Source organism: Lactuca sativa, chromosome 2 (genome assembly GCF_002870075.4).
Source record: "Lactuca sativa cultivar Salinas chromosome 2, Lsat_Salinas_v11, whole genome shotgun sequence".
NCBI classification, from domain to species: Eukaryota; Viridiplantae; Streptophyta; class Magnoliopsida; order Asterales; family Asteraceae; genus Lactuca; species Lactuca sativa.
The window spans coordinates 189,362,165-189,434,253 of NC_056624.2; the positions used below are offsets into that span (position 1 = coordinate 189,362,165).

The 72,089-nt window shown below is 39.1% G+C and overlaps 1 protein-coding gene and 1 long non-coding RNA gene across 16 annotated transcripts; one reads left to right on the top strand and one right to left on the bottom strand.

Annotated features, from left to right (window-relative positions):
- Positions 1-27,997: 27,997 nt before the first annotated feature.
- Positions 27,998-33,931, top strand: LOC111901413 (uncharacterized). 15 transcript variants are annotated; one of them, XR_006188389.2, is made up of 9 exons: positions 27,998-28,276; positions 28,419-28,610; positions 28,732-28,817; positions 28,912-29,002; positions 29,280-29,325; positions 29,833-30,645; positions 31,200-31,291; positions 31,400-33,489; positions 33,559-33,931. It is a non-coding gene; the product is annotated as an uncharacterized LOC111901413 (long non-coding RNA). The 15 variants fall into 15 exon arrangements; XR_006188390.2 differs by having other exon boundaries at positions 28,732-29,325; positions 29,833-30,079; positions 30,549-30,645; positions 31,197-31,291; XR_006188386.2 differs by having other exon boundaries at positions 28,732-29,002; positions 29,928-30,645.
- A 277-nt stretch (positions 33,932-34,208) lies between these two features.
- On the bottom strand, positions 34,209-36,404 carry LOC128132440 (uncharacterized). Its single transcript, XM_052769014.1, has 4 exons — positions 36,000-36,404; positions 35,422-35,901; positions 35,095-35,344; positions 34,209-35,020 (listed from the first exon to the last, which is right to left on the bottom strand). The coding sequence occupies exons 1-4, from the start codon at positions 36,402-36,404 to the stop codon at positions 34,209-34,211; spliced, it is 1,947 nt and encodes a 648-aa protein (XP_052624974.1).
- Positions 36,405-72,089: the final 35,685 nt, after the last annotated feature.

Below are 72,089 nucleotides of genomic sequence, written 5' to 3' on the forward strand. Positions count from 1 at the left end.
CACCAGGTCCGGTTAAATTGGTTTTAAGAACCGGGACTGGTATTAGGAACCAGAACCACTTTTAGGGGTCGAAACCAGTTTCTATGAAACGTTTAAAACATGCATATATCATTCATTTCAAGTCAGATTGACATGCGCGTTTTTTCAACATGTGCTTTAGAGTTTGTACATATTTTTAGACTATAAATTTGTCGTTTTTAGTTTTATATTCATTGACTTACAGTCCCCCGAAGTCGAGATATCAAAGTTGGAAGTATTTAACTTTTTAGCTTTTTTGTATTATGTTAAAATTTTCAAAAATGCATATCTAATTCGTTTGAACTCGGATTGACATGCGGTTTTTTCCAACATATAGTTTAGAGATTGTAGATGAGTTTAGACTATATTTTTGTCATTTTTGATGTCATATTCAATGAATTTTAGTCCCCTGAAGTCGGGATATCAAAGTTGAAGTTTTTTTTTTTAACTTTTTAGCTTTTTTTTTCTTTCTAATTTGTATTCTGTGAAAATGTTAAAACATGCTTATCTCATTCGTTTAAAGTCAGATTGACATGTGATTCTTTCTAGAGTGTAGTTTAGAGTTTGTACATGATTTTAGACCATAATTTTATCAAATTTTGTTTCATATTCAATGACTTGCAATCCCCCAAAGCTGGGATATCAATATGAAAATTTTCAAAGTTCAACCCACTAAGTAGTAAGTAATTATCAAAAAATTCTGATTTTAAACCCACTTTATGTAGTTCCACCCTACCCACTTTTATGTTTCCAGGTTTTTTGATTTTAGACCCACTTTAACCGTTACCGTACCCAGAACTAAACCAAAACCAGTTCCTATATACCGATCTGGTTTCTGGTCCTAAAAATTCCCGTTAACCGGTTCCGGGTTTTCCGGGACCAGGTCCGTCTGGGCCGGGTTTGGACCCACTTTCATCCCTACCCGCGGGTAGCTGTTCTGAAAAAATGAGAATCCTAACCGACGTTTCCGAGATGGTTTTGGTTCTGAAAGCAGGTATGTTGCTCATCCCTAATGGAAAATGCATAGATGCCTATGATACATAAATGCATAGATGCCTATGATACATAAAGGAGCTGATAAGGCTACAAGCCAAAAAGTATATGGCGTTGTAGGTATATAACTCCATGGAACTTTACTTCTAACTCCAAAGTAATGGACACATGATATAGTACTGACATTTATTAATATGTAGGGACCAAAGCAGAAAACTGAAACACATTGAACCGGATCTAATCATAAAGCATGACCAAACTGCTACTATACGTAGGATTAGGAACCAATTTACTTTCTCTAGTATTTATCTACGGTTTTAAGTTGAAATTCATGATGTAAACATTATTTCATGATATGTTTTGACTTAGGTTTTAAATAAAAGTTGTTGTGGCTTATAAAATGTGTTATTTATTTTAAAGAATAACATTGTCATAACATCGATGAAACTACTACAATAACAATATACCAGTATTGACTCAAGTACTTTTAATGGTTTAGATAAGACATATTGGTGGAGTTGTTTTCTTAGTCATATATAAGCTAGAAACACATTAGAAAAAGTCCAAATGTATAGGATTTTGGAAATTATTCGACTATAGCCTTATGATAATGCAAGTATTGTTTATCAAAATAAATGAAAAAACACTACTCACAAATAAATGTGCATGAGGAAATGAAGAGAGCCTCTTCACTCTATGTACAATATGCTTTGAATGTCTGGACTTAGAATTCTAATTATGTGACCATCTTAAAAATCATATTGACCTTCAACGACCATCAAATGTGTAACATCCTAAAAATAAAGGTAAAATTTTCATTTTTAAAATCCAACCAAAGACCATAATTGTTTACAACACATTGTTCTAATAAGTAATAATAACAAATCAGTATCCCAAAATCCAAAATCATAAAATTAGAAGGATGTTCACGATCACACCTTAGCTTTCCCCTGATCATCTTAAGTACCTGAAAAATAAAATTGAAAACCATAAGCCAAAGCTTAGTGAGTTTCCTTCAAAATACCACACACAACCAAAACATATAAAATCATGCATGCTAGGTCCAATCAGTCATTAGACTGGAATACCCCCAGGTCCACAGCCATCAAGTTGGATTACCCCCGGCCAAATCATTCATCGGACTAGAATGCCAATATGTAACGAGCCCAATCAGTCATCGGATTGGTATACCCTCGGGTCTACAACCATCGGGCTAAAATACCCCTAGTCAGTTGGCTCACGCACATAGCAATAAAGCCTCAACCCAAAACTGTACTATGTCGACATATACAACAGATAAACATATAAATAGTCAGTAGGGAATTAGGTAGATCTACAGATCACTATAGTATATCAACATCCTATATATCAGGATACAGATCAAACAGATCACTACAGCATAACAACATCCTATATACCAGGATACAAATCTAAGTGGGTCGGTATTGGTGCCTTTGACGTGCATGTACAGTGAGGAAACTCACCACTTAATCTGAAAACATAGTTAAATAGAACACTATTGCGAATATCAGGTCTACTAGTCACCTATAGATCACATAATGACCAAACTCAACTACAACTCAAAATACCCAAAATACCCCCAGGTCAAACAAGGTCAAATCCTAGTCAAAGTCAAAGGTCAAAAATCAACGGAGTCGACTCAGAATGAGAATGCCCATCGTATTCACCATCTAGAAGCAGGATCCCAAGGGAGTATGTGCATCGTACTCAGAAGTATGCCCAACGTACTCGGCCAGATGGCATCTTGGTGGTTGTCGAGACCAACAAAAATAATAACCCTAAATATTACACACTAAAATAGTGTATAGTGGTAAAGGGGTCGAATCTAGGGAGATTGGTTTAATTTATAACTCTATGAAAAATCTCTTTGTAAAAATACTTGTAAAATAACAATAAAAATAAAATGGGGGGTGGTGTTTTGAAATACTTGAAACAAACTAGAATTAACTATGATTTAAATAGAAAATTTCAACAAAAATAAGGGTTTGATGTAAAATCAATATGGGAGAGATGGTTGACTTAAAGTTTCCTCACTTTGACTTTTGATGAGCATATCATTAGAATCCAATGGTGCAATACTTTGATTTAAATCCTTAATTTGGCTATAGTAATCCAAGGAGCTTGAGATTACCTAGACTTTGCTTAATTGTTGAAATAGCTAGAGAAGCTCATAACAATTTCCTTAGTCAAAGTCACTAATTCCAAATAGCATGTAATTAGTGAAAGTCAACTAGCATTAAGAACCAAAAAGTCACCAAATCCAAGAGGAGTCAATTGCTTACCATGTTGGAGAAAATGTTTTTATGATTGTGTGAAGCAAAAGCAACACAAAAACCATTTGTTGCTTGCCAATTTGAGGATCCGTTACTTAATCAAGAAATTAGCCAAGTAATCACCACAAACACATTTAAACTCATGAATAAAAACATAGTATTGATAATATGATAAAACACAAAACATTTCCATAAAGATTTAAGAACAAGTTCATGGATTCTTCAACATCCAACAAAAGTTCAAAGGATTCAACAAAAAGTCAACCAAGATTAGTTTAGCCAAGCATGACTAAACTCAAAGAAACAAAGTTAGTTAAGATTGTACCAAACATTTGACAAGAATCAAGAGATGAAAAGAAGATATTCTTGAAGTGTTCTTGGCCTGCAAAAGTGCTCCAAACTCCAGAGAGAAAGTATCAAAATTGGACCTCCAAGACAAGGCTGAAGAGGCACACCAACCTTCCCAATATAGAGCTCTAGACAAAATCCCGAATTTGCCCTTGTCAGGAATCCACACGGGCCGCGGGGAATCTAACGCGGGCTGCGTGACTGCGACGAAATTTTTGGGCTTCTTCAAGTCTTGGGCCCCCACAGCAAATCCATTGGCCTAGTTCGAATCCTATCAGCTTCTAGCCCATTCTTCTTCAATATTTCTTTGATTAGAGCCCAATTTGTCTGTCCACATCACTCAAAACTTCCGCAAACTCCTAAACATCGATCTTGCACACTCAAGAATTCTCCCGCACCCTTTCAAATTTAAAGTTCAATACTTCCGCGCCTTCAAGCAATCGACAAGCCTACTCCCTGAATCACCTCCACAGCCATCAAGCACTAAATCCCCACTACTCTTCAAGTCCAATCACCTTTCAAAAGATCCCGCACACTCCCGCTCCCGTAGTTTCCTTAAAATCTGAAATAACGCTCAAGAGACTAGGAAGTACCCGAAATGGTAATAAAAATAACAAAAATAAAAATATGCATGGAAATTAACTAAAATGCGAATGAAATGAGCTAAAAAACCATAAAAAGAAGTAAATAAAATGAAGTTATCACATCTTTCCTATTTAGTGCTTATTTTATTATCTCCTTTCGCCCAAAACCCAAATCTAGTCCTAAATAGTGTTCTAAACCATAAAGTTTCCAAATTTATGATCTTGCATGGCTATTAAGGGTCCAAATCTTAAAACCATAACATCTTAACCCATTAAGACACCACAACCTTTTCATGGAAGGACTAGAAGGGCTAAGATTACATTTTTTATCACTCTAGACACTCTAAAACATCCAAAAGGACAATTCATTTGGTCTAGAGTAGCTTATACTCAAATAGGACAAGATTATGGGGCTAATAAGCACAAAACTCCACATCTAGCAAGATCTAAAGAAATAACCAACTAGTTCAGAGCTTTATACCTCTAAATGAAGCTTGAGGGAAAAAAGCTTCTGGATGCAAAGAGGTATTGAGATTCTAAGGTGAATCCACTCCCTTCTTCCTCTTTCAAGTACACCAACAACACACACTAAGTCTCAAAATGATCACAAAGGTGGATTAGGGTTTGCAAGATATGAAATGGGGCTAGAGGTCGAAAAAGGAAGGAGTCTTGGGAGTTAATGATGCTTAAATAGGACCTAAACCCTAAAAATTAGGGTTTGGGAAATAGCCACATATACCCAACGGACATGGCGTACACCCAACGTACCTGATAAAACCCACGGTTTTTATTTAAAGGCTAAAAGGACCAACTATGCAAACAAATATCATACAAGGGGTTAAAGATATAAATTACCTAGATCAAGATGTTAAAATTATCCCCCACTTAAATCATAATTCATCCTTGAAGTCCGCTGCGAATAACTCAGGGTAATGCTCTCGCATCTCTGCCTCGGGTTGCCAAGTCCATTCAGAACCCTTCCGCTGTTGCCACTGAACCTTGACCAAAGATACCACCATGTTGCGCAAGGTCTTTGTCTTCCTATCCAAAATTGCCACTGGCTTCTCACCACAGTTCAGGCGATCGTCTACTTGCATATCATCCAAAGGAACAACCGTTGAATCGTCAGCCACACACTTCCAAAGCTGAGAAACATGGAAGGTGTTGTGAATTAGACTGAGCTCCTCATGCAAATCCAACCGATAAGCTACCCTGCCAACCCTGGCAATCACTAGAACTTTCCCAATATATTGGGGTCCTAACTTTACCCTCTTCCTAAAGCATATTACACCCTTCCTGGGTGATACCTTTAGTAAAAACATATCGCCGACCGGGAAATCCAACTCAGATTAACGTCTGTCATCATAACTCTTCTGCCGACTTTGAGTTGTCTGCAACCTCTGTCTGATCTGCTGAATAAGCTCTATCATTTGAATGACTACCTTGGTCATTCCCATAACCCTGTGACCGACCTCTCCCCAACAGGATGAGGTATGACGCTTCCTCCTATAAAGAAACTCAAACATTGGTGCATTGGTGCTGGAGTGATAGTTGTTGTTGTAAGAAACCAAGATAGACGAAGGTAGGTATCCCAACTCCCATCAAAATCTATGACACGCGCTCTTAACATATCTCTAAGTGTCTGAACGATCCCCTCTCTCTTTGGACGTCGGTCTGTGGATGATAAGCAATGCTAAAGAGCAATCTGGTACCCAGTTCCTTGTTGAACCTCTATGAAAACCTAGAAGTGAACCAAACATCTCGATCTGATACAATGGAAACAAGAACACTGTGGCGAGCAAAAATCCCGTGTACATAAACATCGGCCAATTTCTCGGCCGAAGAGCTCTCTCGAATACCTAAGAAGTAGGCACTCTTGGTCAGGCGATCCACTATCACCCAAATCACATCAAACCCCTTAGCCGTTCGAGGTAACTTGGTGACGAAATCCATGGTGATCTACTCCCATTTCCACATGGGAACCTCCAAAGGGCGAAGCTTGCCATGTGACCTCTAGTTCTCGGCCTTGACCATCCGACACGTCAGGAACCTCTCAACATACCAGGCTATCTCCCTCTTCATGTATGGATACTAGTAACTAAGTCGCAAATCCCGACACATCTTGGTGGCTCTAGGGTGTATCGAAAATATGGACTCGTGTGCCTCCTCTAGCACAGTCTGCCTGATCCCACCAAAATATGGTACCCAAACCTGACCATACTGAGTCAACAATCCAGGAATGTCAGTATAAAACATGTCAATCTCGCCCATGATTCGTTCATGCTTCCTTGACTCCCTCGGCGTGAGCCTCCCTAATCAAGTCCAAAAGCGGTGAATCAATCGTAATTCTCATACGTAGACTCCCAAAAAAAAGAACTAGCCGACTTGCAGCTCAAAGCATCAACAACCACATTCGCTTTCCTTAGGTGGTACAGAATCTCGCAATCATAATCCTTGACCACGTCTAGCCACCTATGCTGTCTCATGTTCAAATTCGAATGATATATAACATACCTCAAACTCTTGTGAGCCATGTATATGGTACACTAGACCCCATACAAATAATGCCGCCAAATCTTGAGAACAAACATCGCTACTCCCAACTCTAAATCATGTGTCGGATACCAAACCTCATGTGGCTTCAGCCGCCTAGAAGCACATGCCATCATCCTCATTTGCAGCACAAGAATTGCCCCCAGACCGGTGATGGATGCATAACAAAATACAAAAAAAAATCCTCAACACCCTCAGGAAGGGTTAACACTTGTGCCTTACATAACTTCTAGATCAAAGTCTCGAATGCAACCTGCTACTCAGGGCCCCAGTGGAAATCCACACCCTTCCTCGTCTGATGAGTGAGGGGTACAACAACCTTGGAGAAATCCTAAATGAATCTCCAATAATATCATGTTAATCCCAGAAAACTCCTGATCTCCGAAGGAGACTTCAGAACCTCCCATTGCATAACAGCCTCAATCTTGGCCGGGTCGACCAAAATCCCATTCTGGTTAACGAGGTTCCCTAAGAACTGGACCTCCTATAACCAAAACTCACCCATTGAGAACTTGGCATACAGTCGTTCCTACCTCAAAACTCCCAGAAGCTCTCGATGGTGCTCCTCATGTTGTTCCCTGATCTTGTAATAGAACAGGATATCATCAATAAAATCAATGATTGAACGATCGTGCATTGGCCTGCATACTCAATTCATCAAATCCATAAATGTTATAGGAACATTGGTGAGCGCAAACGGTATCACCACAGACTCGTAATGACCATAACGAGTCCGAATTGTTGTCTTCTCCACATCCTCCTCTCTAACCTTCATTTAATGATACCTTAACCTCAAATCGATCTTGAAGAACCAAGATGCACCTTGCAAGCAATCTAAAAGATCATCAAGTTGAGGAAAGTGGGTAACAGTTCTTCACCATAAACTTGTTTAACTCCTGGTAATCGATACACATGCGGTGCGAACCACCATTCTTCTTTACAAATAGAATTGATGCTCCCCAAGGTGAACTGCTCAATCTGATAAACTATTTTCCTAATAGCTATTGAAGTTGAGAGGAAAACTCCTACATCTCTGGTGGTACTAATCAGTACGATGCCTTTGCAATTGGGTTCACATTGGGGACCAAATCGATCCTAAACTCAACCTACCTCTCAGGAGGCACACTGGGCAATTCCTCTAGAAACACATCGGGGAAATCCCTGACTACCAACACATCTGAAACTGAAATCTCCTTCCCGGGCCGAGTGTCAACCATATATGCAAGATAACCCATATACCCATGCTGCAGATACTGTCAATGCCTGGAAGTAAAACAAAAGGCTGATCCAATCCTAGTACCATCTCCATTAATAATCAGTTCTCTCCCACTTAGGGGTTCGAACTACCACTCACTTGAAATCAATCATCGTACACCTGCTCAACTAGTTCATCCCTACAATCATGCATACATCCCCCCATGGGTACAAGGATCATATCAATCGGGTAAGACACTCCAAAAATCCCCTTAACATAACCCCAATAAATGCTCGATGCAGAAACCCCATGTTTGTTGGCGATAGAAACCCACAATGGACACTCCAAATATTCAAGAGTCATATCAAAACTCCAATAGAAAGACTGAGACACAAAAGACCGACTCGCACCTGAGTTAAAAAGCAAAAGCGTATGCAACAAGTTCATTAAGAAGGTACCTAATATAATCATAAAAATAAGCATACCATAAAACAACTGACAAAATAATACATGAAAACATAACAGTAACGACGTTTGGTGTTGCCCTAGCCTCCTCCGTTGTGAGCTGGAAAGCACGACCCCGAGCCTTGCGGGCTTCGCCCTGCCCTGGAATCCATCCATGATCCTCATAGTATTCGGTGTTGGATCTTGCTCTGGTCTTGCAGTGAGTAAGGGACAATTGGCCTTCACATGGCCAACCTGCTCATGGTGATAAAAAAAATCATGGTGCTGGCTGGCAGGGACTGCTGACGACAATCCTTAGCAATGTGGCCCTCCCTGCCACAATTGTGGCACCCAGAAGAAGATCGAAAAGCACCCTCATGAACCTTGTCGCACTTCCCACTAGTGCGGCCCCTCTGTCCCCCAGATCGTGAATCGGCGGGCTTAAACTGCTTCGCTGTCGGCTGTGACTAAACGGGATCCTGCCGCTGCTCCCTAATTTGGATCTTTGTCATGATCTCTTGGCTCTTCGTGGAATCTTGAAGCTCGTCGAGGGTACCGTAATGTTGGGTGGACACGAACTGATGAATATTTATCTTGAGCTTGCTCAAGTACCGAGTCATCTGAGCCTGCTCCGAAGCAACAAACTCGGGGCAGTAAAGAGGCCTCTCAGTGAACATCTTGGTGATCTTCATCACCATCTCAGTTGTCTATATTAGATCTAGGTACTCTTGTGCCAATCCATCCCTCTCTACTAGGGTAACATATCTCATTCAGAACATCTTCGAAAACTCATGCCTAGTAACAGCAACCCTTTGTTGAGGAGTATAAGAATCGGTCACCAATCCCCACCAATCCTTCGCCCCTAACCGGAAGAGGTTCAAGGTGCACTTAAACTTCTAGTCATCTGGGTAAGAACATGTGAAGAAACAACACTCCACATCATACAACCACCTAATCCCAACAATCGGGTCCTTGACCCCATCAAACTCTAGAGGATTCATGTTATCGAAGTCCCGATACTAGAATGATCTCTCCCCTTGATCATTGTAGTAACAACGGCCGTGGTAGCTGTACCAACATTAGTATCAGTCAATGCAACATAGATATCATCAAATACCTCAACCATAACGTTCTTGATAGGCCCAAACAACTCCTGAATCGAACCCTGGAGAGCAGTAGCCACCTCTGCAACAATCATCTCTCGAATTTTGTAATTAGGCAACCCCATCTTATCTTGGCCACCCACTCCAGATCCTGAACCAGATCCTCTCATGAACACCATATTGAAAAGGAACCATAATATATCATAAATGCCACAATTCATACCATCATAGATAGACTAAACCCTTAGAGTTTGTGACTTCCTTGTTACGCATACAGTCATATGCTTTTAGTAGTATGGTCCCATATTGCCTTCCACACCTACCCATATTTTTCTTAAATGATCAACACAAACTGACCGAAAACAAACCCACAACCAGGATACACATACATCTTATCCTCACTCTCTTAAGAGTGGCTAATCATTCCTCAGCTGGCCTGTTACACCCACATACTTACTCATGAAACTTCCACCAACCCTGTAACCGCTCAACATGCTAATCAAACATAACACTGGATCCCATAGACAACCGAATACTTGATTCTACCCTAAGCCCACAACCAAACAAGGAACAAGAAATAAGGCTAAATCAAGCATTTTGAGACTATAGAATCTTAGTTGTGTATAACTATGATGTACATACTAAGCAACTATAGTGATGATGTAAATTTCATCTAATATACTAGAAGTCCTCCTAGGCTATCAAACATCATCCATCGGGTAATTCTATCATGAAATTACTAAATATCCCTAGCCTACCACTAGCATGCAGTTCTATCATAATCATCAATAACAAATAACAGTGTGGGTAACTTAGGCTAAACTTGCTTGCTCTAGTAGATCGTACATATCCCGTCCTTCCTTAGTTACTTTTGAAAACCATTTTAAAAAATCATTTTCATATCCTTATTTTGAGTCTAGATTTACACGAATGTTTATCCAATTCTCTCAAACCAGGGCTCTGATACCAACTTGTAACATCCAAAAAATAAAGGTAAAATTTTCATTTTTAAAATCCGACCAAAGAACATAATTGTTTACAAAACATTGTTCTAAAATGTAATAATCACATATCAGAGTATCCCAAATCCAAAATCATAAAACTAGAAGTATGTGTACGATCATGCCTTAGCCTTCCCTCGATCATATGAAGTACCTGAAACATAAAACTAAAAACCATAAGCCAAAGCTTAGTGAGTTTCCCCCAAAGTACCACTCACAACCATAACAAATACAATCATGCATGCTAGGTCCAATCAGTCATCGGACTGGAATACCCCTGGGTCCACATCCATCAGGATGGATTACCGCCGGCCTAATTAGCCATCAGACTGGAATGTCAATATATAACGGGCCCAATCATTCATTAGACTGGTATACCTCTGGGTCCATAGCCATTGGGCTGGAATACCCTCGGTCCGTTGGCTCACACACATAGTAATAAAGCCTCAAACCAAAACTATATTATGTGGACATATACAACAGATAAACATATAGTCAATCATCATGTATTTACGAAGATCTGCAAATCACTACCGCATAGTAACATCCTATATACTAGGACACGTATCTAACATATCACTACAACATATCAGCATCCTATATATTAGGATACAAATCTAATAGATCACTACAGCATAACAACTTCCTATATACCAGGATACAGATCTAAGTGGGCTGGCATTGGTGCCTTCAACCCGTATCTACAGTGAGGAAACTCACCTCTTAGTCTAAAAAGATAGTTGAATAGGACACTACTCCGAATATCAGCTCTATCAGTCACATATACATTAAATAGTGACCAAACTTAACAACTCAAAATACCCAAAATATCCCCATGTCAAACTTGGTGAGATCGTCGTCAAATTCAAAGGTCAACATTCAACTGAGTCGACTTAGACTGAGTACACCCATCGTACATAGCATGTACGCATGACATACTCACCATCCAGAAATGGGCTCCCTAGGGAGTACGCGCATCGTACTCAGATGTACGCCCAACGAACTTGGCCAGATGGCATCTTTCCCATTAAGTGGTTATTTCATTAAGTACCTTCGTCTAAAGCCCAAATCTAGTCCCAAATAGTGTTCTAAACCATAAATTTTCCATCTATATGATCTTGCATGGCTATTAAGGGTCCAAATCTTAAAACCCTAACTTCTTAACCTCTTAAGACACCATAACCATTGCATAGAAGGAATAGAAGGGCCAATATCACATTTTTATCACTCTAGACACTCTAAAACATCCAAAAAGGACAACTCATTTGGTCTAGAGTAGCTTATACTCACATTGACCAGGATTATGTGCTAATACGCACAAAACTCCACATCTGGCAAGATCTAAAGAAATAACCAACAAGTTTAGATCTTTATACCTCTAAATGAAGCTTGAAGGCAAAATGCTTCTCCATCCAAAGAGTTCTTAAGCTTCTAAGGTGAATCTGCTTCCTTCTTCCTCCTTCAAGAACACCAACAACACACTCTAAGGCAAAAAAATGCTCATAAAGGTGGATTAGGGTTTGCAAGATATGAAATGAAGTTGGAGGCTGATGAGGGAAGGAGTTTTGGGGAGTTAATGATGCTTAAATAGGGTCCAAACCCTAAAAATTAGGGTTTAGGCATCAACCACGTATGCCCAACGTACATAGCGTACACCCAACGTACGTGGTAAAACCCACGTGTTTCATTTAAAGGCTAAGAGGACCAACTTTGCAAACAAATATCATACAAAGGGTTAAATATGTAAATTACATGGATCAATGTTAGTATAAAATCCTTAAAGATCGATAAGATTCAAAACAGGAAGTAAATAAGAACACAACAATGATTCAAAATAAGCTGAATGATTCATGCTTCACAACCTCAAAAGATCTCGATTAATAACTGCTATGTAGAGGCGTGATTAGGGTTTACAAAACAATTTCAAAGATAAAGAGTTAACCTCCTATGGTGCATGCATGCACTATAAACACATAAATCCTAATAAATGAGACGGCTGGACAGGCCCAATACCGTGTACAAGATGGACTAAATACCATAAGGCCTATGACGCAACTTCTAATACCCAACACTCTTCCCCTTTTTAGTCAATTAAGGCGATAGATGCTTCATTGCTGAGTCTTCTTAATTGTCTTGAGGAGTTTGGGTATCATAGCGAGTAGAGTACTGTGAAATAAGATATACCACCTAATCATATCATTGAAGTTCTTCATCGCAGTCACATCATTCATGCTACACTTGTTAATGATCTCCAAAATGTGTTCTAAGCAGGACGTGGAGAACAAGTGTTTGTCGGGCAAAGCGAAGAGGCACTTTTGGAAAGCTCCATGAGCATCAGTCCCACGCTGAAATATCATTGTCAAGTGGTCTGCATCAATCTTACCCATACGCATTTCTCTCATTGCACTGGCTTTTCCAATCGGATTGACAGTGGGCTTTCGTTTCATAACTTTAGCTATTTCAATGTCAAGCTTTGCCACTTCATATATATACGAAACTAGCTTTCGCTTTAAGTGAGCCAGATGGGGTTCGTATTTTTGTTCTTCAGTCAGCAGGAGATTGAGCAATAGAATCCAAACATAAGGATTAAGATTGGGCAGATCAGTAACCGTAAATTCATGCAAAACATTTTCTGAACCCCTTGTTGCCCTGAACTTCACATTCACAAAGCCTCCTGTAGCAATTGGCCCTGTAACCTTGATTGTTGTTAACTTCTAAGCACTCCAGGTCAGATACTAAGGTTTGCCATAAGTGGGATAATAGTCAATTAAGGCTTTATACACTTTCTCATCAGGAGATGGAACGTTTGCAATTGAAACAAAGCAACGGAAAATGAAGGCTCTTCGTGTTATTGTCATATCGAACTAGGAATCCTTCTTGTTTTCCAGGACAAAAGAACTTACTGGCTCCAACCAGTGAACACTTGGGAATTCAACTGCCTCATGTAACAATTGCTCCAACGTCCAAAATGGAAAGAGCATTTTTATGCTCTCCAAAGTGTCGTGAGCTTCTTTTTCTTTTCTTTTCTTTCCTTCTCCTCAGCTTCTCTCGCAATGTGAGCACTTTCTTTTATCTCATGGTCACGAGCCTTTCGCTTTAGCTGATTTTCTTCGTTTTCTTCTTCTTCATCAACATCACCCATTGGATCTTTCCCTTTCAAACCCGAAGCTACATTACCCTTTGGTTCGTTTTTGTTTTTAGGTGCTTCCCCCATCTTAGTAGCTTTAAATTCTCCCCCTTGTTTCGAAGAGACAGGGGCCTTAGAAACACCTTTAAGTCTATTAAGAAGAGTGAGAAAAGGACGAAGCTTATCAGCCAAGTGTCTGCGAATAATGATGGTCAGAATTGGATCATGGGCTTCAAGAATATTGGAAAGTAATGTATTCACGTCTCCCACGCCTTGATTCAGAACTGCTCTTTTAGATTTAAGCTCCTCGGTTTCTTTGTTCGCGTGCTTGAGCTTGATGGTTTGAGCACGAAGTTGAGTGGTGCGAAGAGCAAATTTGTCCATAATTTTACTTTCAATGGCCTGATCATCTTGGAACTTGGTGAGCCTCGAAGAAATAGAAGAGTGAAAATGTTGTGCTATCATCGAAGATACCTGTACGAAGTTGTTCCAGTTTCTCTCGTTCGGTTCTAAGCGAAGTGCTAAGTTTCGCAACGACATCATTCGCTTTGGAAGCGTTCGTTTCAGTTGCAGTATGAAGCTCCGTCATAAAAGTCTTTGTGTCTGAGATTAGTTTATTGACTTTTTCGGTCTCTTTTTGAAAGGAAACGGTTGAGTCCTCAACTGCTTGGTTTGCTTTAGCGAGATTGGTTGCATGTTCTTTTACAGGAGTATCAAGCATACTCTTAACCGCTGCTTTAAAATATGCTTGGCCTGAAGAGGCAGCAAAAGATGCAATAAGAGTATCCATCTTGGCGTGTAGATCTTTGAGATGCCTTTGAGTGACATGGTCATCATCATCACTGTCTTATTGGATCGAGAATGGACTATAGTGAAAAGTATCAAAGTCTAGTCCATCAGCACCGAGAGGATCTTCAGAACCATGTTGAGGTTGAGGAGTAATGGGATATGTGGTAGAAGTAGTTGGAAAACCTGAAGTCTTTGTCCCCGCATCATATGCGTTGACATGAAAAGGAGGTTCACCTGCGGTAGTAGTGGTAGTGGTTTCAGTGAAAATGGGTGGTGGTTGAGGAATAGAAGTTGGTGGTTCAGTAGTAACAGGAGGTGGGAAAGGAGCAATTGTGATAGGAACAGATGTGGAAGTAGGTGATGGTGGAAGGGATGGAACAATGAAATTTAGCTCCTGGTCATTTCGGCTGACATCATCCTCAGATTCGGCTCGATTTGCATCATCAAATTCTCTTTCAGATGAAGTTGATGAAGGAATGTGAACCTGACGAACTGGGTTCTTCACTCGCTTTCGTTTTGGAGATGAGGGATCAGGCTTGAACGAATCGCCTTTTTTCTTTCGCTTTTTAGTAATCTGAGTGAGGGTAGATGGAACCTCTTTCGGCTGCTTTGGTTTTCCCCCTTTCTTCACCTTATCATCTTCATCAAGAGTATGTTGCATCTCAAGAGTGATGACTCTCGGTCCTGAGGCTGGACGCTTCTTATATTCCCCAATGATTTTGTTTGCCCCCGACACACACCTGTACATGGATTCAAGAATTGAATCCACAAAGGAAATCTTGGAGTTATCAGGAATGACGATCTTGGTGGTGTGAAATGTGGTAGTCGATGACATCAGTGAATCAACCATGACTGGTATGTTGAGCTTTGCGATTGCACGCTGTACCACGATGGTCAAAAATCAACCACATGAAATCTCATTGTGTTGAGTAGTAGAGTTTGTGCTTTGTACCAGTTAAGCCCATAAAACTGAACCATAGTCTAGGTTGATCCCACGGTAAAGGCCATAGAGTATCGTCATGAATGACTTACTTACGCAATCCGAACCAGATACACGTTCAGAAAAAGTCTTGAAGAGAAGGGTAAAGAGGTCATTCCATAGGGGAGGAAGATTAGACTTCTTGAACTTGGTGATGGAGGGGATGAGATCTGTGTACATCATCTTATAGAACATGTCGATGATTTGAGTAGTGGAGATCGAATCTACGTTTACCATGGAATCATCATAGGCAACCCCTAGAAGAGAGCAAAATCTATCCTTCGTGAGGGAAGTTTTCTTCTCAAATACCTCAAACGAAATATGTTCCTCCTCTCTGATGTAGGTTGCTGTAGAATAAGCTTTTGACAGTAGCGACATTGGAACACATTCGACCTTGGTTAGAGCGATGACCAGAGGTGAGTACTTCAGGCATTCTACGATCGACAACATGAACGCATCATATTTGAATGGATCCAAGTCGAGAATCAAGTTTTGATTATGTTTGATAGTGAGGATAGATGACTGGGCAGATTGTTCTTGAACTGAGGAAGACTCGGCCATTGATGCAGGTCGGAGAAGAAGATGAACAGTTGAGAGAAAAATCGTCTTTTAGGGTTCGTAAAATCTTTGAGAGTGGTAAAGGTTGAAACGTTGATTGAAATCTCTATTTATAGTGAAAGTGAGAAACCAAGCAATGATTGCGTGACAATCCCTGATTGGACGCCTAGAAAAATAGGATGTGACAACTGTGGGGGCTGACAGGATGTCAGGTGACATCAGGCGGCGTGAGAATTGGAACCATTTTAAATTCCACGCACCTTTTATTTCAAAATCTTATCTTCAATTGTTGAGTCATCAACTTTTATCCCCAACTTTTAAATGAATAATCATCTTTTGCTTTTGAGAAACGAACTTTGTAAGTGCATATAAAAGCGAATTTGCAAAACTGAAAAATGCCATAAGTGTCACGAGCTAGACTTTTGGAAAATCATAAAGATCTACGTGCAAGAGTGTGCCAAAGATAAGGAAATAAAGCAAATTATAGATGTGGAATTTAAGTGATGTCAATAAAGACATGAAACTGTGGATCCCAAGCATGAATCTCTTCCTTCTAATTCAAGATAGACTAAGAAGTGTCTGTGTGGTTTCCCGTTGAAGTACGATCATTTTCTTGTTAAAAAACAATGAAAGGCATCTTTTAAAGTTAGTCTAGCAGAGGTGGCTAAATCTCCAATCAAACAACGAACTTTATATAAGTGTGAGTGCTGGATGAAGTACTCGTGTGACCAGTATAGTCAGTTGAATGAGTAGGCTTGGAATTATTTTAGTGACTAAGTGAAACTTTTAAATCTAAAAAAAATTAAAACTGGATCCTATGGGTAGAAAAGTCTTGGTTTTAGAACAATTCAGAAAGATCACTGAAAAAAGAAAAAGAGATTTCGTGGTACAATCCATAAATGTAAAAATCTAGAACTTTCAATGGTTCACTGTCAATTCATGTAAGGGTGTTTGTTGATACATGAAGTGACCCTCTTAATTTTTCCTACCGCAGCCTACAAGCATTCGTAGTCAAGCTTTCATCATCAGCCACATCCGAAGTCATTTAAGCTACCGCAGTCTTCTTTATGTACTTAGTTTATTTTTATCTACCTTTTTGTAATACTCTCTATTGTCCAGTATGCCTTGCATGGCTACTCTTAGAGAGTGAATCACTTGTATGTCTTAAGTCTCTATAAATAGAGCTCACACTTTATCAATCAATACAGATCTCTCTTTACTCATCTCTAAATCTGAATTATCTTCAAGTTATCTTTACGCATCTCATATCTTACTCTCTAAAATCCTCTCGAACTTAACTGATTAATACTTCTCTTCGGAGCAAGTCATTCGTGAATTTATCACTAAGATTGATCTCACTCACTAACTTGGTTTGAATGCATTCCATGTTATGAATCAAATTATGTGTTTACTTGAGATATCACCTGCTGTCATTTATGTTTCCTTACATTTCCACAACTAACTATCTAACTATCTAACATATTAACTTATTATTGTTGAGCTTTTATATCCTTTGAGATTAACTAATTCCGCAATTATACTTGTTCTAACGTTTGTTCAAGTGTGTCTCAAGTTTTTCTCTCAACAATGTTGAATGTTGGGTTTCACTTAGTTCGTGGTGAACAAAGCTAAGATCATTAACTCAGATGTTCCGTAACCATAAACCTCAGTGGTATAGTTGAGAGTCTCAAGGGTTACATGTATGATTATGAAGGAAAATGGAGAAAAAAGAAGGTGGCTCCATAAAAGTAGATGTACCTCTGCTACGCGAATGTGACCAAGCAGATAACTCTTAACTCAAGATGAGAAGAGTAAGGTAGCTCGTGACTAATGTGAATTTAACAGCCAAGTTTGGAAGAAATGAATGGTAGATTTGATTCATTAAGGCTTCACATTAAGTCTATTGAGGCTTAGGACAACATGCAACAACATGCTTCTAGGGACACTTAGCTAGTACAAAGATATGGAAATTATACATGTCCTATCATTCGTTGTTGCAATGGAACCTGCAATGGTACTCAAAGAAAAATAAGAAAAGAAAATATTTTTGTATTTTGATAATTTCTGAAAAACAAAGAAACAAAACATAAATACAATATTTTTATATTTTAGATTTGGAAGAGGAAAACATAAACCAAGGAAATATTTTTTTATTTTTGAAAGCTTTAATGAAAATAAAACGAAGCGAGTGTAATATACAATATATAAAAAAGATCATACCATGAGTGTTCGCTTTAAAATAATATGAGGCGTGAGATAGGGTGAACGTTCGTCTCAATTCGTGTCCAAAAATATCGGAAAAGAAATAGAGCGAGCGTTCATTCTATTTCGCTTGTCGAAAAAGTAAAAGCGAAAGCGAACAGGTAACCCAAAAGCGAACGGGCTACTGCAGAGGCAAAAGCGGTTTTGGAACCGATTCAGCTTCCATCATTCCTAGGCCTCGGATATTCTATTAAAGGATGCTTCTGGCAAGGATTTCATGAATATGTCAGCCAATTGATCTGCGTATCGAACAAAATGAATCTCAACGTTGCCATCTTCTACATGATCCTTGATGAAATGATACCTCAGTTTTATGTGTTTTGTCTTTGAGTGTTGCACTGGGTTGTGACAGATACGAATTGCGCTTACGAAATCACAATAGAGTGGGATTCGCTTCATATTCAGGCCATAATCTCGCAATTGACTCTGAATCCATATGACTTGAGAAGTACAAGATGTAGCAGCAACGTACTCAGCTTCGACTGTTGACAACGAGATGCATGTTTGCTTTTTGGACTGCTAGCTGACAAGTTTTCCATCAAGAAATTGGCATCCTCCAGTTGTGATTTTTCTATCCAACCTGCATCCTCCAAGATCAGCATCTGAAAATGCTTGTACGAAGAAACCACATTTCGTAGGATACCATATCCTAAGTGAAGAGGTTCGTTTTAGATATCTAAAGATATTCTTAACTGCCACCATATGAGGTTCGCGTGGATTAGCTTGAAACCTGGCACAATAACAAACAGAAAACATAATATCTGGTCTACTAGTTGTTAAATACATTATGGATCCTATCATTTGGCAATAGAGAGTCATATCAGCAGCTGGGTTTTCTAGAGATGGAGTTAGTTTCGTTCTGAATGCCATTGGAACCTTCACTTTGGAATCTCCCATCATATCGAACTTAGTCAGTAAGGTCTTCGTGTATGCTTCCTGATTTATAAAAACGCCTTCTGGTCCCTGTCTTATATTCAATCCAAGGAAAAAGTTAATTGGACCCATAAAGCTCATCTCAAATTTAAATTCCATCAACTTTCTGAATTCAGCTGTTAAACTAGGATTCGTGGAGCCAAATATGATGTCATCAACATAAATTTGGACGATCATTAAGTGGTCACCCTCTTTCTTGCGAAAGAAGGTTGAGTCAACCGAACCTTGTTTAAATTTGGACATTTTAAGGAAGCGAGTGAGAGTTTCATACCAGGCTCTTGGAGCTTGCTTCAGACCATAGACTGTCTTGTCCAATATATAGTAGTCAGGATACTTCTCGTTTATAAAACCCGATGGTTGTTCCATGTACATGGTCTCTTCTAATTCCACATTTAAGAAAGCACACTTAACATCCATTTTAAATAATTCGAAGTTCTTGTGCGCTGCATATGCCAAGAAGATGCGAACAAATTCCAACCTTGCAACAGGTGCGAAGGTTTCTTCGTACTCGATGCCTTCTTCCTGACAATATCCCTTAACCACAATTCTCGCTTTGTTCCTTATAACATTGCCTTCTTTGTCCATTTTATTGCGAAACACCCATTTTAAACCGACAACCGATGCATCTGGTGGAGTAGTAATTAACCTCCAAACCTTGTTTCTCTCGAAATCGTTAAGTTCGTCTTGCATCACTTGCAGCCAATCAGAGTGATCAAGAGCAGTATTAATGGTTTTGGGTTCAACTTTGGAAATGAAAGAATTAAACATGCAGAATTCCACTTTAGAGAATAATACAGTTCGTTTTGCTTTTGTTTGAGATCTCATAAGAACACCTGCAGAAGATTCACCAATGAATTGAGTTTTGGGGTGATCCCTGGTCCATTTGGCTAGTGGAGGATAATTTGGATCATAAGATGGATCCAGTTCAGCATCCACGTCTTCAAATTCTGATTGAATGTATGTATCATCATTCACATATGTATTCTCCCCCTCGAAGGATGAGTGAGTCTCAAAGACTGGATTCACGTCTTCTTTCTCAACTAGACTTTCTTGTGCTACCGTTGAAGATGGATCCTCCCCCTAAAGAGGTGAGCTAGAAGATGATGAACCCTCCCCCTAGAATGTATCACTCGTTTTCTGTGGTGTAAAAGGTTCCTCCTGGGGACTTGCATTGGACTTAGAATTCTCCTCCTGGAAGGTATTACTTGTGTTGTGAGGCTAATTCGCAGCTGATGGCTGACTTCGCATGTCTTTTGCAGCATCATCTATTATCTTTTTCAATTCAACTTCCTTTTTATCAGTTTCCTTTGCTTCAGATCTGATAGCCTTCTCAAGTTCATCAAATAGAGGCATGAATTCTTCATAAAGATTAGCCAAATGAACAATCACTTGGTTCGTTTGAGGAAAGATCTTTTTTGCCTGACTATCATTCGCTTGAGTCCTCTTTAGGTAATTATCATCAAATGTGACATATAGGTTTCTTCAATCCTTTTGGATCGTTTGTTTAGAACCCTATATGCTTTTGACGTCAGTGAATATCCCATAAAAATACCTTTGTCAGCCTTCTCATCAAACTTGTTTCGTTGTTCCTTTGAATTGAAAATGAAACACCTGGAACCGAAAACATGGAAAAACTTGACGTTAGGTTTTTGTTTATTGATGATTTCATAAGGAATGAAAACAAATCATTTACTAAGAAGTTGTCTGTTTTGAGTAAAGCAGGCGGTGGAAATAGCATCAGCCCGGAAGTAAAGAGGCAGTGATGCGAACGAAAGCATGGTCCTAGTTGCTTCACACAACGAAAGGTTTCGTCTTTCAACGATCCCGTTTTGTTGTGGAGTATAGGGAGCAGAAAAATTGTGAGATACTCCCTTATCAGTGAGGAATGCATCGAACGCTTGGTTCTTAAATTCCAGACCATTGTTGCTTCGAACATTGCAAACCACCTTTCGCAGTTGTAATTCAATCTACTCGACAAAATCTTTGAGCCTAGGACTTGCTTCAGATTTTTGTTTAAGAAATAACACCCATGTGAAACGGCAAAAATCATCTACAATAATGAGAATATATTTGTTACCACCAATACTTTCGATTGCTGATCGGCCATAAACATCAATGTGGAGTAGTTCGAGTGGCTCAATAACCTTCGTTTTCACTATAGTTGGATGACTTTTCCTGCTTTGCTTTCCTATTTCGCAGGCGGTGCAGAGATGATCCTTGTCATACTTCAAGAGAGGAAGACCTCACACATGATCAACAAGAACTAGCTTGTTGATGTCTTTGAAGTTGAGGTGCGAAAGTCTCTTATGCTATAGCCAACTATCGTCTATTGCAGCCTTAGTGAGCAGAGAAATAGAAGGTTTCCCTCATATCGTATTGATGTCCAATGGATACATCTTGCCTTTACGTTTTGATTTAAGCAGCACTGATTTCGTCTTCTTTTTGATAATTCCAGATCCTTCATCACCAAACGAGACCTTTATACCTGTACCCACTACCAACTGTGAAACACTTATTAAGTTGTGTTGCAGTCCCTCAACATATTCCACTTTGTGAATTGAGAATTCGCCATTCTTTATCATGCCATATCCTTTGATTTCCCCAAGTGCATTGTTACCAAACTTCACGAGACCACCATTCTCCAGTTCTCTGTATTCTCTCAGCTCATCCTTTCTTCCCATCATGTGACGCGAACAACCACTGTCGATACACCATTCAGTGTCAAACTGTTCGTCACGAATAATCAGCAAAAATTAAGCATATTTTGGAAACTCAAAGGTGTTTGGGTCCTCGTGAGCCTTTTACATAAACTGGATAAGCAGTGGAGAGATCAATCATATAAGTTCGTTTTCTTAAGGTTGTTTGATCTTTCTTCTTTATTGTCAAAACCTTGATACGATTATCTTTCTGGTTTGTTTCTTTTGAGTTAGTTTGTTTTTGTTTTTTTTTTTTTGTTTCTTATTTGATTTTTAACAAAATTTTGCTCTTTCTCCTTAGATCTAGAAGGAGTGTGGGACTCTGAAACAATCTTCGCCTTTCCTTTATCGTGTGGTGAGGAGGTGGAAGAGTGCGAAACTCCTGGTTTAGAAATGAAGGTGGTTTTGGGAGCTGACTTATGAATTGAAGGATAGGTGGGTTTGGAGATAGTGGATCTGAGATGACTTGTGTGTCTTTGATCCTGAGGACTGTGAGGCTTGCGAGATGATAAGCCTTTTGGATTCGCGTTTGAAGAGACTTTTTGGCTTTTGGCATTTGATCCAACATTCGTCTGAGGATTGAAATGCTTTTCATGGTGAACAAAGTTAGGATTCCTTGACTTCCAAAATTGTTTTCGTTCCTGTAGATTTTTGTTGTACATGGCGTTTCGTAGACGTTTTTTTGCTGCGAACTGCTCAATAGATTTGTGAACATTCGCTTTTGCCCTTGTCTTTCTTACAGAAGTGTTTTCTTGAACTGAAGAGTTATTAGTGGGATTATCCTTGGTTCCATTGGAACTTCCCATTTCGTAGGTTGTATTAACCTTATTTAAAGGTTCAAATACATACCTTCCTTGAACTCTCCATGAGGTCTTCCCAAATAGACCTAATGTTTTGTCTTCATTATCAATCGGGGCGCACCAAAAGTACTCATCACACCCATCAGCATTATCAGCTTCAACTAGGGGTGTTAGTTCAACAGTTTGACATTTAGAAACGCCATTAACTGTGAAGACTTAGTTAGGTGTCGTTTGGACCTTTGGAAAGACTGTCGCAACTTCCATTAAAACTTTTGGATTATTTTGAGAAATATGTGCGAATTCAACTGAATTTTCTAAAATGAGAGCTTTCGCTTTTTTAGGTTCGTTTTTAAGGAATTGTGAACAGTCAACCTCATCTTCAATAGATATTTCACTCATCTCATTGTCCTCATCGAATTCAGAAATATTATCAACATTTAATTTATTATCTGAACTCAATTTCGAACTAAAGTTTCGGTTTTCATCTTTAATCTGTCATTTTCATCGAGTAACTGTCTCAGCATGTCCTTGTGATCCTTAGACTGAATATATGATTCGATTTTCTCAAGTCCGATTCTACAAGCTTATGATATTTCTTCTGATGAGACGATAGATTCACATTGATAACAATCAACATCAATTTCATCTTATTTTAATTCCAAAATAGCAAGATCATTTTATGAATTGTCTTACCAATTTCATAATTCAAATGCAATTGAGTGATATTAAAATAAAGTCTCCTAGCAATCAAACAAAAAATGTTACGTTGTTTTAAAATCTTTAAATTTTCTCGCTGTAAATAAATGGACTCGTCCATAGAACTAGAAAGCTCAGACTCTATCTTCTCTATCCACATCCTTTGTTCCTCACTCTTTGACGACACCCTGTCGATTTAATAGGTTATGTTAGCGTTTGATAGGCGAGTTTGTTTCAAAATTTCACTTATACTTGAAAAGGTGAATTTTAAATCGTTTAATTCAGTTTCATAATTAGATACAGGAACACTAAGAGATTCAAGAATGGAATGTACCTTATTAATCAGCTAATCACATTCATTGATTTGTGCAAGAATTGGCTCCGCAGTGAAACAGTTGTCATCCTTTCTTCCATTCGCTTCTTCTCCATCTATTGCATGCCCTCGCATTTGTGACACGTCATATTTGTCACCATAAAACACTTTCCACCCACATGTGAATCCCCTACATTTGCCACAAATCTCCTTCCGTGAGTGGGCCTTCTAACTTCTTCATCCTCTGAATCAGTGGACCATACCTCCACTCCACCGAATTCATCATCATCATTATTACCCTGCACAATTAAAGCAAGCATCGGTTTATCAGCTTTCTTTTTCTACTTGATTTCCTCAAGCTTGCAAAGATAGTAGGCCTCATCATCTTCTCCCTCTTTCTTCTCATTCAATCGCCTCAACATGCACTCTTTAGCCAAATGATTCTTGCTATGACAATAGTTTCAGTCATAAACTGAATCACCTGGAAGCTATTTCTCTTTCTTTTCTTCTTCCTTCTGGAAGCTATTCACTTTCTCCTCCTTCACTTTTTCTGAACTGTAGCTTCCCTGCCAGTTTCGGTTTTTGTTGGAGGGAACCTTCTTCTTTGCGAATCTCCTGGGATTTGACACCATAAGAGTGAACTATTCATTTGTAAGCTCACAATCAAAAAGATTATTTTCATCTTCATCCTCCACAATTTGCTTCCCTTTTGCAACCAATGCCAACGAACCCATGCTAGACACAAATTTTGTTTCTTTAGTCACTTCGCTTTCATGTGACTTCAGAATACCTACCTACTTTGCTAAGGTGTAATTTCAAAACTGCTCGTGAGCTTTCACCGTTGATACCACCACCATCCATTCAGACCTTAACCCTTTCATGAACGTTACCTTCTGCTCGATGATTTCACGTCCAATGCCATGTTTCGTCATTCTGCTCAAAAGATGATTATAGTGATTAAACGCTTGACTAAGATTTTCATCAATCTTTTGTGCGAAAGCACCAAACTCAAACAACAGGAGCGTTTGAGTAGAATGCTCCAGATTTGCATCTGTTGAATAGAGCTCTTTAAGCCAATCCCATATAGCTTTGGCTGTATCACAAGAACTGACAAGATGAAAGGTATCAGCCTGCATTGCGAATCGAATGATTCTCATTGCTTTGATGTTGCTTTGCAACTTTTCTTTCTCGTCTTGAGGAACTTCTTTGACATCAAGAATAAGTTGATTGAGTTTGGCCTGAGTTTTAATCGTCTTTCTTGTTCCAAAGTGAACAAAAGCTCCAATAGTAATAGCTTGCCAAATCAAGTAACCATTATCTTCTAAACCTTGAACATAATCTTCAAAATGAAGCGCCTAGACTTCATAATCGTTGGGTGATGGAATTGATTTGAGAATCGTCGTGCGACATTTTAACAAGATCTTTGTAACTTGTTTAAGAATCAGACGTGTAAAAATATAGGGTAATATTGAGATCACAACATCAAGAACATAGAGACGACGACTGAATAAGATCCAATATTAACGGAAACCCTAGTTGCTTCTTTTAACAGAAGAGATGCGTATAGATTACACAGTCTCCTGCTCTGATACCAATTGTTAGTATAAAATCCTTAAAGATCGATAAGATTCAAAACATGAAGTAAATAAGAACACGACAATGATTCAAAATAAGTTGAATGATTCAAGCTTCACAGCCTCAGAAGAGCTCGATTAAGAACTGCTACTGTAGAGGCACGATTTGGGTTTACAAAACAATTTCAAAGATAAAGAGTTAACCTCCTACAGTGCATGCATGCACTATAAATACATAAACCCTAATAAATGAGACGGCTGGACAGGCCCAATACCGTGTACAAGATGGAATAAATACTATAAACCCAATGATGCAACTTCTAATACCCAAAAATCAAGATGTTACAAAATGCTTTGGCATCTTCCTCCGAGACCATCAAGGGCATACACACTTATGGAGGTCATTATTCTTTCAACCTTTTGGTTATGTTCAATCTATTTTTTTTTAAATTATTATAACTAGAAAATGCCATATCCCAGCTTCGCAGGAGATGCGGACGAGGTTTCGTGCAAAGTGCAGGAAGGGGGGGGGGGGGGGGGGGGGGGTAATCTGTATTCTGTTATGTAGGGACTATTTGTATAATTGCTTTAAACACATGGACCGTTTCTGTAAAAAAAAATACACAAGTAGGGATGAGAATTTGGCCTGAAAACCTGAACCGAACCAAAAGCCAAACTGAACCGAACCGAATTAGACCCGAATAAGCAATTCGATTATATAAGGCTTATTCGGTTTTCGGGTTATTCAGTTTGGGTTACCCGAATAAGGGCTTATTCAGTCCAAAAGGACCGAACCGAATATGAAAAGTCACATTTTTTTCCTAACACGATTGCTTATTCGGTCTTCTTTTCTATCGATCTTTACCCAACAAAACCCACGTAATACACCAAAAAAATCAACGAAATCGAATTCGATCATCTGTATTACACCAAATCGACGAGTCGACGACATTACTCTTTAATCGATTAAGGTTTTTCTCATCCTTGCAACATTACTCTTTGATTGACCGTTGCGGCTGTTGCCCTTGTGACTTACGATAATCTGGACTCATTGATCGATCATCACTAGTTCAAAGTTCAAACTTCAAAGTCCATTCATGTTAAAAAAAAAAGTCGGCCCTTGTGTCTGGAAAAAATAATCGTCTCCTCATCCTTGTTTACTAGTTTTTACTGGGATCAAACTCCATTCAAGTCATACAAAATACAATATTTATAATCATATTGTAAATGTTATTTGTAAATGTTATTCGGGTTATTTAGCTCCTTAATCATCTTCTACATGTTATTTGGGTTATTCGGGTCGGAACCGAACCGAATCGAATAATACCCGAACCGAACCGAACCCGTATTGCTTATTTGGTTCGGTTTTCGGTTCATACAATTACCCTTATTCGGTTTTTGGTTTATTCGGGTTCAGGTCGGTTCGGTTCGGTTCCGACCTGAATAACATCCCTATACACAAGGACCTTTACTGTAAATTACGAGGACCCTTTTTGTAATTTAATTTTTAGACACGTGCAAAACCTGTCAAATACGAAAATCTTAAACATATAGATTGTTTTTATAAAAAAAAAAAAAATTTAGATGGACATTTTCTATACATTACAAAATTATATGGACAAAAATATGCTAAAATCCAAAAGGATTGTGGCAAAACTTTAAAACTGAAAACATGTATGGCAAAAGTCCAAAACTTAAAAAAGAGTGGCAAAACTTTAAAAGTTAAACATTTGTGTCAAAAGTTCAAAACCAAAAAAAAAAAATTACAATTTATAAGCAACTTTGTATAATTATTACTATTATAGAAGAAATTAGCTAAGCTCTTGAGAAAGTCAGTTGTATTCATTTTCAATGGAACAAGTGGACTTTATTACACGGTTTTAATCTTATGAATCATTGTATTTAAGGTAGCACGTGAGCCCTTGGTCTAGTTGTGAATTATGTTTTGTTCACATCAATTATCATTTATCACGAAAATGACATTTCAGCATTCCGTATCCTAAATTTGCATTCTCATTCGGCTCCCTAGACCAGACAACCACACTTTATCCAAGTGTTATTCAATTTTATATGAAAAAATAACCAAGACATTTTTTTCTATAGTACTCTTATGTATATAACTAAGGAACAAAAGACATTTTAACAATCATTATCTGAAATTCATGTAGCAAACATTCTTTTATATATATATATATATATATATATATATATATATATATATATATATATATATATATATATATATATATATATATATATATATATATATATATATATATATATGGTTAGGTTATTTTGTTTTCACTATCTATTGTGTGCATGTATGATTGATTATGGACCAATCATTTTAGTTATTTTAAGAAAATAATTATTGCATATTACAGGTTGAAGATATAATGGATATTAATTACATCTTCAGTATTTAATATGCATTAATTACTTTCTTAAAATAACTAAAATGATTAGTCCAGAATTAATCATGCACACAATAGATAGTGAAAACATTTAAACCTAACTATATATATATATATATATATATATATATATATATATATATATATATTAAAGATGACCATCTTTATGAATAGTGCACATCTTGGTTTTTTGACAAAATTGGTCGATAAGTTTTCATATTTTTAGTGGTTCAGATTTTTGGTACTAAAGTTTGTGATATTGGCAAGTTGGTCTCTTAAATCATTAACAGTAGTGTATAGATAAGGATGGAGTTGATACGTGTCATTCCATAGGTGGAGACTTGTGATAATATATTTCACCTTCTGGAACCTTTCACCGCCTCATCTCCTTCTCTACTTTTCTTCTTCATCTCTAGCTTCATGGATTCGAGGTCCCCACCGCCGAAGACACGACAGCCGCCACAGTCGGTATGGCCCAACCTGACCTCACCTCCGGATTTCGGTTCAGTAGATATATTTCGGCCTTCCGCAATCCATTTGCTTCCCTCTCATCCCACCTCCACCGTTGCCTACCTCCGTTAGGGTTCACCATCTAATCTCAGGTATGATCTTCAGGCAGGTGTTTTAGATAATGGTTTGGATTGATGTCTACTTCCATTTGGGTATAACGATGTCCAACCTCAGCCTTAATTTTTTGCTTTCGTTCTCTTATCTATAATTTTTATTTTTTTATTTTTTTTTCAGCAACTTCCATTACCTGTGTACACTTCTTGCTGGCCACCACCACTGTCGTCTTCCAATTGAACAACCACGACCACCACCTGTGTACACTTCTATGTGTTGTGATCGAAGTCTCGCTTCTGCTTCTTCTTCTTTTGTTGATGAAATCGAAGCTAATCATTGTTTTTGCTATGTTTTGCTTTCGCTATTCTTCAGGTCAGATCAAACTCCATTAATTGTGTTAAGATTTGTAATCTTTATTTTGTATGCAAATTCGATTGCCATTTACTGAAGTTTTTGGAACCTGTTTTTTCGTCGTTGGCATCCATGAGGTTAGAGGGAGCGTAAATGGTGGATGGATGTTGGAGCGGTAGTCGGCAGGTGGGTGGCATCCTTGATATTGCAGAATGATCGACCAAGGGGGTGTTTTTTTATTTTGATTTTGTTTTTCTTTGCTTTGTTTTGACTGAAAATCAGTGGAGTCTTGATGGGTTTTGGGTTTGATTGTTCTTGACAGAAAAGGAGCCCAACATAATTTCAATAGGTGTTTACAAGTTACCTGCTATTTCACTCTGCAACCCAACTGCTCAATGAAATGCTTCAATCAGGTTATGTTAATTATTGATGGATGACCGACATTATTTAATGTAATTTATGTTTCAGATTAATCACTAAGATTTTGAATGGTAAGTTATTATATCTGTTAACGATAACTTTTCATATGCATGACTTGGATTCGTGATTAAAGATAGAAACCCATCATGTATAGAGTTAAGGAGATTTTCAATGAATTGGAATATAAGTGATATTGTTTGCAATTTTGCCATTTATGTTTGTTATTCCAATTATCAGTTGAATTGGATTCTTTTGTTTTTTTCTCTGCAGCGTAAACTAAAACTGGCAAATTATTCATTTTCAATTTTCACTTGGGGTAAGTTTTGTTATGGTTCTTATCAAAGTTTATTTGAAAATATCCAAGCAATTCGTTCCCAATTGCTTTAATGAAATATAAATGTTTAAAAGTTGAAATCAATGATCATTATGTTTTGCAATTCCTTTCCTGCAAAATAAATCAGTACATTGACATATATCTTTCATCTCAAATATTGAAATGTGGATTATATGCTCAGAGCACTCTGTTTTGTAATTCCTTTCTTGAAAAACAATAAATCGGTTTAGTGGCACATATCATTCATCTCAAACATGGATTCTATGCTTTCTAAGGGCTTGCATTATCTTTGTAATCTTTGATAAATTTAATGTAATACAAAACAAACATTATTTGCAATTGGCCCAATTTCATTACAATTACTTTTCTTATGGCCCAAATGTTATTTTTTCTCATTCTCTTGATAACAAAATTACTTTAAGATTTTTTTTTGGCCCATGACTATTTCTTCTTTACTTATGATTGTGGCGGCCTATGGTAACCTGTCAGGTGGGATGATATGCTTATCTTCTTTCCCCATTACCAAATTTGATTTGTCAGGTGCTGAATACGTTTCACTTCTAAATCCGATAGTTTTGATGCAGATCGGACATATTATTTAATGTTTAGAATAGATCCTCTACAAAAAGGAACCATATTATGAGAAGTTTCTTCAATCCACGCTTCCAATGGTTTAGTTATTTTCGATTGAAGAATTATATAGGATGGATGCTCTACTGTGAAAATAAGCATAAAGGTCAAAATGGTCTATTTATGGAATATGTCAAACTTATAACTTAAATTTCTTAAAAATGGTCTTTTTTATTTAAAGTCACCTTATAACTTCAATTTCTTCAAAAATTTCCTTTTTAGAATTATGTTACCATCATACATCTTTATTATTTTTATAACAAACATTCCACTGTCGACATGGGAAGGCTTATCTGTTTGACAAGGTGTAAGTGTTCTTATTTTATGTTTTAACCTTTTGGATCTAATTAAAATGTCCATACATATTAGAGTCGGATTGAGATGGAAGGTTGATAAACTGAGCCAAATTAAATCTCAGAAAATCATTATCATACCACTTAACTGAAATTCCTTAGCTCAACCATATGAAATAAGGAAAATTCGAATTTCAACTGTACAATTTTTCGCTTATTTACTACATGAAAACCTTCCAATTTAAGTCAACATGCTCTAATTAAAATGTTCCAATTTTGCAGATTTTTTTGATCAATGAATATTACAGGCTGTCATATCCATTCACCAGCTAACAACATATATGCAAATTTCACATTCAATCGAATACTTAAAAACACGGTAAATGACATTTTTTTAATATCTATTCTTCACATTATACAAAAGTTGGACCATTTTGCCCCTGTTCATAATGAATGCAATAACTACTTCGAGAGGACAAAAATGTATGGGAAGGTGATTGAAGCAGGCGACAAAAAATGTTTCGTTAAAACAAAAAACAAGAACAAAGGAACAATAGCAAAAGATTTATGTTTGGGTTTGTTAAGAGTTTTTGTATTTGTTGAATTTACAATTTTAGAATGTCACTTTTTTGCTGATTACCATCACCGGTCTAGGCATCCATTCAGCTACTGTTGTTACAATTTATAGTAAATAATCACACTGCAGGAATCTCTTTTGTCTGGTAGGCAACCACCCACTCAGTAAAATGTTTATCCTTTTTTTCTAATAGGTCAACTCAAATGTTGATTTTCACTTCACCATGTAATAGATATTCATGGTTTGATATTAATTTTTTGTTTGTATATTCAGGGAAATATGTCAAACCGGTGTAGCAAACTAAATCTTAATAAATATTATTATATTTGTAATAATTCTGTTTTTTGGTGTAGCAGGTGGGCCCAACAACATGAGATTGGATATATGCTTATGAACATCTTTTAGGGGCTTGGAACCAGTGGCTTCACAATGCCAAACAATTCAAATGGTAATTAACGTATTTACCTATTATTTAATTTGTCAAAATCATCATTCATATCTCACAAATAAACAAACTTATATATTTTTCATTTTTTATAAATAAAATAAAAAACAGTGCCTCCGGAAGAATTGTATGCTACACAGCTGGCACAACTACAAGAAATGGGATTCTTTGACACACGTGAGAATCGTCAAGCACTGACAGCCACCGTAGGTAATGTTCACGCCGCATCTGAGAGTTTATTTGGAATTCTTGGTTAATGTCAGATATGGAATATTGATTAAGTAATTAATGTCTTTTGGTTTATCATTTAAATGTAATGTCACATTTTGGTGTATGATTTATATGGATGTTTTTTCCTAGAGGAAGAAGAACAATGTATTTGCAAACTTGCAGGTAAGGCATTACATGAAATTGTTCTTCCTTTTATTGTCTGCAATTGTGTCCGTTTGTATCTTTCTACATTTGTTTTTTGGTTGGAACATCTTTTTTCCATGTGCATTCGTAATACTTTGATTACACATATTTCCCTATTTGTTGATCGTAATTGTTGAGGTCGGTGATGCAGTTTTTAAGGTGTTTTATATTTCAGGAGATACACATCTTGGTAGTGAATAGTAACGGAAAAAATTGTCGCATCCGACCCCCGCAACCCGGGATCCCCACCTAGTTTAGAATATAAACCCCATCATTTCATTATATACTTATAAAGCTAGCATTTTTTCTTTCACCACATTCATTTGAAACTCCCATTCATTTTTCCTTTCACCACATTCATTTGAAACTCCCATGACTTTTCAATTTCTTTCTAATAATGATTATAAGTTGGTTAATGAGATTAAATAAATATAAAACCTAAAGTGTAATCAAATATAAACTAAATTTCAATATTAAAAGAATATATTTTCTTTTACTTATAATATTATGTTTTTAACTTTTAACATATTATACTTAATTTATTATGTCTAATATGTTGTTGTATGTAAACCATTATCATTTTAAAGCTACTACTTTTGAACAATTTGTATAAAATACTTAAATTGTTAATTTAAATATAACCTTACAGGATCAACTTAAATATAAATTTTAGTTCAACTTAAACAACATAAAGAATATTTTATAAATAGTTAAAAGTGATAAATTGTAGTGTCTTTCTAATAATGATTATAAGTTGGTTAATAAGGTTAAATAATTATCAAACCTAAAATGTAATCATAAATAAACTAAATTTCAATATTAAAATAATAATTTTACTTCTACTTATAAAGTTATGTCTTTAACTTTTAACATATTATACCTAATTTATTAGATTTAATATGTTGTTGTATGTAAACCATTATCAATTTAAAGCTACAAATTTTGAACAGTTTGGACAAAATACTTAAGTTGTTAATTTAAATATAACATTACATGGTCAACTTCAATATAAATTTCAGTTCCACTTAAAAAACCCAAAGAATATTTTGTGAATAGTTAAAAATGATAAATTGTAGTGCTAAATGCAAAAACTAAATTGTAATATCATTTTAACAAAAATATTTCCTAAAGATATTTTTATAATCGTTAAAAGTTTTCAAATAAATAGCTTAAAATAACTTACAATAATAATAGTTAAAAATAACTATATATAAATGATTATATTGTTACCTTTAAAATAAAATAAAAAAAATGTTTGAAGATTTAAATAATTACAATGATAAAGATTAAAATGTTAAGCAAATAAATTTTAGAAAATTAATTAATAATAACTACAACTATAAATGACATTAAACTATATATTATAGTTTATTTTATGACAAAATTGCAAGTTTGGTCCTTGTGGTATGTCAAAAACTGGATGTTTGGTCCAAAAAGTTTTGGGGTTGCACTGGTGGTCCAAAAGCTTTGATTTGTTGTGGAATTGGTCCAAAGGCTTAACAGCCGTCTACCCCCTCCGTCTATGTGAGGGTATTTTTGTCAATTCATGCCCATTCCTTTGATATCTTATTAAATTAAACCCCCAAACGTCTACTCTCCTTATTAATAGATCGAACGTGTGTTTCATCTTTTCCCTAAATCGATATCTTCTCCTGCTAAAATCAAAATCGTGTCTTCCAAACTCAAAATCAACAATGGTTAGGTGTTTCTGTGGTCAAATGGTGATAGTGCGAACGACTTGGACTGATAAGAACCCTGGTCGACGTTTTTGGGGATGCCCTAAAGAGGTTAGTATTCATGTGGTTGGTTATGAAGATTTTTCACTGATCACTCAATTCCTTCTTATATTTTGCTAGGATTCGACATGTGGGTTTGTGGGATGGATCAACCCTCAAATGTGTGAACGATCAAAATCAATAATACCTGGGTTGCTGAGATCAATCAACAAGCTAAAGACTGAAGTTGGAAAATTGAAGGAAGAAAATCAAATGTTCAAGTATGATATTGGAAAAATAAAGGAAGAAAAATCAAAACTAAAGTTGTACCTGATATGTAGCTGGGTTTTTTTTGGGTTTGTTTTTTTTTCTGATGAAGTAGTTCGTCCATGTTTTAGTGGTTTATTTTGTGGTAGATTTGGGAAAATTGCTATGTTTGTGAATGTACTCTTTTGGACATGCAAGTGAATGTATTGTTATGGTTAGTGGGTAATGAAGTTATTTGTTTCAAACATCCAAATATTTTGGTTCTACTAGACATAGCAGTGATGGGACAAACTGTTAATGCTTAACATAACCTAATAGTAACATAAAGATGCTAAAAAGTAAAGGACAATGATGCATAAACAAAAGAACATCCAAAGTTAATAACCACTGTTTGCACATACCAAATTCTTGTTACATGACCAAAAAAACATCATTCTAAACGGAGGGTAAAGTTGTCCAAAAAACATCAAAACCATAAAACAGACACCCAAAAGAACAACACAATGGTTCCCAAAAGTAACACATTACATAGTCTTAATCCAACAAGACAACACATCAATTTCCTCCTTGCCCCTTACATGCTCTTGCATTATGTCCCTTGTTTTTACACTTGCTACAAGTGACAGTAATGAACTTCCTTGTGAGTTTTCCACTTCCCCTGGACCATGACCATCTATACCACTAGCACCAATTGTTTGACTTTGACTTTGAGTTTGGCTCTGACTTTGAGCCTGACTTTGAGATTTTTCCTCCATGGATCTTTGCCTCTTCTTCTTGGGCCTACCAGGCTGATTACGATGTGGAGGAGGGCTGATCTTTATTGGACAATCACTAACAGGCCACATGATACGACCTTTGATTGGTTCTACCTTGGAGGAATAAGCCTCTTTCCAGGTTTCAAGCCAATGCACCTTGTGTACATAAGTGTAAAGTTCACCCACATCCTCACCATTGTCAGCTTTATCAAATAGGACTGCAATCACATGCCTACAAGGAATTCCTGTTAATTCCCATTTCCTACAGTTGCATACCCTTTGACCCATGTCAACAACATGTTGATCTTGCCATGGTCCTTGTACTTCATACTTGTCTGAGGAATTCCACCTGGCTATGTAGTTAGAAGCATTTGTTGTCTTTGTTTCCATGATCTTTGTTGCTGTTGGAGTCAATGGACCTGCATACTTCTGTTGAACCTTTATCACATTGCAAATCCTCTTCATCATGTACTCCCGAATGTACTCTAAGCATATGATTATTAGTTTATCCTTACCTTCTATCAGTTTACTGTTAAACACTTCACATAGGTTATTTAAAAGCATGTCTGTGATTGGTCTACCTGCAAGACAATTGTAATTTAGAACAGCATACAACAAATTTGTGTAACTTAGCACTGAATTGAGAGTTGTCTACCTGTGAAATGGCTTCTAGCCCAGTGTTGTGGTGGGATCTTCTTCAACCATTCATAAGCTTCTATGTCATATTCACTAAACTCTTTCATCAAATGATTGAATTCTTGCACTGTTGTGGCTTTGGCACAGTTCCATAACTTTTCTTTGTACTCAGTAGTTCTCCATCTCTTCCTCATGTTTTCATAGATATGTCTAAGATAGAATCTGTGTTCAGCAACTGGGAACAACTGTGCAATGGCTGGAAATAAGCCCTACAAAGTCATTAAAATGTGGTTAGTATAATACAAGTGTAATAAGAAAACTAAAATACATCAAGGAAATCTATTACCTTTTGTCTATCACTTATGAAAGTGAAGTTTGAAAGTTGTGACAGGTCCAAATCATATCCCAGGTACTCTAGAAACCATTTCCAACTTTGTGTGTTCTCAGACTCAACAATGGCGTATGCCAATGGGTATATACCATTGTTAGAATCTAAGCCAACTGCAGTCAAGATCTGCCCTGGGTAAGATCCTTTCATGAAGTCCCCATCTAAACCAATAAAATCCCTTAAGCATGCTTTGAACCCCTTTTTCATTCCACCCAAGCAAATATAAATTCTCTGAAAACATCTTGAAGTTGCATTTACAAGATTTGGTTGTGGAACCAGTTCCAGTTTCACAGTTGTGTCAGGATTTGTGGACTGCAACTCTAATATGTAATCTCTCAGCACATCATATTGTTTTGTGTAGTCTCCCATCACATGTTTTTTGGCATCTGCTATAGCCCTAAATACCTTGTCTTTGGAGAAGCTCACCTGATATCTTTTCTGAAGTAGTTCTTGTACAGCTTTGATTGGCACAGTTGGTTAGATTCCACTAGATCCATAATCTGTTTAGAGATGAAGTTTGTTGTGGCCGTTCTTACCTTTCTTGTATTGAGACATGAATGCTCAGGTTGGTAGGTTTTCACACACCAACTTTCTTCCTCACTTTTCCTAGATGCTTGTAAAACCCACTGACAAGACAGTTCAGTACTTGTCTTTGTCTTTTTACTTTTGCCTTTACTTTTCTTCCCAGTGGTAGGTCCATCCACTTGCCTCTCATTGAATACTACTTTTCCTTTGCATGTGGCCCGCAACCTAAGTTTATCATTTTTCTTAATAAAAAGATTCTTCCTGGTTTCCAAGGCATGATGGGCAATTTTGTCTTTCAACTCTTTTTTACTTTTATATTTTTGTCCTATACGAAATGTTGGTTTATGAACTTCTCCTAAAGAACACCTTTTTTCCTTACCTAATTCTTTAATAACCTGTCTTCTCTTCTTGCCCATCTCAGAATCATCATCTGTTGAATCTCATTCATCATTGTCAATAACATCCAACTCCATATCTTCATGCTCCTGATTTCTATCTTTCTCCATGCTATTCCTTAGTGTTTTCTCAAAAAACTCTGCTTCAGTGTCAATGCTCATGTGGAAATCCCTCATATCCACTTCAACTTCAGGAATGATATTCTCCTCATCCACCTAATCACTATCCTCACTATCCTCACTGTCATTTTCCTCATCACAGTGACTACCCTCTCCCATATCAGATATGCTCCCATCTTCTCCATCAGATTTGCTCCCATTGTCATGCTCCATTTCAGTCTCCATGTAATCATCCATGTTGTTGTCTATGTAATTATCCATGTAATTATCCAAGTTATCTTCCATGGCAGCCTCATGTCCATGATCCAGTTCCACTTCATCTTGTACATTTTTTTCTACTTCTACTTGTGCATGTTCTTCTACTTCATCTTGAACATGTTCTTCCACTTCTACTTGTACATGTTCATGAACATCTGCATTTGATTGTAATATCTTTTGACACAAACCAATATCAAATTTTGTAGCTGCCTCCATAAAGTCATTGGCAATAAGCTCTTTTTGTCTATCATGAACCACGACATGTAATGGTTGTACCTCAACCTCAACAGGGGATGATCTAGGTGGGCTTGGTAAATCTTGTACCTCAGCTGTGTGGTTTTCATTGTCATCATTTTCATCTATTTCATCCATTTTTACAATAGTTACCTTCTTAACAGGTTTAGGATTCATAAAGTAGGTAAGTAACTTTGTCTCACCATGTTCAGTATATACCCTCATGATTTTGTGATCACACACATATTGGGAAAAAGTTCGTAAATCATCATCATTGCCTAAGGGTTTAAGACCAAAGTGGAAGTCTCCACCAGGCACAAGGAAGTGATAGTAAATCATAGGAGGAACACCGTACCTGAACCCTTTCATGATAGCATCCAACTCATGAACTGAAAACGTGTCTATATCCACCATGTCAACATAGTTCACACTTCCGTCAATGTATTGAACATCAGGAAACTTGGTGAACTCACCTCCATGGTATAGCTTGATGGTAAATAATGTTGGGTGGCCATCTTCAAACCAACAACAAAAATAAGTTCAGAAGCATGATTTCACATACAAAACATGTAATGTACAGAGAAATTACAAAATCCTTGCCATAAGCCACCTTTGCGTTGAACGGTTTGTCTAAGAGCCTTATATTCCACATTGGTATGTTCATACACTGAAATAACACCGATCACAATAAAAAACTCAACTTGGAGGTTAGGGCTTTTGGGTAACGAATGAAGATGAAAGTGACAAGAGAGTCAATCGACGAAATGCACAGAGGATTTGGCGGTAGGTATCAATTAATTAGGATGATGAGGTTTAATTTAATAAGATATCAAAGGAATGGGCGTGAATTGACAAAAATACCCTCACACAGACGGAGGGGGTAGACGGCTGTTAAGCCTTTGGACCAATTCCACAACAAATCAAAGCTTTTGGACCACCAGTGCAACCCCAAAACTTTTTGGACCAAACAGCCAATTTTTGACATACCACAGGGACCAAACTTGCAATTTTGTCTTTATTTTATTCATGAAGTAACCTACGGGTAGAAGTCATTCAAAAGATTGAGATTATGCAGTTTTAATAGATGTATATATTATCATATAATTCAAAATAGAGTAAATTATATGAATGGTCCCTATGGTTTAGAGTAATTTGCGTGTTTGGTCCCTGACTAATTTTTTTAACTCGGAAGGTCCCTACTATTTGTTTTTATTACGCATTTGGTCCATGTCTTACCTAAAAATACTATTTTTCCCTTGATTTTCTAATTTATTTAAATAAACGCACCCCAACCCACCCATTCACCTTACCTTACCTTACCTACCCCATAAATTTTTCTTATTTAAATAATAGTCTTTTTAGGTAAGACAAAGACCAAACGCGTAACAAAAACAAACAGTAGAGACATTCTGAGTTAAAAAAAATAAGTTAGGGACCAAGCGCGCAAATCACCCAAACCCATAGGGACCATTCGTGTAATTTACTCTTCAAAATAATCAATATATTATATCTCCTTAATATATGAATTATTATATCAAATTTAACAATAACATTATTGTGATATTTAAAAAAAAACATGTGAAAACGCTAGGACATACATCTAGTTTTATATGATTGGCTTAGGGCGATGCAAGTTTGTACTCGACAATAAATTAAATTAAATTATATATGCGAAAATAAAAATGAACACGTGTAAGACGCATGGCTGCCATGATTTGACAAGGGAACCCATGAATATTTAAGGAAGGTAGGCCAACGGAAACTTCCGAACAGCATCTAATTGTCTCAAGAAAATATAATATATTTTTTAATCTAGGTTACCTAGTAAAATATACCATATTAAATTTTCGAATGAAAAATTTTCAATGTTATCTAGTTTTCGATGATAATCATTATAAATATTGATTTTGAAATAGATTTTAACTTACAAATCTCTATTTTTTAATATTTATTATAAAACCTTGAAATTGGATGTGAGTGTTGAGAGTTGAGCCGGCAATATTATTACAACTTACAACCACCTTGTATGCACTTGGTCTAAAATTCTAACCATACTTCACCAATAATATGTTGTTGAGGTAATAAAGAGGTTGCTTCAATCATTATTATGGATTTGTATCTCTTTCAAAAAAAAAAAAAAAATGGATTTGTATTTTTATAGACCAAGTCAACCAATACACGCGTATGGTTAATTGAGTTACATTTAACACAATTCGGCTGCTTTATTTATATTTATGGCCTTTTACCGGTGTAAAGTGAGAACATTCATTTTGGTCAAACAAGCTAAAGACTTGAATTTGAAATAAATTAACTGTACAAGAAACAAAATTAATATTTAAAAATTATAGAGTATCAGTAATGTTTAAAAATTATCTAATTTAAATATTAAACTTATTTAACCAGTTAGAAATGCAAAAACGTTCACATACTATTTTAGAATATCAACAGTATTTAAGAATATTCTAATTTTGAATATTAAATTACCAAATTCAAATTCAAAAACATTTACAAAATACAATAGAACATCAACAATATTTAAGATTTTTCTTATTTGAATATTAAACACGTGTTATTCAGATTTTATTAAGACATAATAAAACCTAAGATAAAATATGCATAAGAATAAAAAAAAAACATTGCAAAAACATTAAATAATATTACATGTGCTTTCATTATTCATATTTATCTAGATATTCAAGATTTACCCAGTTTATTAATATGTAAATTGTTCGTGATTTCAATATCATCACACATTTTGTGAAACTAATTTGTGAGTTAAGAGTTTATTCTTTGGCACCGTCACCTTACTATAACCCCAACATAAATTAATCGAAACATAATCATTACAGATACAATATATAAATATGTATAAAATATTAGACCTAATTTTGAATAGTAGAAACCTTAGCTTTGAAAAAACGAAGCATATGTTAAAAAACAAAATATAACAAATGTGATGCAAATGGAAAACTACATGATGCTAGGTGATGTTATCAGCATTGGAGTCTTCTAATACAAATGCATTTCTTTTTTTATTTGTAAAAACTGATTTAGATCCTTCTTCTTATATCCTTGAAGTTCTTGGTACACTTAAATTGTGTAAATATCTTGTCATTCTTCCAATAACATAAGATATAATACTTGATGATACTAGATTGGCAAGAATGTTGATCCACTTCTAGAAGAAATTGTAGTACAAAGTGCTTGAAAAGGAACAAAAGAGTAAAACATCGAACACTAGAAGATGTAGAACAGGGAACAAACAAATCAACGAGTGAAAAGTTTTTGAATTATAAACTGACGTCTAAGGATTCCTCAACATGAACAATGTGGAGAAAAAGAGTATAGACCGTTTTTTGGAATTACACACGCGTAATTATTGTTTGCAGTGTAAACAGCTTTCATATTTGCCCTTGAGAAATAGTTTTTTTAATTGAAAGGTCGATGAAAGCAACATAATACTCAGTTACATTACTATGTTTCTTTCTAAGCTTGAACAGCTCCTAGCTAGCCGTATATTATATTTGATGAAGGGCTAGAATGGATTCTCTTGGTCGCACAAAATAAAAGGTTCTCAAACGAATATAATTAACCCCAAATTTTAAAAACCACTTTGACCAACCGGTTGGTCGAACCACTTCGACCGAGAAACCACATAGAGTAGTAGTTTTATTAACATCGATTTTCTGCTTATTTAGAGTACAATGTATGGGCCCGTTGAGGGGCGTTAGAGCCGACGTGGCTCACCCTCAATGACGTGGTAAAGGGCAAAACCCTCCCCACTCGTTACGTTGTCCTCGTTGCCATCAAAACGAGTCGTAACACGCCTCTTTTTCAATTAGAAACGGTCAAAAGGCTGTTGAACGGTCAAATTACGAGTAAAAAAAGAAATTTACATATTAATTTTTACCTATATATACTACATTTACATACCATTTTCACTACATCATTCTTCTCTTTTTCTCAATTTACATCAAAAATCAATTTCTTTTTCAACTATGGAGCAAAACCAAAACACATCTCCACCAGACACAAACGCATCCACTCCAATGGGTTTCACACAGTATGAGAGCTATATGAACCTCTTCAACACTCAAAACTCACCACAAATACCATTTTCAAGGAAACTATTTTAATCTCGCCTCATCCCACAATGCAATTTCATACATCGCCCTATATGCAACAAAATCTAATCCTACAACAAAAAAATTTCAAGGCTTTTGTTTCCATGCCACAAACAACCACACAACCACCACCCAAACAACCAACGCAAGATACGGTTTCCGAAACGTAACCGGCAGGTAGTCGGAGAGGTAGAGGGAAAGGGAAAAAAGAAAGGGAACGAGATCGCGGAAAGTGACGAACATCCACTATGGTGAACACCAGAGGAGGAGTACGCTTTAGCGGTGGTGTGGTGTTGGACTTCCAAAAATGAACTTCATGAAAATGATATGAGGAGAATTGGTTTTTGGGAAGCCGTGTTCGGAAAATTTCACACACTTATGAAGAAACCTCCATATCGCAATACCGATATGTTTAGTAGCAAATGGATTCCAATCAGTCGTAGGTGCACAAGTTTAATGAGATCTACAACAAACTTTCTTTGCAAAAGCAAAGAAGTGTAAACGATTTTGACTTGTTTAAAGCCGCTAGGGAACCATATCATGTTGAAATGGGTCACGTTTCGATTAAGAAAAAATATGGGAGATTATGAGAAAAGATCCAAAATGCACTAAAACGCCAACATCGTCGGAGGTACAATCAAAGAGGTCTCTCCCCATGTCAGTAGGACACGACAAAGTGAATCGCGCTCAATAACATGCGGATGAAGCTGAAAAAAGGAAACAAGAGTTGGTGGAAATTAATGAAAAGTTCGACACACATAATTTAATAGCAAAAGAAAGTGTCAAAGTACAACGTCAACACTTGAAATTCTTTCATCGTCAAGCAGAAGAAGATCAAATGACAAAGGATGTGACAATTCTTTGGACGAGCGAGGAAGATATGTCGCCACGAGATTTAGGAGTGATTCATGCTTTGAAGGAGAAGATTCGCAAGAGATATTTTGACTATGACTAAATTAGGACTATCATAGTTTTTGCATTTAGTGTTATTTTTTTGTTTGTGTAATGTTATTTTAAATTGTTATGTTTAATCTAGGATTTAATTACAAAACATGCTTTATTTATTTATATTTGCTTTTATAAATATTTTAACATATATAATAAAACAAATAAAATAAAAAATAGCAAAAAATCGAAAAACATAAAAAAAGTTGAAAATAAAATAAAATAAATGATTACATGGAAATTAGTGGGTGTTATAACATGTTGCATATTTCTTCAATTGTCATTATAACACCATGGTTGATATGACATTTGAGGTGATAACTTTTTTGGTGTGATAACATGTCTTAACATGTTTCCTACACTTAGTAGCCTTATAGACCATTTTTTATAAAAATCGGGTTCAATTGGTTTTATAGAACAGTTAAAGTCCGGTTGAACCGGTGAAATCGAATAAAAACATATGGAATTGAGGCATTTTTCATAACAATTTTTCGTGGGTTTTTTTTCATATATATATATATATATATATATATATATATATATATATATATATATATATATATATAGAGAGAGAGAGAGAGAGAGAGAGAGAGACTTCTCTTATCACTATGGATATGATTTGTTGGATAATTAGTTGAAATCCATTATATATACTATTAATTATGCACATGACTTAGGAACATTACCCAGCTGAACCAGGGACTGTTCATCGGTTGAGGCTTGATTTTGGCGCCGCTCTCTCCACCGCATAGTTGTCCAATAAAATCAAACATTTTTGGATGAAAATCGATCTTGTGTTGTCACTGATCGGAATAGGACAACCACGACTCTTCTACTTCATGTTTACCCTACCGATTTCCACGTACAAAGATCGACTGGGATACCAATTGAATAAACATTTGTGATAATAAGAACAATTGTTCCTGAAAATAGCTTCGATGACGTTAGTGAAAGGAACGACGATATGTTAGAGTTTATCTGGTAAGTAAAGTCGGACATCATAGTAATCGAAATATGTGTAACTGATTTTGATTTGTAATTTAGGGTTTATTTTTTTTTAAGATATGATTCTGATTTTGATTTTGATTTTGATTAAGATTCAATGTGTTTAAGATCGTTATTTCAACGGGATTCGATTGCTTGTTTTTGCTTTCAGGTACGTAAGTTCTCCCATCTTTCAATTAACTTTTGCATCACTTGCTTCGCTTCTGTTGCAATGGATAATATTTATCAACACATAGATGATATCGGAATGTCTATTGACATATTTAGTGCCCATATTCCTCTCAATCAGCCTTACTGTCAGCATTGTTTATCTCCACCTGCAAAAGAAGTGAGAAAAGGGTTTGTTGAAGGAAAAAATCCAAATACTGAAAGATTTTATCTCATGAGAACAACTGATCCTACTGGAAGAGTTTATCTTATGGGAATAACTAATCAACTAAGGAGGTAAGTCCCTCTTATCATTAAAAAATGAAGAATTAAATAAAATATTGATGGGTATATCGGTAATTTAAACATTGTAGCTATTGGTGTGAGTATTGGAAGAGACTTGATAGTGTTATTGTTTTGTAGTCTTTGTCTTTCTTTTAATTACATACTGTATTTATCAGGTGAATATTTTTATATCAGAATGCATTTTTTCTGTTAAGCTTTCTATTTCTTTTACATTATCTCGTTCGTGTTCACATTTCAAAATGAATTGGCGATTTTAGAGTAGAAGAAAGCAAATGAGAGAATGTTGAAATTGGTCGACGATCGTATGGTTTATTAAAAACATTTGTTATTCTTAAAATTTATGAGTGTTTTAGGATAATCATATCTTTGGGTAATGTTTCCAGGTTCCTTTATATAGAGAGCAAAAGAGAAACTTCACCACAAGATTATTGAGCTTCAAAAGAAGCTTGATGCTAACCAATGACTGAAACTTAAGATCCAAAAGTTGAAAGGAGGCATAGAAGTAATGAAGTACATGAGTTATGATGACGTTAGACCAAATAATAAATTAGATACAACTGAAAAAGATTTGAAACAAAAGAAGAGGAACTTGAGGATATGGAAGTGTTTAATAAAACATTGATAATCAAAGAAAGATCAAGCAATGATCAATTATAGGGTGCTCGCAAAGAGTTGATTTATGTGAGCTTCTTTTCTTCCAAATGTTTTATGCATCTTTAATCAATCATGTTTATAGATTTATGATTATATTTCTAATTACCTTTTTATCCCCCCCCCTAAAGTTGCCTCGTGTTGTTTGTGTTGAGAGAAAAACTTTTGAGAAACACTTAAACAAACTTTAGTACAAGATAATAGTTGCGGAATAAGTTAATCTCCAATGATCAGGTTAGCTCAACAATAATAAGTTAGAAATGTTAGATAGTTAGTTGCGGAAATGTAAATGACAACAAGTTATATCAAGTAAACATCAAACTGATTCTTAACATGGTTTGCATTCAAACACGAGTTAGTAAGTGTGATCAGTTTAAGATGAAGAGGATCTCGGATATTAGATAAGACAGAAATAAGAGAATGATCTTTGTATTTCAGTGAAAGTTCAAAAGATCGTGAAAATAGATGTGTTTATTACATGAGGATGGATGCGTCTATTTATAGAGTTCCATAAAGTTACATCTGAAATAAAAAACTAATATTCTACTGATTTAAGTGACCATGCAAGGTTCGCTGGATAAAATAATGCTAATACGCTAAGTCAGATAACAAAAGTCTTCGACAGTCTTCACTGTGGTAGTGGTTGCGGATCACTACGGTACTCAGAGTAACTTCTTCAACATTAACTGCGGTAGACACACATCAATTGCGATAGAAACAAAATAAGACTGCAGATCCTTAAAGTTAAGAGGGTCACTTTATATATCAACATTTTCCCCCAAAGTGACCTCTTCAACTTTCTTCTTTACTTGTTAAGCTTCTGGAATTTGATAAGGATACACCAGAATTTCCTCACTTCGCCTAGCTAACGGATTCTTCTAGTTATCTCAAACTTGACTTCATCTGTTGTATTTTTGGATCTTTGAACCGAAGCCAGGGTTGTCTCCAGTTGTTTCTTGGTCAGTATATGCGTTGCGATCACAGGAATGAAGTATTTGAGATCACTTTTGGCTTTTTTATAAATCACTCCTAACTCCAGAAAGTTTGTTGCACCAAGAGACATTTCTTGATAGCCTTCAGTAAAGCTTGGTGCAGACTCAAACTCTGGAAAGTTGAACTTCTTGGCAAGGACAAGATGAATATCTGCATCTATTTTCCCAAAATCATAGACTAATGCCTTAATAAACTCACAAGCTTTCTCACAGACAATCTTCATTTTCAGGTGCTTTTCAGCTTTAATGTGGAAAACCCTTGCAATCAGGAAAACTTCTTCGGGGTTGATGCAGGGAAATCAACTTGTGTCATGATATAATCATCTCCTCTCCTAGTGAGTGTATACTGAATGAAGTCAGTCTTCATAAATTTCCTCACTTTATAATTCTTCACCCCTGATGGTCTGTCATTAGACCAAATCTTTTCAAATTCAGTCCTATGCTTGGCATGAAACTGGTTTAGTTGTTCAAATTCAAGGGGAAGTCTTTGATCATCTGGGAGGCTAAGATCAAAAGGTTCGAACACGGGGAAAAACTAAAATTTTGGAGAGATTGGAATATCCTAATATCCATTGGGTGGAGGCTCATCATAGGTCAAAATAGGCCTATAATCATCATCGAGAAGCCTTCGGGTAGGATTTACCCAAGAGTTGATTAAGGACTCATCCATGGTTGTATCAAAACCATGAGGAAATAAAAAATTGTTGCTCCTCAAACCATTGTTTTAAAGCCATCAATTTTTGAAAAACCTTCATTAGATTGAGACTTTATTGCATCACATAGCTATTGGTTGTTGAGAATTTCTTGATTGAAAAGGAGTTGATAGATCTCCTTGGTGAGCCGCAAAATCTCATCGACACTTGAATTTGCAGTTGAAGATCGTCGTAACCTATTGATTGTTGTTTGTAGAACTGCAAGGTTGGATTCATACGCATTGTGGGTTTCATCTACCAGTTGCTTGGAATGAGCAAATTGTTTGTCAAGAGAAGCATTGAATTCATCCTTCAGTGTTGTTATTTCCTTGATAAGCTTTTCAGCAGTTGATAGGAACTCTTTATGTTCTGCGATTCAACGATTATCCAGGTCTCTGATTCCCATTTCTATTGCGAGACTAACTCTTTGAGCAAGTAAACTTTCCCTTGTCTCAAGAGTTTCCACCCTTTCCACTAAGGACTACAGTATAGGAAGTTCGGTATTTGTTGATTCCTTGGCTGTGACTGCGGCCAAAATTTGATCAACCTTGGCCTGAAGACTTAGGTGTTGTTTGTTTTTTGGAAAAACCTTCTTCAAACCTCTTATTGTTGCGCGGCGCAGCACACGCGCAACACTTTTCATCTCGCGGCTGTTTGTTTTTTAGAAGTCTTCTGAGTCAAAAACCTCCGCGCGTGCTCTGTTTGGCGCAACACTTGTACTGCCTCTTCTAACCTCTTCTTGTTCTTTTTTTATTTCTGAAATTTCGATTATACGTTGTTAAAATTTTATTTCACATTTTTTTTTGTTTTTTTTTTCGTTTATTCTTGTTGAATTTATTTTTCGTTTTTTTTATATTCAATAATGATAATATCTTGATGAAATATCATTATTTTTTACTAAAATATCTTTAATTTTTTTTTTGTTGAAATATCATTATTTTTCACTGAAATGTCATTAATTGTTACCGAAATGTTATACATTATTAAATTTTACGTATTAAAAAGCTATTTTCGGTTTATAAAATTAGTTTTTTTTTAATTTTTTTAATATCTGCAGTAGTATGCAGATGTTAAAAAAAACAAACACGCTTCTTATTACAATCTGCAACCGTTTGGTCCACCTCTTCTACTGCAGAGGAATGTAGAGGTGGTCCGTAGACCTCATGAATTTTTGCTTCAAAAAATCAAACGGCACCTTAGAAACTCCTTTCTTGATACTGCATTTTTTTTTCTTTTTCTTCACTTTTGGCTTCAAGGTGGAGTGTTGGGATCCACTCGACTCTTCATCTTCAAATAACATCATGAATTCTTCTTAATCAAGGGGCTGCTGAACAGGGGCGGAACACAAGCCTAAGAATTAGGGGGGCCGAAATCAAAACTCGAGATCAAAACAATATAAACAATTATTGGTCGATTATTATGACATCAAAATTCTAAACTAGGAACGAAGATATTTTCATTGGAAACAATCGTAGCGGTTTTTAAGAATATTTTCATCAAAAACATTCTCTAGTGATAAATATAACTTTTATTATAAATTTCTACTTAATCATCGTAAATTTCCTTTTTTATTTTTACTTATTTCATATTTTTTGTATGTTACAGTTCTTACTTTAATATTATTTCACACTTAAAAAAGATAATATAGTTCATCATTTTAATAATTTTCATTTTATACCGGTAAGTTATAAATTACATATACATATTAATACCAGAGTTTCTTCCACATTTTACTAGTTAGACAGTAAGAAAACAGAAGTATCAATAATTAAATTTTTATTACATAAAATAATAATTTTATTTGGCACATTTTTTAAAGTGTACTCTCTATCAAATAAAGATAAAGATTTCACAATCTCATATAGTTATTCACGGTAATTGAGAAAGAAATCAAGAAAGATAAAGAGAAGTACAATTACAATATACTACATCTGGCGGAGAGGAGACGGAGAGGAGACCGGTGATGGAGATCGGCAACCAGCAAGAGTGCACAACGGAGTAAGGTGATGTTGTGACCAGCAAAGAGGAGAGTGGTCAGCACGCATCACAGGACCTGTGGAGGAGGCACACACTCCGGCAGCGGCGGCGGCGGCTTATCTTCCGGTCAGTTTGAGATTGTTTCTGGAAGCTGTGTTATTCAATCGGATATGAGATTTGGAGAAATAAACTTTTGAGGTTTACATATTTTTCAACTTAAAAGATAAGTTGTAAATTAGATTAGATTTTTTGTTTTTTAAGGAGGTTAAAATGAGTTTCCTGATATATTGTGTATAACAAGAAAAGATTGGTTTTAATTTTTGAATTTTTCAGAGATTTTCGGAAATTTTCATCAATTATTTATCTAGTATCTATATCTAAATTTATAAGTTATACTACATAGACATCGTAAGCATATAAAAAAGGGGGGCTAATTAGTCAGAACAATTATTTCACTACTAAAAGATATATATATATATATATATATATATATATATATATATATATATATATATATATATATATATATATATATATATATGCAGGTATTAGGAACCTCAAAACCAGGGGGCATGGCCCCCTCTGGCCCCTAAGAGCATCCACCACTGCTGCTGAACATCTTCCAAGTCAATATCATCAAGGCCGAAAATTGGACCTGAGTTTATCTCTATTGCGGTTCCATCGTCATTATAATCGTGGATTTCATCATTTTGAGGAGGCTTTGATGGACCAACACCACCTTCCATGAATTAGGCCTGTTGAGCTGTTGCTTCCATCTGATACATCCATTGTTGAGTCTCCAAGATGTCGTGAACAGTTTTCGCGTTACTGAAAGAGTCTGCCCAATATTTTGCAACTGTTTGAAGATCCTTCTCTTTTTGTTCTTGTTGTTGAACTTGCTGAGCTTTCCTAGATTGAATTTCCCTTTTGAACGCTTCGAACTTCCTGATTCCGGACTCAGTACTTGGACGATATCGAGTCCAAGAATCATCAGATTGGTAACCGTCAAATCCTTGATGTCGCACTGAGGTATCCCTCGGGTTCATGGTTGCATGCATGATTGTGCTCCCTAGGCCTAGACCACTTTTAAGTAACGGTGGTTGAATATGATTTCCTGAGCTTCCTCGGTCTCCTTGACCTGAAGTCAAGTATGGACTCGACTCAGTTCTGGAAAGGGCTGAAGAACTGCCCTGCGGTGCAACATGTGTTTGCAGTGTTTGTGCGACACAAATAAAAATGGAGCTTAACTCCTCAGGCTCAAAGTAGTGCAAGTGTGATGCCATGGAGACCTTAGGGCGACTCGAACCAATAAGATCCACTTGGGATCCGATTAGGGTGTATCTTCATGGTGAGATGAACCAGATACACTTGTTGTATCTGAGTGGTGATATTGGGTATGAATGGGTGAACATGCGGTAGCTCCAACAACTACCAGAGTCTTATGAGAAACTGCGGTATAAGTTGTGGTACGCATTTGGCTTTGACAGGGGGTAAGTTTGAGTTTCTTACGTCTAAACACATTTCCTGAGTTCAAAGGCTCATGATGAGAATCATCTGTAACATTGACTGGGGGATCTTGAGTTTTTGAGGGAAAGTGATGAACTGCAACAGAGGATTCTCCGGTTTTGGATTTGCATTTCTTGGAAGGAGTAACTCCCTTTTTCACTATGTTCATTGGAGTTTTTCTGGTGATGACAAGAGATTTAACTCTTATTGTTTTGGGCAGAGCAGATGGGTCTGCGGTAGGGGGAACTTGTGTTGCTATTGGAATTGCAGTATTATTAGGAACCTATGTTACGGTAAGGGTTGCAGTAGTCTGACTTGGTCTGGGCGGGGAAGAGTGGTATGGGTCAACACCACTCGTAGCCACAATATGGTCAGCTACATCAAGAGTTGTAAGTCTAATTGACTCCAAAATATACATAGGCAATCTCCTAAAGGGTCCGAAAATAGTTTGATCTTTAGAGACTGTGTACCTTTTCAGATCGCGAGTGGAAAACAAGTTCGTGTCGTTGCCCATATCCAGCTTGGCATCCATGTGCAAATCTGAGATGCATAGCGACCAAAATCAAGCAAAAGTGAGATCAGTTAGATCTTCTCTTGGAGCTTCCTTGGGAATGTACTGCAAGAAATCGTCTCAGAGAATTTGACCATAATTTACAATGTTTCCAGTGTAGATGCTCCAAACAAGTTCCAGGAGCTTGATCCCCATGTTTTCCATTCCACATGTTCTTCTGGAGAGACTTATGATAATGAAGTAACACACAAACTGCCACACATCCGGAAGTTGATTCTTCTTAAGCTCGCCGATCCCTTTGAGTTTCTTTTGGTAACCCATTTGGTACAAAGTTGACATCACATCGTTAAAGCTTGGAGAGTAAAATCTTGTCGAGGGAAGAACCCTAAGATTTATTGCTTCCAGAAATTTGTCTTTTGTTTGAACCACCAGTGAAACATCCACCAAATTGAGATGCACTTCTTAAAGGTTGTGGCTTGAACTGAATGCAGAGAATGCACACTTGAAGAGGAATGCCATTGGAACACTTCTATGAAAGCATTGAATGTGCTATACAATAGATGTTTGGGAAGGAATTTGATCATCAATCTGATAGCCTCGTTATATGAAGGATGATCTTCAAAAATGGCTCTGAAGTTGCTCGATGCGATGGAAGGGGTTTGATCCTTGATGATGGTGTAACACCCAAAATCTGGAAGGCCAAGAAAGGAAAGAAAACCCTAATTTTTAGGGGCGACTCGGCGACTCCAAGGAGGAACTCGGCGAGTCCGAGCGGGATCCGGGTCGAGGAGTAAGTGAACAACTTGGCGAGTCGGCCAAGTGGACTCGGCGAGTCTGGTCTGTGCGAGGAAAACCCTAAATTCGGGACTTGGAGCCTATTTGAACGCCTCATTCTCTCCCCTAGGGTTCCTTTACCGCCTCTCTCACCCAGAATACGGACTCTAAGCCTCTATTGTTGTGCATTCAAGTTTCCAAGCCATTTTGGGAGTGGTTTGATGGAAGAAGAAAAAGGGGAAACATTGAAGCTTCAAGGATTGGCCTTGGATCTGAAGTTTGGGGAAACTTTCTGAGTCATTGAAGGTAATTAGTCGTTCCTTTCCTTTAGATCTTCTTTGGTTGTGAGATTTGGGGCTTTTTAAGCCATGGATAGTTATCCATTGGAGTTAGAAGCTGGATCTGGAGTTGCTACTTCAGATCTAAGTGTATTTTGGTCTTGGAAAGCACAAAGTTTCAGTCCTTGAGTTGATTATGGAGCCTCTTTGCCTTAAACCCTAGTTTATGGTGTATTTTGCCTAGATCTCCTTCTCTACACGTAAAGTTTGCAACTTTACGTGAGGAATAGGCTTTGGAAGGGTAGATCTACAGTTTGGAGTCCATGCATGACTCAAAAGTCCTCTGCATGTATGAAGATCTGAATGGACTCGGCGAGTCCTTCGAGTGGACTCGGCGAGTCCTTCGAGTGGACTCGGCGAGTATCATGAAGATGAGGAGGAACTCGACGAGTAGGATGAACAGCTCGTCGGGTCGAATGAAGTTGGGCATGAACTCGGCGAGTTGGAAGAACAACTCGGCGAGTTGGATGAAGATTGCCTGGCACTCGGCGAGTCTGCTCTTGGACTCGGCGAGTCAGGTCGCGGAACCCCAAACCCTTCGAGTTGAGACTCGAATCAGTGAGTCGGGTGGAGACTCAGCGAGTTGGACAGGTCAGGACTCGGAAATCGTTGGACTCAGCGAGTCATGGACTGACTCGGCGAGTCGTGTCGCGAATGGAAGGACCTAGAGCATATGAACTCGGCGAGTCAGTAGGTGGACTCGACGAGTAGGGTTGACCTGGAAGGTTGACTTTGTCCAAGACATTGACTTAGACCAGAGTTGACTTGTTTGTCTGTCGGGGGTCAGTTAGACTCAGTGTTGCAGTGATATTGGTAGCTCGGGGAGCGAGTGGAGCGGGAGTTCAGAGAGTTGTCGGGCAGCAGCTAGTGGGATCATCAGCGAGTTCAGCCAGTGCAGGTGAGTTTCCCTTTGTGTGAATGGGTCTACGGCCACAATGCCGGCCCATGTAGTTATGAGTAGAAGACCCGGGGGTTTGCCCTTGGCACAGTATGCTAGTATGATATTCGGGACGAGGTCCAATGATAGAGGGCGGGTGCCTAAGGAGTGGTTTATGTGATAGTTTATACTTATTGTCTTCGTGATACTTGTATGTGCCTGGTAGGGAGGTGAGTGTGGGCGAGGTCCTGTGTCTCACCAATTGCAGAGTGTGGATGGTGTTCCACATCTCATTAGCAGCAGATCAGGGGCGAGGCCCAAGTTAGGGAAAGAGTGAGTGTGGGCTGGGCCCGTATCTCACTATCAGTAGGAGCATGGATGGGGTTCCATGACTCATCAGTAGAGTTCGGTTGTTAGGACCGGAGGGTATTCAGACACCCCAGATACGTCTGACAGTATGTGATGTTATGTTTATGTGCTAGCATGATATGATGTTATGTGATAGTGGTAGTAGGAGTGAAATAGTCCCCACTTACCGGTCGACAGGACCGAAGGGGTAGGCCAGCACCCAGATATGCTAGGCAGTATATGACTTATGTGCTTAGGCTATGCTTTTATGTGGTAGTGTTAGAGGGGTGATGATGAGATTAAAACCTTAATCTTTGAAGATCGATTAGATCTCAAACAGGTAAATAATTATAAAACTGTAAGAACACGAAAATAAGAACGAGACAAGAGTGAATCAAACGTGTCGAATGATTAAACAAAATCCTCAGAAGAGCTCGATTAAGAACATCAACTGTAGAGGATTGGTAGGTTACAAGAACGATTAAGGAAATCTGTAATGCTATCGTTATGCTCTAGATCTATCGTTCCAATCGTTATGATCATTAACCTAATATGCATGCAAGCATATACTTATATATTAAACATAAAGGGCTCTCGGTTGGACAGGCCTAAACCGGAATACAAAATAAATAAATTATCGAGCCCAAATGACGCAATCTTCAAAATAATCTTCAGCCCAACAATCTCCCCCTTTTGCGTCAATTGGAGCGAGATCTTCACTTGTTACTTGGGCCAGCAGCTGAAGCAGGTACCTTCTTCTTCACGGTGTTAAACAGACATTTGGTGAGCGAGAGTATTGTCTGTCTAAACCTGATGTACCATTGGATCATGTCATCGAAGTACTTGACATCATCAGCCGAATTCTCTTTACACCTCTTGATGATCGATAACACATGCTCCAGACAAGCAGTGGTGTAAAGGTGTTTGTCAGCTAAAGCAAAGAGACATTTCTGTCCTTCTACTCTAGTGAACATAACCGAGTTGCGTCTCGGATCGATTCTGCCCATTTGCATTTGGTTGAGATCACTGGCCGATCCCACAGGAGCTATCTTCGGTTTCTTCTTGAAGACTGTGGCAACCTCCTGATCCATTAGGGCAACCTCCATGATGTAGCAGACTAACATCCTTTTGATATGGTTTATAATGGGACCATATTTGGCTTCATTAGTCAAAAGGATATTATGCAGGACAACCCAATCATGAGGATTTAAGTTCGGTAGATCTGCCAGGGAGATATGATGTGCAGTTTTTGCAGATCCCCGGATCACCTTGAACCGAACGTTTGTGAATCTTCCTTCGGCGTAAGGCTTCAGTACCCGAACGTTCACTATCTTCTGGGCGCTCCAAGTTAGATATTGAGGACGAGCAGCCGTCAGATAGAAGTCGATGAGTTCCCTATCAAGTTCAGCGTTCGGATGAGGGACTTCAAAGATATTTGAGAAGGCGTGGAAGATAAACGCCTTTCGAGTCAGCGGCATGTCGAACTGCGAGTCGACAGTATTATTGCAGTCGAACGAGATAACCGGCTCGAACCATAATATGCTGGGAGTGTCTATGGCCTCTTTAATCAAGCGCTCCTGAGTCCAGGCAGGGAATAGAGTCTTCCTGCTCTCAAGGAGATCGTGGGCTTCCTTCTGCTTGCGTTCGGCTTCTTCAGCCTCTTGCGCCACACGATTTACATCTTCATCCACATTGCGACTGTTCTTTCGTTTCAACATGTCAGCAATGGTTTCATCATCTTCATCTTCATCTTCTTCCTCAGCTATATTTTTCCCTTTGTCCTTCACACCCGAACCCGAAGCTTGACCAGTCGGAGGTGGTTCGGTTGTGTGAGTAGCTTTGGAGGAAGGAGGTGGTTTCGATCCGGTCTTCTTCTCTTCTCCCCCTTGTTTCGGAATGGACACGAAACTCGGTAAGCCTTCTATTTTGCTTAGTAGGTCCATGGCAGGAGAAAGCTTTTCAGCAAGGGTTTGCCTCACTGAATGGTTGAGAATTGGATCGTGTGCTTCAAGGATGTTTGATAAGGCAGCGTGTACATCCGAAACACAAGTCTTGATAACCTCCCTTTTGGATCGAAGAGCTTCTAGTTGTTGTTGTGAGTTTGAAAGCTGCGTGCTCTTGATCTTGAGGGCGGTTGTTTTGCTCCCCAGAACGTCCATCAATGAATTTTCAGCTGCGAGATCCTCCTGAAGCTTAGCAAGGCGCTCGTCGATGGAGGCACGAAGGGCCGAGTTGTCGTCGCTTAGGGATTGGCGAAGTGTAGCGAACGAGGTCAACTCCGTAGAAACAAACTTTGCCAATTGCTGAACAATCGGTTCCAAAGTTGTCTTTGTGGCGTCGGCGCTTTCCTGTAAGGACTTCAGGATAGAAGCGTCGGAGAATAGTTTATCGACTTTTTCGGTCGCCGCCTCACAGGCTTTGGTTGAGGCGTTTATAGCGGCAGTGGCTGCGGCTACCGAAGCATGTTGAGCCCTGGAGAAGACATCAACAATCTTCTGAAGTGCAGCTTCAGAGAGAGAGGACTGTTGGTTGGAAGATGAGGCGAGAAGTAGGTCAACATTCTCGTTGAGCTCCTTGAGATGCTTCTTTGTCACTGGAGCATCATCCTCTTCATCACTCTGAACCTGAAACGGACTATAATAGACCGAATCGAAGTTCATGTTATCACCGCCAAGGTAAGGGTTATCTCCATCAGAGGCATTTTTTGGAGATGGAGGAGGTGGTGAAGCTGGGGGTGTGGTTGTTTTGGTCGGTTCAGGTTGAGTGGGTGTGGGATTAGTTTCGGGTGGTGGTTGAGTGGAGGTAGGTTCGGTTGTATGCTTGGTTTCGGTTTGAGGTGGTTCAGTTACGGGTGGGGTTTCGGTTACAGGTGGTGTTTCGGTTACAGTTGTGAAAATGGGTGGTGGTATAGGGAAAGAAGTTGGAGGTATAGTGGTAGTGGGGATTATGGTCGGAATGGAAGTAGGAATGGTTGGAGGAGGTGAAGGAACTGGTGAATTATGAAGTTCCATCTCTGGGGTACGTGACCGAGGTGGTGTGTTGCCTCGTTGAGGGGTTTCGCCTCCTTGAGATCCGTCCGAACCCGAACTCTTGTGTTCTGAGTCACTCGAAGAAGAGGGAATAACAAGCTTTCGCTTCGGTTGAGTCTTCCTCCTCTTCGGTTGTGGGGACTGTGCAGCTTTAGGCTGTTTCCTCTTCTTGGGAGAAGGACCCGTGGGAGCTTTGGTCGCTTGCTTCCCTTTATCCGCCTTTTTGCCCCTGGGAACCGGTTTGTCAGCATCATGGATTGACTTTAGCATCTCCGGTGTAAGTTCCCGAGGACCAGTTGCCCTGAATTCCTTGATCGTCCGGATAAGTCTGCTGTCAGATGGAACGGCGCCATACATTGTCTCCGGAATGGAGCCAATAAAGGAGAATTTAGATGCATCCGAGACGATGATCTTCTTTGTATGAAACGTACCGATAGAAGACATCGATGCACCTGCAGCAGTGGGAATGTCGAACTTGTCCATCGCCCACTTGGTAATTAGAATCCAGAACCTGGCCAACGACACCTCAGAGTGTCGTGATGATGAAGAAAGGCTCTGGATGAGCTGTTGCCAGAGGACCAACCCGAAATCCAAGTTGACCCCGTTGTAGACTCAATACATGATCGACAAGAAAAGTCGACTAGCACCGTCGGACCCTGAGCTCCGTTCCGACAAGCCCTTGAAGAGGACTGTGAACATGCCGTTCCACTGTGGCGGCAAGCAGGACTTCTTGAATTTTGCGACGGAGGTGAGAACCTCCGTGTACCCCATATTGTAAAACATGTTGTACAGATACCCAACCGGAATCGTCTCCGGATTTATTCTCGATGGGTCAACAGCCAACCCTAGCATTGTGTAGAAACGCTGTCGAGAAACAGAGGTCTTGTGTTCAGCAATCTCGAAGAACACCTGCTCGACTGCTTTGTCGTAATAGGCAGTCGCATAAACCTGCGAGAGGGCCACCATGGGCACAGACTCGATCCTGGAGAGAGCGGTGGCGATTTGGGAGTACTTCAGGCACTCGATGATCGGCGACATATAGGAGTCGTACGCCAGAGGATTGAGGTCGATCACCAGGCATTGTTGAGGACGAATGGGAAGGATTTGTGATGTAGCATGGACTGAGGATGATTCCGCCATTGTTGAATGTAGGGGAAGAAGAAGATGAACAGTGAAGCTTTTGGGAGTTTTTGCTCTCTAGAAAATCCGGATGCAGTAAAAAGGTAAATGAGAGTGTAGACTGCCTTTTATAGTGAGGGATTGGAGAGAGAGAAAAATCGTTTCAAATCTTCTATGCGATGATCACGTAGGAGAGATAGTGTCAGATTCCTAGGATCACGCCATCCAACAAGCGCCGTTTCAGAAGAAAAACGGTTCAAATCCTCACGCGCCTTTAAATGCCAAAGGGATGTCGCTTGGATTTCGCACACGCGTCCATAATGTCAGTAAAAGTATGGGCGTTTCAAATGCACACGCGCCCCCTTTTTTACCGTCGTTTGAATTTCAATCCGTTTAACTCCCGCCGAGTCAGCAACCTTTCGTCTTATCTTTTTAAATGGCATCTTTTGAATTAAATGCCCACGTGGATTGTTTTTGACCACAGCTTCATAATTGACCCCAAAGTAATAATAGAGTCTGTAATAATTAGTAACGGAATTTTGGAAAATAAAAGATTTTCGTGCAAAGAGTGTAAAAGAAAAAGAAATAAAGCAACTCTTTTAAGGATTTTCTGTGATGTCAATAATGACACGAAACTGATGATCCCGGGCACGAATCTCTTCCTTCAAGGTCAAGAGAGACCTTAAAGTGTTAGTGTGGATTCCCGTTGAATTACAATCAAACACTTATTAATAAATGTTGAAAGGCTTCTTTTAATTAGGCTAAATAAGGGTGGCTTTAGCTTTGATTCAACAATTCTATTCTTGAAATAAGAAAGAAAATGAACAAAGTACTTGTGAGACCGGTGTAGCCTGTTGAACAAGTAGGTAGGAATTTATTTTAAATTGGCTTGGAAAAATATAAAATCTCAGATAAAAAAATTTAAAATTGGATCCCAAGGGAAGAAATGTTATGGTGTTTAACAATTTCATAGAAATCACACAAAATAAAATTTGGGATTTCATGAAGGTACATTCGTCAATTCTTTGGTGAAAACTTGAGCAAATAAATTGTTCACCGTCAATTCAGATGTGGTGTTGAATTTTGGGTTTCACTCAGATCGTAGTGACACGAAACTAAGATCATAAACACAGATGTTGTGTAACCATAAACCTCAGTTGTAATTTCTGAGAGTCTCAAGGGTTACGTTGAGGAAACGAATGTAATGGAGAAGTATAATGGAGATGGTGTAAGAAGATAAAGTACCTCTGCTGCGAAAATAAGGACCAAGCAGAAAAACTCTTAACTCATGTGTGAAGAGAGTGAGGTAGCTCACGATTAGAATAAATGTGTTAGCCTTATTGGGAAGACAATGTTTGTTTATACCAGGTCATGAAGGCTATTATTCAAAATCTTATGAGGCTTGGGACACATACAGCAGCATGCTTCTAGGGACACTTAAGTAATTCATCAATTATATCCCCATAAACGAATGAACACACAAAAAAAATAAAATAAAAAAATATTTTTGGAGTTTTTGAAATTTATTAAAAAATAAATTAAAAAAATAATAAAAAAATAAAAAAAAATTTAAAAAAAATAAGTAAGAAAAGAAATAAGACTTCAAAAAAAAACTTGGAAAAAGAAAAAAAAATATGAAAAACCGAACCCGAGCGTTCGGTTGGTTTCGGTTGGAAAAAGTTGAAAAACCGAACCCGAGCGTTCGGTTGGTTTCGGTTCAACAAAATTTTGAAAAACCGAATCCGAGCGTTCGGTTGGTTTCGGTTCAATAAAATTTTGAAAAACCGAACCCGAACCTTCGGTAGGTTTCGGTTTTAGAAAATTTTGAGAAACCAAGGAATTTTGACATGCAATTGGAGAATACTTTTAACACAAAGAAAAACAATTTTGTACAAGAAATATACAACAGAGAAAAAGTACCTTTGAAGTGATGAGCGAGACAGATGGTTTAACCGAACCCGAACGTTCGGTTGGTTTCGCTTCTTACGTTTGAGGTTGAGAGGTAGTATGAGGTACTGACTCTGATTCCATCATACCTAGCCCTTGCAATATTCTGTTGAATGATGCTTCAGGAAGAGCTTTGGTAAAGACGTCGGCCAGTTGATCAGTGGTTCTTACGAAGTGAACTTCAACGTTTCCATCTTCCACGTGATCTTTGATGAAGTGATACCTCAGTGCTATGTGTTTGGTTTTAGAGTGTTGCACTGGGTTATGACAGATCCTAATTGCACTTTCAGAGTCACAATATAGTGGGATCTTCTTCATATTGAGTCCATAGTCTCGAAGTTGACTCTGGATCCAAATCACTTGTGATGTGCAGGATGCAGCGGCAATGTATTCAGCTTCGGCAGTAGACAACGACACACACGTTTGTTTCTTGGATTGCCAGCTGACCAACTTCCCATCAAGGAATTGACAGCCACTAGTTGTGCTTTTTCGGTCGAGTCCACATCCTCCAAGGTCAGCATCAGAATAGGCTTGAACGAAGAAGCCTGAGTTGGAAGGATACCATAGACCTAAGGAGGTGGTTCGCCTGAGATAGTGTAAGATGTTCTTCACTGCAAGCATGTGGGGTTCGCATGGGTTTGCCTGAAATCGAGCACAATAACACACAGAAAACATGATGTCAGGCCTGCTAGCAGTAAGATACATTAGTGAGCCTATCATTTGACGATAGAGCGTGATATCGACAGCCGGTTTGTCAAGAGATGGAGTTAGCTTGGTGCCGAATGCCATTGAGACTTTGACTTTGGAGTCTCCCATCATGCCAAACTTTGCTAGGAGAGTCTTCGTGTAAGCTTCCTGATTGATAAAGATGCCTTCGGGTCCCTGTCTTATATTTAAACCAAGGAAAAAGTTAATAGGACCCATTGAGCTCATTTCAAATTTAGTCTCCATCAACTTTCTGAATTCAGCTGTTAAGCTGGGATTTGTAGAACCAAAGATGATGTCATCGACGTAAATTTGAACTATCATAAGGTGGTTACCTTCCTTTTTGCGAAAGAAGGTTGGGTCAACCGAACCTTGTTTGAATTTAGACATCTTTAAGAATTTAGTTAGCGTTTCATACCAGGCTCTCGGAGCTTGTTTAAGGCCGTACACAGCTTTATCCAGAATATAGCAATGGTTTGGATACTTTTCGTTCATGAACCCAGGAGGTTGCTCCACATACACGGTTTCTTCGAGTTCTCCATTGAGAAATGCACACTTGACATCCATTTGGAAAACTTCAAAGTTTTTGTGAGCAGCATAAGCCAGAAATATTCTAACAGATTCTAGCCTAGCTACTGGAGCGAAAGTCTCTTCATAATCTATCCCTTCCTCCTGACAGTATCCCTTTACCACCAGACGAGCCTTGTTCCTTATAACATTACCTTCCTTGTCCATTTTGTTCCTGAAGACCCATTTAAGACCAACAACCGAAGCATCTGGAGGAGTTGGAATAAGGCGCCAGACTTTGTTCCTTTCAAATTCGTTCAGTTCGTCTTGCATTTCTTGAACCCAATCAGAGTGATCGAGGGCAGTGTTAACTGTCTTCGGTTCAACTTTTGATACGAATGAGTTAAACATACAAAACTCAACCTTTGAAAATAAGGATGTCTGTTTTGCCTTCAGTTGTGATCGGGTCAGAACCTTTTCAGATACATCACCAACTACTTGAGAGATAGGATGATCTCTGGTCCATTTGGTAAGAGGAGGGTAATTCAGATCAAAGGTTGGGTCTAGTTCAGCATTGATCATTTCTTCTGGCTCAGATTCGCTATCGTAATCAATCGTCATATCATCATGCTCCCCCTCGATTGATGAGCTTTGAGAAACTTGAGGTTCAGGGGTTTCTTGTGGTGCTGGGCTTTCAAGCGTTGAAGCGCCTTCGGTTGGAGAGGCACTTTCGGTTGGAGAAGCACCTTCGGTTGGAGAAGCACTTTCGGTTGGAGAAGCACTTTCGGTTGCAGTTGTAGAACTTGGCTCCCCCTCAACATTTGAGCTTGGCTCCCCCTCGACGTTTGAGCTTGGCTCCCCCTCGACTGAAGTATTGTTGGATGGAGGGTCATCAGTAGTCGATCCTCCTTCATGCATTCTCCTTGCAGCTTCTTCGACAATCTGCTTCATGTGGTCAACTTTGTTGTCTGCTGCACCTGCTTCTGAGAGAGAATCTTTCTCTGGTTCGTCAAAGAGCTCCAGAAATTTATCGTATAAGTTAGCGATCGAGACTGTGACTTGCCCAGTTTGAGGAAAGATTTCCCCAGCGGTGTCCTCTTTGGCCTGTAGCTTTTTGACATAGCTATCGTCAAAGGTCACATAGTATGTCTCTTTAATTTTTCTCGAATGCTTGTTTAGGACCCTGTAAGCCTTGGATGTGAGAGAGTAACCCAGAAAGATTCCCTCGTCGGCTTTGACGTCAAACTTGTTGCGGTGTTCTTTAGAATTAAAGATGAAACACCGTGAGCCGAACACGTGGAAAAATTTCACATTAGGCTTTCTGTTATTGAGAATCTCGTATGGTGTGAGTGTGAATCGTTTGTTGAGATAAGACCTGTTCTGTGTAAAACAAGCAGCAGAAATAGCGTCAGCCCAAAAATAAAGAGGTAAGGAAGCGAAACTTAGCATAGTTCGGGCAGCTTCACACAAAGATCGGTTTCGTCTTTCGACAATTCCGTTCTGTTGTGGTGTGTAGGGAGCTGAGAAGTTGTGACTTATTCCTTTTTCTACAAGAAATTCTTCAAACTCTCTGTTCTTGAATTCAAGACCATTGTCGCTTCTGATGTTGCGAACGACCTTCTTGAGCTGTACTTCAATCTGCTTGATGAACATTTTCAGCTTATGAGTCGCTTCAGATTTGAGCTTTAGAAAGAACACCTATGTAAATCGTGAAAAGTCATCAACAATAACAAGAATGTACTTGCTACCACCGATGCTTTCGATAGATGAAGGACCACACAAATCGATATGAAGTAATTCAAGTGGTTCAAAAACTTTTGTGTTAATTACAGATGGGTGACTTTGACGACTCTGCTTCCCCATTTCGCATGCAGCACACAAATGATCTCTGTCGAACTTGAGCAATGGAAGACCCCTAGCATGACCTCCAGTGACAAGTCGGTTGATATCTTTAAAATTGAGATGAGAGAGTCTTCGGTGCCACAACCAGCTTTCGTTATATTGAGCTTTTGATAACAGGCATATAGCTGGGTTTCCTTTGATGGGTTTAAGGTTTAGAGGAAACATTTCACCCTTTCGCTCCGACTTGAGAATCACTTTCTTTGTCTTTTTCTCAATAATTTCAGAACCTTCATCATCGAATGATACTTTGAGACCTGTACCTCCAACAAGCTGAGATACACTGATGAGGTTGTGTTGGAGTCCTTCCACATAAGCCACCTTCCTTATAGTAAAGTCACCATTTGTTATCATCCCGTATCCCTTAATGGTGCCGAAATAGTTATTTCCAAATTTGACATTGCCACCATTTGCAAGAGATCTATATTCCCTGAGCTGTTCTTTCCTCCCTGTCATGTGACGTGAGCAACCACTATCGATGTACAATTCTTCGTCGAACTGCTCGTCACTTATAACCTGCAAAAATTAAGCAGATTTAGGAACCCAAAGTTTCTTGGGTCCACGTGAGCTTTTCATGGGAGCAGGAACAGTAAGAGAGATGTCAACTAGATATGTTCGTTTTATGAGTGTTGTTTCATCTTTCTTTTTAATGGTACAAACTTTTATCTTATTAGGACTGGGTGCGTTTGGTTTGGACTCTGGTTTGGATTCATTGACCTTCTGTTTGCCCTTTTGTTCAGCTGACGAATGAGATTTTTGAGAACGAACAGAATTAGCTTTAGAGCAAGATGGAGACGAATTGATGGAAGTAGAAGAATTAGAAGAACTAGAAGAAGTGGATTTAGATTGAGAGGACTTTTTGGCTGGAGACTCTAGGTGACCCTTTTGCTTCTGATCATTGGAGGGACTGACCTTAGAGTTTTGATCTCTTTTGACTTCAGAACCGAACCTGTGCTTTTGGTTGGAATCGTTCTCTGAACCGAACCTTTGCTTTCGGTTGAAGTCATTATCAGAACCGAACCTTTGCTTTCGGTTGGTATCCTCTTGTGAACCGAACCTTGGCTTTCGGTTGTTGTGACTCTCAGGCTTTCCGACAGGATTGTTTTCATACTTCAGATTCTTGTCTTGATGTGAGAAGTTTGCATTCTGGGATTGCCAGAATTGTCTCCTTTCAGAGAGATTCTTCCTGTATCTTTGGTTCCTTTCTCGCTTCTTATTCCTTATCTGCTTTGGTTGATGATGAACATTAGCTTTCGTTTTCGGTTTCTCCTTGGTTGGTTCCTTTTGAACTGAAGGAGTTTCACTTTGAGCTGAGGGAGTAGAGGGAACGTCTTCTTTTGCCGAACTTTCGTCCTCCTTAGGAATGTCTTTAGTACCACTAGTGCTTGGCTCATCGAAATTATCTGGCTTATTCAAGGGTTCAGGTATGTATATTCCTTTACTCATCCAGGAGGTTCTTTCAGATAAGCCAACCGTTTCATTTGCATTATCTATTGGTGCTGACCAGAAGTACTCATCACAGCCATCAGCATTTTCTTCGTTTACAATAGCTGTGAGTTCAGCCGTCTGATGTTCGGTTACTCCAGTGACCTTATATACTTGATTTGGAGTGGTCCTCACCTTTTGATACACAACTGCTTTCTCTGCTAAGATCGGGGACTTTTTTTGGGACAATCGAGCGAACTCCACTGAATTTTCAGAAATAAGATTCTTGCGGTTTTCAGGTTCGCTTTTAACAAATTCTGAGCAGTCAACCGTGTCCTCTACATAAATTTCACTCATGTTGTCGTCCTCGTTAAGCTCAGATGCATTTTCAACATCAATTTTGTTTTCTGAGCTTAGTTGGCGTTTAAAGAGTCAAATTTTTGTATGGTTTCGGTTCTCAGTTTAAGTCTATCATTTTCATCCAAAAGGTTTTTAAGCATATCCTTGTGGTCCTTGGATTTAATGAAAGATTCAATTTTGTCCAGTCCATACATGTAGGTCGGATTGACATCATCAGATGATATCACACTCTCACAGTTATAAGCTTCGGCATCAATTTCATCCTCCTTAAACTCAAGGAAGGGCAAAATCATGCGATGGATCTTTTGGCCTATTTCACAGTCCAAGTGAAGCTGAGTAATATTAGAATATAGACGTTTTGCAATTAAACAAAAAACATTCCGCTGTTTTAACAACTTTAAATTGTCTCTTTGTAAATAAATGTTTTTGTATTTTATTTTAACTAATTCAGACTCCTTCAACTCGATCCACATGCGCCGCTCCTCACTCTTCGACGACACCCTGCTTAATTGATCAGTCAGGTTAGAATTGGTGACTCGAGTTTGAGTTAAGCTACTATCTAGATGAGAAATTCTTGTATTAACATTTTTTAGTTCTTTCTCATATGAGGATTGTGGTACTTTAAATGAAACAAAAACCGATTGTACCTTCTTTATCAGTTCATCAAGCTCATTGAACTGCTGGCTGAGTGGTTTGGCCATGAAGCACATGTCCTCCTGCACCTTCGGTTCATTGCTTCCACTATCGGTGTTGTATCCCCTCATCTGAGATACATCAGACACCATGAAGCATCTTCCTCCACTGCTCTCCTCTTTTGCTACATAAGCCTTTCCATGAGTAGGCTTCCTCACTTCATCGTCTTCCGAGTCGGTAGACCAAACTTCCGTGCTACCGAACTCGTCATCAGCAACCGAACCCTGCACAATAAGAGCATTAATAGAAGGGTTAGTGGTAGACTTCTTCTTTCTCAACTCATCCAGCCTTTTCTGCAACACAGCTTCCTCATCCTTTTCATCATCCTTTTCAACCATCTTCTTAAGGACACAATCATTCGCATAGTGGTTTTTCCCACCACAGTAGTAACAGCTTATTCCGGAATCGCCATCCACCTTCGGTTCCTTCGTGGGCTCTTCAACCTTCGGTTCATTGTTACCTTTTTCTGAACGGTAACTCCCCTGCCAGTTTCGGTTTTTATTGTTGGGGAATCTCTTCTTTATGAACCTCTTGGGGTTAGACACCATCATAGCATAATCCTCAGACGTGAGGTCATACTCTTCCAAGTTAAGGTCTTCATCCTCCATCACAGCTTTACTTTTTGATAGGAGGGCCAACGAACCAAGGCTTGAAACAACGTTCTTCTCCTGCAACACAATCTTCTCCTGGGACTTGAGAATACCCACCAGTTTCGCCAAAGAGTATGATTTAAACTGCTCATGGGCTTTGACTGTAGACACCACTGCTCTCCATTCAGACCTCAGACCATTTAAGAAAGTAACCTTCTGCTCGATAAGCTTCCTTTCAATATCGTGTTTGATCATCTTGCTGAGAAGATGATTGAAGCGATCAAACGTCTGGGTCACCGTTTCTTCGGCTCCTTGCCTGAATTCTCCAAACTCAGATAAGAGCAAGGTTTGGATAGAATGTTCAAGATCCTCGTCTATAGAGTACAGTTCGCGAAGTCTATCCCAAACTTCCTTTGCCGTCGTGCATGAGCTGACCAACCTAAAGGTGTCGGACTGAAGGGCGAATCTGATTAACCTTAACGCCTTGATATTGCATTGGAATTTGTCCTTTTCGTCTTGTGCAATATCTTTAACATCCTTCAGCAGATCATTGTACTCCTTTTGAGTTTTAATAATCCTGGACGTTTCAGAATGAGAAAACGGTCCATTAATGATGGCTTCCCATATGAGGTACCCATTATCCTCAGATCCTATCACGTAGTCTTCGAAGTGATGCGCCCAGACTTCATAGTCATGGGTATATAGGATTGGAATCTTTGTCGTCAAACCGATGCTGTTGGAAATATTAATAGGATTTGATTGCGACTCGTCCATTATGATCGAAAAACCTGTTTAAAGATCAGACTTGTAATAAAGCAGATTAGGGCAAAACAATAAATATCAAGATACGTGAATAATGAGATGACGGCTCAATAAATATCAGTAATTGCGGAAAAACCCTAATTGAAACCTTTTCACAGAAAAGATGTGTATCGATTACACAGCCTCCTGCTCTAATACCAATTGATGAGATTAAAACCTTAATCTTTGAAGATCGATTAGATCTCAAACAGGTAAACAATTATAAAACTGTAAGAACACGAAAATAAGAACGAGACAAGAGTGAATCAAACGTGTCGAATGATTAAACAAAATCCTCAGAAGAGCTCGATTAAGAACATCAACTGTAGAGGATTGGTAGGTTACAAGAACGATTAAGGAAATCTGTAATGCTATCGTTATGCTCTAGATCTATCGTTCCAATCGTTATGATCATTAACCTAATATGCATGCAAGCATATACTTATATATTAAACATAAAGGGCTCTCGGTTGGATAGGCCCAAACCGGAATACAAAATAAATAAACTATCGAGCCCAAATGACGCAATCTTCAAAATAATCTTCAGCCTAACAGGTGAAATAGTCCCTGGTTACCGGTTGAAAGATACCGAAGGGGAAGCCGACACCCAGGTATGCTAGGCAGTATCCGGTCGAGAGGACCGAAAGGGAGCCCAACACCCATATATGCTAGGCAGTATCCGGTCGAGAGGACCGAAGGGGAGCCAACACCTAGATATACTAGGCAATATCCGGTTGAGAGGACTGAAGGGGAGGCCAACACCCAGATATGCTAGGCAGTATCCGGTCGAGAGAACCGAAAGGGTAGGTCGGGCACCCATATATGCCTAACAGTATATGTATGTTATATGATTGTATGGTATGATGGGGGAACTCACTAAGCTTCGTGCTTACGGTTTTCAGTTTTGGTTTCAGGTACTTCCGGTAGCAGATGATGGAGCTCGGGATGATCGCATGGCACACACCATAGATTAGTCAGCCTGGGAATGTTTTACTCTGATAACGAACATGTGTTTTGGAAACTATTACTTTGATCATGTTTTGAATCGATGATTTGTTTTAAGTTATGTTTTATAAAAAAAAAATAGTCTTGAATTTTGGGACATTACAAGTTGGTATCAGAGCCTTGGTTTGAGGGATTCGGGCATACTCTCGGGGGTGCCTGAACTCAAACTGAGGGATCGGATAAAAAGTTTTCAAAAATGAAAAGACAGTTTTGTAAAAAGAATTTTGAGAACGAAAAACAGTTTAGAAAAGCAAAAAGAATTCAGAAGGGAAAGAACTTTGAAAAGAGAAAAAGGGTGTCGTGCATGCAATCAACCGAGCTCAAGTAAGTACCCCAAAATACCCATACAAGTTTACGCTATGATTATCAGCTAGTAGAACATCATGCTAGATTAGGACTAAGGATCTAGGGATGATGCCTTATGTGCCTATTATATGTGTGTTGAGCTGCATGATAGGTGCTGATTAGACAGTAGTAGGATGGCCTGTTTAGGTTATGCCTGAGTTATTAGTTTGTGTGGGTCTATGAGTTTATGTTGCATGCTAGTTCAGTTTCTTGCTATGTGGATATAATTGCTTGAGTATGTTGTGGTTAGATTTTCCCTTGTCTGAATGTTGCTCGCTTTGTGCATTGTGGGATTCTAAGTGGTGGAAGTTAGCCATTAGGTGGATACGACACGTCACATGTGATCAGGGTTGAATAATCTCAGAGTGTTGGATTTGGCCCTATTGCGCAGCTCTCGTTTGAGTCTAACCGTTGTACGGACGAGTCTTTTACTCGAAGGATTATCTGAGCCTCGTCACATGTGATGGTATCCAGGTGATGGCTAATTGGCATCGCGAGGAGGCCTTCAGCAGCTGAGGACAGGTTTGAGTTGAGTCAGAGGTTTCCCTAGGGTCAGCCTAGGAAGAGGTAGTGCTGGGAGCAGAAGTAGTAGAAAGGGACCTGGTGGAGTCAAAGCAATTCCGGAGGAAAGTACGGATAGATGTGGAAGGTAGTATGGGCCCGTTCTACTGAAAGCGGGGGATCCGTACTCGATTCGAGAAAGGCCGAGACAAGACCGGGAACCTAGTAGGGTGTGTTTGGTCTCGCATCAGTGACGAGTATTCTGATAGTGGTTGTGGTATATTTTCAGCATGGTGACGTTGCGAGAGAGACCAGCGGGCAGATCAGGCGCCAGAGAGGAATCACGCTCGGGTTTAGGGGCCGAGCAGCTCGATGAGCGAATGAGGGAGTTCATATCTGCCGAGGTTACGCGCAGTATTCTGGATCAGACTCCTGTGATCTTTGGCACAGTCAAGGAGGGTATATTGGAGATTTTGGATGAGAGGCTGGGAGCCTTCCGTACTGAGATGATGGCATTGATGGGAGCGCGTACCTTGACATTTCGAGAGTTCAGGGCTTGCGGAGCGCCAGATTATCATGGGGCTAGGGACCCCATTGCTAGCAACAGATGGTTGGCTGATCTTACCAACGCATTCGGTACGAGTCGGTTCCCTGAGGGGGACAAGGTCAGACTCGCTTCCTGTCTTCTGAAGGACAGAGCGAGGGATTGGTGGGAGGAGATTGGTCATCCTTTGGGTGATGATTCCGCGTTGGACGCGATGACTTGGAGCGATTTCTCGGCCAGGTTCAGGGCGGAGTTTTCGCCGATTATTGAGGTGCAGCAGTTGGCACGGAAGTTTCAGGATTTGGTGCAGACCACTGAGACTGTGGCGGAGATCACCGTCAAGCTCAGGGAGAGGGCTCTTCTTGTACTGCAGTATGTCGCGGATGAGGAGATGAAGAAGGCCCGATACCATGAGATGTTGAGGGATGACATCAGGGAGTTCGTGAGCAGATCCAGCTGTAAGACGCTGGAAGATATGATTTCTCGGGCTAGAGAGAGGGAAATTGATTTGGAGCAGATCCGGAAGAGGAAGCCGGATGAGGTTCAGGTAGCTGCAGGTTCGGGCAAAAGGCCCAAGGGATCGGATCCGAGATCGAGGGATTATCAGGACCGCAGTCGGTGCGGGAAGTGTGGCAGGGCGCACGGGGGCGCGTACAGGAGTGGTAGCGGTGGTGAGTCTGGCTGTTTCAAGTGCGGTCGAACTGGTCATTACAGCAGGGATTGTACTGTTACCACCGCGCAAGGATCTGACTTGTTATGTTTTCATTGCCATCAGCGGGGCCACAAGAAGCCCCAATGCCCCAGTTTGTTTTCAGCAGGACGGGTGACGGCACCTGCCCTTGCAACTTTGAGGATCACAGACGGCCGTCAGGGCCGTGGAGAGGCGCCTGCGGTAGGAGGCAGAGCTCTTCAGATGACTACCTTAGAGGCGCAATCAGCACCGGACATTGCAGGTATGCGATTTCCATTTTCAGTTCTTTTATTTGTGCATGATTAGATTCTTATGGTTCTGCATCATTATCGGTATGAGTATTTATTTTTCGAGCGGTTGATTGTGATCGAGTTATATGTCATCTGCATACCTTGGATATTCGAATGGTAGTGAGGGGATGTGACCTATTGGAGAAGGTTACATAGGATGCAGTAACTGTAGCATGCTTAGGAGGGACTTGGTATGTCTTGCTAGATCGGAGTTGTATAGTGTTAGAAATGGATTGGTTAGATCCCTAGCTATGGTAAGCATGGGTCCCTCAGCAAATTGATTATGAAATGGTAGCAAGGATTTCTTTTGAGTATTGAGCAACAAGGGGTAAGCAGGATCGAAGTGGGGGAGAATCCTCCGAGTGTGCGAAGGTAGGAGCACGCAGATCCAGAATGAGTGTGCGACCTCCGAGAAGGAAAAGAGGTAGTTCAGCATTTGCTGGATTGAGGATTTCAGGGTTAGGAGTTTGAGAAACTCCCCAATAGCTAGTGCGTGTGATGGTAATGGTTAGTACGTGGTTGGGAATTCAGGTTGTGGATCGCCCGTAGGACTCGAGGGAGTCGGAATGAGGATCTTGAGAGCTAATGACACATGGGTGCCTTCGTATTAGCAGTCAATGGTAGAAAGTGATGTAAGACTATGGGGCAGCCGTAGCATTCACTAGCAGTTAGTGGCGGAAGTGTTGTCAGACTACGGGGCAGTCGTAGCATTCACTAACAGTCAGCAATGGATGGTGATGTAAGACGGAGGGTAAGCCGTAGCATTCCTTAGTAGCTTCGATAGCGGAGTTGGGGCGAGGCCCTTACCTCCTAGTGATCGGTCAGGGATCAGGAATGGGTAGTGGATGAGAATGATAGGGAGTTTGCCTATATAGCCCTAGAGAGGTGAGACCTTGGGAGAGGCCGCTCCAGGATATGGTTGGGTGAGACCCGTGGGCGAGGCCCGAGTGAGAGTGATTAGACTAGTGGGACTAGAAGGATAGAGGCGGGTGGGACCCATGGGCGAGGCCCGTGAGTTTTAGCAGCACAGGTGGGACCTGGTAGGGACCTTAGTGTCAAGTTAGGGGATCGGGGATCCTAGGATTGTAGTGCCTGAGTGGCAGATTAGATTGAGCAGTTATAGGTGGTCGAAGTTTCTTCAGAAGTCATTGGGAGCGACTAGTGGTGGTGTTGGGACTAGCCACCGGTGGGAGCCGGTAATCCAGATATTGATAGGTTGGTAAGGACTAGAGTGGTCTCAATTCATCCGGAAGGCAGATGAGGAATGGCAGAAATTTCTAGTCAGTAGTAGCGCGGGTAAGCGGTTTATGGTGGAATTCAGTTAGTCGAGTCGAGGGGTGCTCGACACCAAGTTATGACGAGAGAGGAGTGTCAATGGTTACTGGCGGTGATGACCCGTACTGGTTTTAGCGGGAATAATGGATTGGCGAAGATAGGATCTTCACAGTGTCAAAGGAGATAGTTGTTTTAAAAGCTTTGCCTTGGGAAGGCAAGGAATTGTGCACGGAAAAGAAGGGGTGAACCCCTATAGGTTCAGTGCAGTACTTGGTGAGTACCAGAAGGATTGTCGGTTGAGTAAGTTGTGCTTCCTGAATGTTCAGGGTCAGGGCTGACCCGAGATGATTATCCGCAAGGATTGATGCTAGTCAGAATGACCAGGCGGAAGACCAGCGAAGGTAGGCAGCTGGCGTTGGATTAATTGATGGGGTATTGGAGGCAGATCGCAGGCGGTGGGCCATAGCAAACTTCGAGGACGAAGTTTAGTTTAAGTGGGGGAGAGTTGTAACACCCAAAATCTGGAAGGCCAAGAAAGGAAAGAAAACCCTAATTTTTAGGGCCGACTCGGTGAGCCGAAGGAGGAACTCGGCGAGTCCGAGCGGGATTCGGGTCGAGGAGTAAGTGACCAACTCGGCGAGTCGGCCAAGTGGACTCGGCGAGTCTGGTCTGTGCGAGGAAAACCCTAAATTCGGGACTTGGAGCCTATTTGAACGCCTCATTCTCTCCCCTAGGGTTCCTTTACTGCCTCTCTCACCCAGAATACGGACTCTAAGCCTCCATTGTTGTGCATTCAAGTTTCCAAGCCATTTTAGGAGTGGTTTGAAGGAAGAAGAAGAAGGGGAAACATTGAAGCTTCAAGGATTGGCCTTGGATCTGAAGTTTGGGGAAACTTTCTGAGTCGTTGAAGGTAATAAGTCGTTCCTTTCCTTTAGATCTTCTTTGGTTGTGAGATTTGGAGCTTTTTTAGCCATGGATAGTTATCCATTGGAGTTAGAAGCTGGATCTGGAGTTGCTACTTCAGATCTAAGTGTATTTTGGTCTTGGAAAGCACAAAGTTTCAGTCCTTGAGTTGATTATGGAGCCTCTTTGCCTTAAACCCTAGTTTATGGTGTATTTTGCCTAGATCTCCTTCTCTACACGTAAAGTTTGCAACTTTACGTGAGGATAGGCTTGGGAAGGGTAGATCTACAGTTTGGAGTCCATGCATGACTCAAAAGTCCTCTGCATGTATGAAGATCTAAATGGACTCGGCGAGTCCTTCGAGTGGACTCGGCGAGTATCATGAAGATGAGGAGGAACTCGACGAGTAGGATGAACAGCTCGTCGGGTCGAATGAAGTTGGGCATGAACTCGGCGAGTTGGAAGAACAACTCGGCGAGTTGGATGAAGATTGCTTGGCACTCGGCGAGTCTGCTCTTGGACTCGGCGAGTCAGGTCGCGGAACCCCAAACCCTTCGAGTTGAGACTCGAATCAGTGAGTCGGGTGGAGACTCAGCGAGTTGGACAGGTCAGGACTCGGAAATCGTTGGACTCAGCGAGTCATGGACTGACTCGGCGAGTCGTGTCGCGAATGGAAGGACCTAGAGCATATGAACTCGGCGAGTCAGTAGGTGGACTCGACGAGTAGGGTTGACCTGGAAGGTTGACTTTGTACAAGACTTTGACTTAGACCAGAGTTGACTTGTTTGTCTGTCGGGGGTCAGTTAGACTTAGTGTTGCAGTGATATTGGTAGCTCGGGAAGCGAGTGGAGCGGGAGTTCAGAGAGTTGCCAAGCAGCAGCTAGTGGGATCATCAGCGAGTTCAGCCAGTGCAGGTGAGTTTCCCTTTGTGTGAATGGGTCTACGACCACAATGCTGGCCCATGTAGTTATGAGTAGAAGACCCGGGGGTATGCCCTTGGCACAGTATGCTAGTATGATATTCGGGACGAGGTCCAATGATAGAGGGCGGGTGCCTAAGGAGTGGTTTATGTGATAGTTTATACTTATTGTCTGCGTGATACTTGTATGTGCCTGGTAGGGAGGTGAGTGTGGGCGAGGTCCTGTGTCTCACCAATTGCAGAGTGTGGATGGTGTTCCACATCTCATTAGCAGCAGATCAGGGGCGAGGCCCAAATTAGGGAAAGAGTGAGTGTGGGCTGGGCCCGTATCTCACTATCAGTAGGAGCATGGA

Coding starts and splice junctions, on each gene's coding strand:
- LOC128132440 (XM_052769014.1), bottom strand. CDS start 36,404: ATGGGCAAGAAGAGAAGACAGGTTATTAAAGAATTAGGTAAGGAAAAA. Junction 35,345..35,421: donor TCATAAGTGATAGACAAAAG/GTAATAGATTTC, acceptor ATGACTTTGTAG/GGCTTATTTCCAGCCATTGC. Junction 35,021..35,094: donor GGCTAGAAGCCATTTCACAG/GTAGACAACTCT, acceptor ATTGTCTTGCAG/GTAGACCAATCACAGACATG.